Raw genomic sequence first — 58,137 nt, 5'->3', positions numbered from 1 at the left:
TTCAACCTAGTTTGGTTTTTTGTTTTTTAATTCCACAAAGTTAGGCCATTTGATTGCTCATGACTTTGCAAGAATTTGAGTTTTTCATTTTGTTTCTTTCCACTTCTTGTATGTTATTGCATGGAAATTATGGGATGCTTACATTTAACATATCATCATTTTATAAAATTAACTATTTATATTTTTAAAACAACTATTTTAGTTGTTACTGATTTAGTTTTAGAATAAAAAATTATATTTCCCTGCTTTGAGTGATGCTTAAATTACACGTATAAATTATATTTCATTATTTTCAATATATATAGTGAATTTTTTTAATGATGATAAATAATTGTGAAAGCATCTCCAAATGATATTTTGTCTTTTTCTTAAACTTTAATTTTCACCAACAAATTCATTTTGCACGTCTTGTTATATTGGTTTTAATGTTTTAAAAGGTGAAATGATAATTTGACTACTTTATATCGACTTTGAAAATTTATCTAAACTCTTTATTCCCTCTTTATGCAAACAAACATTATACAAACACTCCATATTTATAATTGTTATTGTCAAGCTTCTATTCAGTTAGCTAAGGATGCAAGATCTGTCATGGTAATTGTTAGCACCTATATAGCAGCACTCAATCAATCTTGCTTTATCACTTACCAACAATTATCGGAATCCTAGAATGTGTATTTGTATATAAAGTCTTCTCTTATAACTGTCCCTGACCGTAACCACTCAAATTTACCGTTTGTAGTGACTCAATAAAAAGAGGATGAGAAGTTTTATAACTTATAAGGTATATCTGTAAGAGAGAAAGAAGACCGGTGTTTATGTTTATTTCATTTTCTCACGATTTCTTCTTATACATGTGTTAGCATTTATAATATTTTTTGATATAATATTTTATTGATCAATTTTATTAATGATTAACTTACGCTTTGTATTTTTAATATATAAGCAAGAATGTTAAAAATAATATACCTACAACTAACTTCTAACTAAGATAAAAAATTTCACGATGCAGATAATCTTTGCCCGTTGAAAACTTGAAATATTATATAAGTTAAAAAATTATTTACAGTTACAGTTAATAATTTTTTTAAGTATTTCCAACACACTTATTTTCAACACATTTATTTCCAACAAAATTTGATCAATTAGAAATAATAATGGCTTTCCATCATTAAAAAACGATTTTTTTATTTTCATTAGTATCAAGCATTCTTAGTCTTCAGAAAATGGCTAATATAAAAAAAAATCAAAGATATCATTGACATAATTTCATCCATTTTTAAAATAAAAAAAAATTAAAAATTAATTCTATTCATCATAAAATATCAAAACAATGAAATGATAACTTTATTAGTACATTTTGTTTTACTACATTTCTAGCTCTAAAAGGTAACAAGCCAAAATCAAAACAAATAGGGAAAGCATTGACGACTTCGGCTATAGGGAATGAGGATGAAACGTTAGGTAGCTCAAAGTGGAAAGGAGATTAAGCTTTAAAATGAGTAATAATAATTGTCATGATGATCAACATGTTATTAACAAATGAGTAATCCTTATAAATCAAGGTAATAGTAACATATTTCAATTTTCAAGGGCCACAACTTGAACTAGTAATCTAACATATTACTATGACCATGGCCACTTAGCATCTCTCCATCTAAACCACCGGTTCTGGGGACTTAATTCAGCTAAACAACAACCTGGATCGCTTCCTCTTTGTTGCAGATGCTGCCTATTATCATCACTCAATCCACAACACTGCAACTTTTTGTCCCGCATCAAAGCTTCATCCTTATATGTGGGAATGCTATATCTAGGGTGTTGGACAAAACGCACGTTTTTCCACCAGAGTTTTATAGCCTGCAGAAAACAACATTGAGGAAGATTAACATATTGCACACAGTACAATCATAAATCAATTGAAAACATAAAACAGTTCCTAAACGGATTGATGGCGTTCAAAAGGTGACATGCTGATTTAACTAAAGCAAACAGATGCTTTAGTTATAATTGTCGTTTTTTATTAAGGAATCACTTTGTTTTGATGGAAGTAAAGATAGGATGCATTTCCCAATTGAAATGCAAAAATTGATTATGACTTCAGCCAAAACTTGTACATTCTAGTATTTTAATCTCAAGCCAAAAAAAAAAAAAACGTATACTGTTATCCTGGAAGAAAATGATGATGTCATGCCATCAAGTGTGAACAATCCAAACCAGTGGAAAAAAATTAATTGTCAAAGCAATCATTATTCAAATCCAAATCCAACGGAGTAGACAATAATATATTTTTAAGTATCAATTTCATATCTTTTCTATTAATGCACATGTTTTTATCTTTCAGAAGTAAAAAAATACCAGATTATAATTAGGTTGAATATAAAACTGTTAGATTTATAAAAAGAAAAATCATAAACCTTCAAGTACTAGCTTAAGCTTTTGGGAAGTTCATGCATGACATGGTACAAGTCCCAATGATGACATGGTCAACATTTTAGTCCCTATTGTCCCCATTTGTGTTCAGTATGGAAGCCTACCTCTGATTGCAGGGAGCTGGTCTCAGTAAATTTCAGTTCCAATCACACTTCAAATTTCAGTTATTTCAAGTTCAAGCCTCTTAAATTGCTTGCCAAAGAAAACTTATCATAGTCTGACAGCACCACAGCAGTTTCAAAAAATACTTATCATATAAAAACACCGTAAGAGGGAAGTATAGCAAAAAAGGAAGCTTACATGCCAATATATCCATACTGCAACTTTATGAGGCATCAACCAAAAGAAAACTGCATGATCTGACTCTGGGGATGAGCACAGCTTTTTGGCTTTCAGACTGGCAGTAAAATAGTTTCCATGCTCAGGATGATGAACAGAAATTGATATTGTAAGATTCTCTCCAGGATCATTTGCTTTGATATTCCAGCTTCCAAGCATATCCTAGTATAGCTCAAGGAGATGCTTATTAATAAAATGCAGAAAATTTATTGAAACTTATTGTGATTATCTTACAAATTAAATTTAACCATGTAGACAAGTATCTGAGGCAAAACAAGATATCTATTAGACATTGTAGTGTATATAGGAAATGTTCGTTTATTAATCCAGAGTCTTCATTACCATCATTTTGTTCCAGTTTCATTCCCCTAACATAGTGAATAATGCTATATTTACTCTCTGTATTCTGAGAATGACAGTATTTTATTTACATCCTGTTGAAAGAGAGAAAATGCAAGAGATGTTGAAACCTTGTGAATGTTATCCCATAGCAAGTCTGAGAGGTTTCCTCTTAAATATATGGAATTTACACGGCAACCAAACCATCTAAATGATAGTATACAGCAGACTGCCATATAACTTAATCCTTTTCTGGAACTTCCCAGACCTCAACAGGCAACATCATTTCAAGCTACTTTGGGCACATAAATAGGAGAACACGAGGAATCCAAAAACAAACAAGCAAGCTCGCAACTGATCAAACATTGATTAACTACTTGCAGTGCTATGTGAAAATATAATGTTCCATGTTATGCCTCCAAAAATATAGTTTTTCTCCTACCATTTCTATAAACACAAAGAAAGAAAACTTATCTCTTGTTATCTATATAACAGTGCAAATAGACTCAATATTAAGTTCAGGAAGATGAACACCAAACGGAAGTTGCAGAACAGTGTAAACCAATTCTCAAGAACCAGAAGAGGAAGAAAAAAAATTACAAGGGTAGAGTGGAACAGAGGAAGTAACTGTTGTTTTTTCAATCTGGATAGAATACAATAAAATAGAACAGATAATAGTTTTTGTGAACCATAATTTCCTGACCCCTAAATGCCGTAAAGGAAAAGCATAGTTTACATACCATAAAAGGACTAACATGCAAAGCCTTGGCCACTAGATCAGAGTGTGGGTTGAAAACAAAAGATACTCTTTCACCCCATGGTGTATTTGTCACCTGAAAAAAAAAAAAGCAGTACTGTCAGCATATAGCAAAAAATGGTGCAAAACATTGTATCTGATAGTAAGAGTGTAAGACAACAAGAACAAGACAACACTTGCACAAGGTTTCAGCCTAGAATTGGAGAAAGACATGTGATAACTGCGAAATTTGGATTTAACTGAGTCAATTTTTATTAAGAATGATTAAAATTCCTTTACTTTACTATTGTTTGTAATGAAATAATGAGGATTTTAATGTCATTTTAATGTTTTGACAAGCCGGATTCAAAAGAAGAAAATTACAAGTGCTTTTGAGGAAAAAATTGATGCAAAAACTTAAAAAAAAAGTTGAAGATTGGGTCAGCACAAACTTAGTGCAAAGAAGTTCAAATATGCGCTTAGGGAGAATCTTGCGTTAAGCGCGTGTGATCACCGCCAAGCTCAGAAGGTCCGTCCGCTTAGGACAAGGTCACGTGAAACTATAGGCCTATGAAAGGAGTAAGAAACAAAGGAGAAAGACATATCGAGACTCAGAGCTATCCAATGAATACATTCAAAGCCTTGGGCATCTCTAATATGGGAAACCCTCATTCTCTAGCCATTATTTCCTTCTTTTCTTTTATCTATCCCTTCTTCTATCCACACCAGTCCCTAAGTCTCTCATGAAATCGTTGCTATAAATAGAGTGAGATTTTTGCAAAAAACTTGGGAGAAAAAAAATAGATATAGACTCTTTAGCGGGAAATCAAGAGATAGAGTATCATAGTAGATGTGGGTGGGATAAATTGGAGAAAAATTATTAACATTACATCACAATAGTTTTGACATCCTAGACTCCAACACACTTTAAGTTACCTTTAAGCATTCAAGCGCATTATCATCATTTTTATTTTTTATCTTTATCATCTCTTACTTTAACTTCTTATCTTATTTTTTACCTCTCTTTATCTTCTATTTTAAATTCTTTATCTTTCTTATTCTTAACTTTCTCCCAATTTTTCATTCTTTGTATCTTCTATTGCTTGAAAATTGAATTTGCATCAATCTAAGTACAAACAAAGTCCATGTGGAGTCAACACTTGGACTTTCATTTTACTTTACTACTTATGATAAATTGATACACTTGCCAACGAGTTAACAACATGAACACTCTTCATATATCAAAATATTTGAAGTTCAAAATACATGTCCACCCCAACCCCCGAAAGAAAAAAAAAACTATTTCTCATTCAACAAAGAGAATTCTGGACAGAAATGAAAGCTGCTAAAATGCTATCAATTACTTAATTTCACAGAGAAGAACACATAAACTATAGGCCTAATTCTAACTGGTTTGAGCAAGTTGGATGGAGTTGGTGGTGAGAAAAGATTACTCACTAATGAATTTAGTCATGAATGAAGCATAAACTAGAAAAGTCACAGAAACTAAGAAAAGAGAGCATCTTTGTCACACACCTCAGCAATGCACTTCTTCAACCTTTTAGTAGAGCCTTCAACAGCATAACAATAATACACACTCAAAGGATTCTGTTCATAACCCACACTAGGAGGGATTGTCAGGAGCAAACTGCAGAATTGGGTTCAACATGAAGCAATTGCAAGTCAAAACTTCCACAACAGAGAAAAACAAATCATCTTGCATCCTCCGTAAATTTCTCCGTAAGCATTTACAAGAAAAGAAAATAAGAAACACAGGTGAATTGAGTATCTCTTGTAAACTGAAATCAACTTATGCAGCCAGCTTTCATCGAAGTTTTCTATCAAACTTCTCCAACAACTGAGATGCATAAACTGATATTAACATAAAAAAAAAAAAGAGTAAACAGTTTTCTTTTAAAAGTGCTTACAGTTAAGTTTATCCAAACAAACTCTAAGCTTAACAGTCGCTGAAAACAAAATTGAAACTTCAAGGTGAAATTTTGCATGACTCCGAGAGAACCCAATGGGGAAAAATGTAGAAATAAAGAAGAAGAATTACATGGGCCCATTGGTATCAGTAATTTGGCGAGCTTCATCGAGAGAAAGATGATCGTGAGGCGCATGAGGCGCACGATCGAGGTCAATGAGCGCATAGCGGACCTGGTATTGGAAGGAATGGTTGACTGGGTGGCGACGTTGGTGCCAAACTGTGCCTTCGTAGAGAGATATGGGTTCAGCTTCGTCATCGGAGAAGGAAGAAGCGGCGCGTGAGGAATTCCACCGCTGCAGTAGCGTGTGAAAGGGAAGGACAAGGGAGAGAAGAAGAGAGGTGAGGGAAGTGGAGACGATAGAGCAAAGGAGATAAAATATTTCCATTGTCAGCCTTCTTTTTTTTTAATTTTCCTTTTCCTTAGGTTCTAAAGTCTTTGACTACTCAAGTTTCTTCTTTTATGTAACACTGCAGCTTGGCCACGTTGGCCTCCAAGTTATCAAATTTGTTCTCGTAATTGTTTGACCCGTGTATTCCAACGGCATGGTGGCGTGTTACATGTTGAGCATTGTTTATTGATAAAAACATTTTTATTATTATTATTATTATAACTAAAGAAGAGTTTATTAAAGAATTCTACGAAATTCATTTTCAAAATGCATTTTAAATAAATATTTAGAAATTTATATATATATATATATATATATATATTTCAAAACTAATTGAGGGAATCATTTTGTCAAAAGTGCAAGTTGTATTTTCATATAATTTACTATGACTTATCACTTGAAATAACCTGATAACAAATATGACATACTTAATACTTTAATATTTTATGACAAACAAATGATATTGTTAATTATTTAGCAAATTTAGCACATACACAAGAATTTGAATTGCAAATTTTAGATAATCCCACAAAAGATAATGTGTTTTTCTATTTAAAGATGTTAAAAAGTTAACAATAATTCACAACATTTGTTTGTAATTTTGATTGGGCCCTTGTCCTTCCCACCAAAAAAACTTAAATATAAGAGTGTCACATCTTGCGTCCTTTAAAATGATTTTCAGAATCAAAAAACTGGTTTAGAAGTCAACTATGTATAAAAAAGACGCTGGCACCTTTCCACATTCGCCCTAAAAATGGTTACCTCTAATTAATTAAGAAGATTAGTCATAATTTTTAAAATATTTATCCCTCCCAAAAACCATTGAAAGCTAACTATTTCAAAGATTTATTTTATTTAGATGAAGCTCAAATTTTGTTATTACTTAAAAAAAAAAAAAGAGGATTAATATATTTTTTTAATTTTTTAGCTTGTTAAAGTGATCCTCTACTTTTACCTATCTTCCCATAAGGACGAATCCAACAAAAGAAATTAGGGGAGGCCAAATATAAATTTTATAACAAAAATTTACACTAACTATTTATTTTATATAAGAAAAAATCTAGAATATGTTAAAATGAATTTCAAAAAATGTATTATACAACTTAATGTTTTTTTATTATACCATATTATTGGTATAAAATATTTATCAACTTTATTAATAACTAATATTTATTAAAAAACTTAACTAATCACCTTTAATATGATTTTTCCTTCCAATCATATTTTTAATTATTATTTACAATATTCATACTTTAGACCTTATTTTAGGGGACTGAATTCACTATTATCTAAACCAACAATCATATATAACTTGATATTTAATTTGTTTTTTCTAAAGTTTGTATAATGATATTTAGATTCATAAGTTTTAAATTACACTTAAAATTCAAAAATACATATATATGAGCCTAATAATAATAAAAACAATGATAAAATATATAAGAGAAATAGATTAAAAAGGCAAGGGCCCCTTCTCAATACCTATGTCCACCTCTGGTTTGATAGAAAATCAGGATTATATAATTCTTTTTTAAGAAAATATCCGTGTGTTGTAATTTTTTAATTTTATTAATTATTAATTTTCTGTTTTTTAATTTACTTTTGTAGTGATTTAAATTTGATTAGATAGTGTAGAAAGAAGATTTAAAAAATCAAATCTTGTGTCTCAAAAATCTCAAGATTAAGAATATGTCAAATCCAATTAATCATTTCTCTAATGATCATTTTGTTGTTGTTATGATTGAAAATGATCAAAGAGAAATTTGAGTACTCACACCAAGTTATTACAATTTGTATCCCAAAATTTAACAAGGTTAAGAAGATGTACGTCCAATCAACCTTCTTTTTCCATTGACAATTTTAATTATTTAAATTTGCCATTATACTTTTTTTAAAGGCCCCCGAGATATTTGAAAACAACTCTTAAAACTTGATCATGAACATGATGCTGCAGCACCCGCCGGACTGACTAGCATTGTGAAACAAAAACAAGTGAAGTAAAAGAATATTACAGATGACTTGTGGTTTTGGGATGGGAAACAGATGGATGGCACACGGTGACTAGTTTCATGGAGGTTCATAGAGAATAGTAATGGCTTTTGTGTGTGAGAAATGTTGCAGGAGGTGGTGGTTGAGAAATGTTGGAATAAGATAAAGACTTTATTGTGCAGAAGCAAGTTTCTTTGATCAAAATGGTGGAGATAGGAACAAGGAAAAAGAGAATTTGGAAGGATACCTGAAATGGTCAGCTTAAAGTGAACGTTTATGTGTTTTTTTTTTTTTCTTTTTCTATCTGAAATGTTTCTTTTTTCTTTTTCTTGGGGGGATATGAACTTGATTGAGTTGCAAAATGGGAGTGAAAAAGAAACAAGCAAAATCAAATGATTCCCACCTTTTTTTTCAAATTATGATTTTTTTTGTTTTTCATTTTACTATTTTCTTTTTAATTTTTTCATTTTTCTGCATACTTTATAATTTGTCAGGAGAAAATTGGATATCTACAATGAACATTATTTTCCATTTAAAAATTAATTTTTTTATAGATATAATCTATTTTTAGGAAAATAAGCTCCACGTGTAGGTTGGTGGGTTTTGGCATATGTGTTTGTGTTATGTATTTTATATGTAAAATTTGTCATATTTGTGAATTGAAATGTGATATTCTAAAAAGTTTTGCTCAAGTGAAGAAGAGAAAAACTCGTCCAAGTAGTTTATTCAAAAGATGCTTAAATATATTTTTATTTTTAATAAATATTTAAATTTTGTTTTTATTTTGTATTATTTTTTGTATAGTTCTTAATAAAATAATTATTTTATTTTTAGTTCTTATTATTTTGCAGTCTCTGATAAATTAGTAAATTTTATGTTTGTTATTTGATAAATTAATAAATTTGTTTTATTTTTTACTAATTATAAATAAATTATTTTTTATCATAGAACAAACAAAAAATTCACAAATTTATTAGAGATTAAAAAAATGTCAAGGATAAAAAAATAAAATAATTTTTTATTAGAAATTTAACGTAAAACAAAATTTATTAGGAAACAAACGTAAAAATAAATAATTTATTAAGAATCAAAAACATATTTAAATTTTAAAAAGCTACTCATTTTTAATTTTTGTTCTTTATGAAAAACTATTTACTATTTTAAGAATTTTTTTCTAATAAGTGTTTGGTACAACTTTTAATTATAATGAGAAACTAAGTTAAAAATAAGTTGGATTAAACACACTCTGACACTCGAGAGAACATAACTTATTTTGACTTATCAATTGAGTTAACCATTAAGGGTATAAAATATAGCATAATTCAATCCATAAATATGTTTAAAGAAGAAAATGATGTTGTTGATTGTCTAACTCATTGGTAGGAGTTTGAATTGCATATTTTAGATAGATCCCTGACGAGGGAGTACAATTTTTATGTTTAAAGATGTTAAAGGGTTATATAATTCACTTCTAGAATTATTTGGATTCTTGTCCTCCTTATACAAAAATAAAAAAATACGTCAATATATTAGCATTAATGGTTACTTTATAACTCATTTAAGTTTTTACTTTTTTAATCTCATTCTTGAATGTGATTTGTCTATCGTGGCATTATAAATTTTTATATTTAAACTTCATATCATAAGTGAATTTTATTAAAGTTTGTTGGTTTCACTATATAATATTCATTTACAATACATTTATATCCTTTCTTGAAACAAATATAAATAAATCAAACTTTTCTCATAAGCTAAAATAAACCAATGCATTTCAACTATAGAAACTATCATCTAGTTTCTCTATAAGTTGCGACAAAAGTTAATTTTAGGTTAAATTACAATTTCGGTCCTCTAGTTTCTTAAATTCATAATTTTGGTCTTCTTGAATTTTAATTGTAACATTTGGTTCCCTCTTATTCTTATAAATTGGTGATTATGATCCTCCTGATAGATTATTAATAAATAAATTTTGATTAATTGAGTTATTAAGTTAATTATAAATTAATCAAAACTATTAATTATTAAAAAAATTAATAAAAAATTATTAATTCTAATTTTCTACAACATTGTGTTCCTCTTCTTCTCTGCAAACATCTCTTCTATCTCCATTGTCACATGTGACTCCTCTTCTCCAACAATAACATCACATTAAGGTTAATAGTCTTTTATTAAAGTTTTTTAATGATTAATAATATTTATTTAATTTATAATTAATTTAATATTTCTAATGATTGTGATGATTAGTTAATAGTCTATCAGGGGTTCAAAATCAAAAATTTATAAAACTAGAAGGACCAAATGCTACAATTAAAAATTAAGGGGAGCAAAATCATGGATTTGGAAAATCAGGAGAATCAAAATTATAATTCAGTCTTAATTTTAATTAATGAGAGATGTTTGATAAACATATTTTTATTTTGTTCTCTTATAAGTTCTTATTGAGATCTTTTTCCTGGCATATCTCAATAGTATTAAAAAATTCAAATATGACATAATGTAAAATATTTAATGTTGGAAAAGTCACAATTCATTAAGAAACAATATATTGAGAAAAAAAATTATTCTTAAAAGTGTAGGATTAAGAGTTTTTTTTTGTTATACGTTCTTTAGGTCATTTGATATATGTCTAATCTTTATTAAAAGTATTGAGCTTAAACATTATACATGACAAATGTTTTTCATAAGTTTGAAATCTTAAAACTTGAAAGAACATAATTTATTTTTACTTACCAGGTGAATTAACCAATAAGGATAGAAAACATAACATAATTAATACTTAAATACATTTAAAGAAACAAATGATATTGTTGATTTATTAGTTTATAGGAAAGAGTTTGGATTGCATATTTTAGATAAACCCCCCAACGAGGGTTAGTTTTTCAATTTAAAGATGTCATGAGATTAACAATACTATATAGAAATGTTTTTAGATTTATTTGGGGTTTTGTCGTCCACGGTACAAAATAAAAAGCATAAATATATGAGCATTAATGGTTATACTATATAAATCATTTAAGATTGTGCTTCTTTACTATCACTCTTTAATATGATGTCTTTTTATTGTTGCTTTTTGACTTTTTATATTATTATTTTTTATCATAAATTACTTTTATTAAAGATTGTCGGTGATTTCACTATATTGTATTCACACTACGTCAACATCTTTCCTTGAAACAAATATAATTCACACCGGATGGTATTCAAACTTGGTAAAAGTAAATAAAACATATTTCATAAGATAAAACAAACTTATGCAATCCAATAATAGAAGCTCTTGTCTAATTTCTTTAAAAGTGTAGGCACCTATTAATTTTAACTTATAGGAGATGTTTGATTAATCTTGTTTTCAATTTGTTATCTTTTAAGTGCTTATTGGGATTTTTTCCAAGCATATTTCAATAGTATTAACAACAAAAATTCAAATATGACATAATGTGAAATGTTGAATGTTAAAAAAGTCATATGATTCATTAAGAGGTAGTATATTGAGAGAAATCTTTATTTTTAAGAGTAGTCAGTTGAGAGTTTTTTAAAGTCTAATCTACATTAAAAATAAAAATAATATTAAGTTTAAACCTTATTCATTACAAATATTTCTCATAAGCTTAAAATCTTAACACTTGAGAAAACATAATTTATTTCGACTTATCAGTTTAATTAACCATTAAGGGAAAAAATATGACAATATTCAATACTTAAATATGTTTAAAAAAGAAATGGTGTTGATTATTTATCTCACAAGTAGGAGTTTATATTGCATATTGTAGATAGACCCCCAATGATGTAAAGCCATTTTTTTGTTTATAAGTGTCACGAGGTTAACAATACACTATAGAATTTGTTTTAAATTTGTTTGGGCTCTTGCCTTCCTCAATACCAAAAAATATATAAGCATTAATGGTTATATTATATAAATAATTTAAGATATTGTTTCTTTAATACCCCTATTGAATATACGTGATGTCTTTAATTAATGTCACTATTGAATATACATGACGTCTTTCTATTAATGCCACCATTGTCGGTTTCCGTAAATAGTATTCCTATTGTATTTATATTTTTTTTTAAAGAAAATATAAATAAGTTTGAGGGGTAGGCATACTTCCTCACTCAAATAACTCATTTTGATCTGTTTAAATCTTTGCTGAAAGAGTTGGTTTTCTCATTCACGATGAATACTTCTTCAGCTTTCGATAAAGAAAATGCTAAGGGGAAAGAGAAATGCAATTGTTGCTCTTATTGTGACAGAGCATTTGACAATTATGAAGGTCTTGAAGATCATAAAAAAATGCATGAAGCTGAGTTTAAGCGACTTGTCAATCAAAGCAATCCTTTTCATAATTCAATGGATATCACCAAGCCCATTTTTGGTTATGGAAATGTCTCAATGAAAACTTTGTATGGAGGTACAACAATCAATCCTTGTGTAACAAAAGGTAAATCAATAATCATATTTTAGTTTAATAATTCTTCTAAATCAAGTCACTAATCATGCTAAATGTAGGAAATTGTTATGGTGACAATAACAGAGGAGACCATAATTCATTGTTCATGACTTCAAGTTATTCTTTTACAAGAACCAACAATGCATCCTTGGTAGCGTCACTTCCAAATAAGGAGATTGATCCTTGTGTAATGAAAGGTAAATTCATAATCACCTTTTAGCTTAATAATTTTTATAGTTCAAGCCACTAATCATTATAAATGTAGGAAATTGTTATGGTGGTAATAGCCGAGGAGACCATAATTCATTGTTCATGCCATCAAATTATTCTTTTACAAGTAGCAACAATGCATCCTTGGTAGCGCCAATTCCAACTAAGGGGATTCCTTGTGTAACAAAAGGTAAAACAATAATCATATTTTAGTTTAATAATTCTTCTAATTCAAAAAACTAATAATTGTAAATACAGGAAATTGTTATGGTGGTAATAGCCAAGGAGATCGTAATTCATTGTTCATACCTCCAAATTATTCTTTTACAAGAACCAACAATGAATCCTTGGTAGCAACAATTCCAACTAAAGGGACCATTCCTTTTTCTCAGTATGTGAACCATCCAATTTATATGGGTTCCTCTAATAATTATATAGGTCACACACCAAGTGCAAGTTCTGGTATAAGTCATCAATTTGATGCTAGCAATTCGCAATTTTTTATTGATGATTTTACCATACCTTTTAGAAGCAAATTTCAAAATATCAAACCTAATGGTAGCCATCTTCCATATCCAATCTCTGTTAGAAATCCTTCTTTACCAGGTTATCACATGACTGAACGTGGTTTATCCATATTCCCTTATTCTATTAAGCCTTTTTTTGTTGATACCCAAACACACTCTATTAGCTTAAACAATATTCACCAAATTTATGAGAGAGTGAAAAAACACAATAGAGATGAAGTCCAAGAAAAAAGTTCAATGATGAATCCACCCAAAAGGCCCAATATCAACTACGGTCCACTTGTCTGTCATGAAAGAGAGATGCTACAAAAGAATGAATCACTTTTTTCTACCAAAGATGCCAAGCTTAAAGCTATAGGTGCAATTGTCTTCAATGATGAAGGAAAGATTGGTTCTACTTCAGAGAGCAAAAATAATACAAAAGAACAAGAAGATGATGATTTGGATCTTTCCCTTCATTTATAGATATGTATTTCTTTGTTATGAATATCATGCATATGAGTTTAAATTAATCTAGTAAAATTTTTCTCTTTTTTATGTACTCAATAATGAAATATTTAGTTAATGCATTTGTATTTTATGCATCTTATCTTATTATGTATGTATTTTCTAGTGAATTATTAAAGTCTTGTTATGCATCTTATCTTATTATGTATGTATTTTCTAGTGAATTATAAAAAAACTACTAATTATTTTAAGATTTTTTTCTAATAAGTGTTTGGACTTTTACTTTTAAGAAGAAATTAAGTTAAAAATAAGTTGGGGTCAAACACATCTTAACAATAGAGAGAACACAATTTATTTTGACTTATCAATTGAATTAATCATTTAGGTTAGAAAACATGACAAAATTCAACACATAAATATGTTTAAAGAAGAGAATGATGTTGTTGATTATTTAGCTCATAGGTAGGAGTTTGGATTTGCATATTTTAGATAGAACCGTAATAAGGTCATATAATTTTTTTGTTTGAAGATGTTATGCGGTTAACAATATCTTATAAAATTCACTTCTAGAATTATTTGGGTTGTTGCTCTCCTCAATGCAAAAATAAAAAAAAAAATACGTCAATATATGAGCATTAATGGTTATGCTCTATAAATCATTTAAGATACTATTTCTTTAACGTCACTCTTAAATGTCGTTTGTCTATTGTGACATTGTAAATTTTTATATTTAAACTTCATACCATGTGACTTTTATTAATGTTTATCGATTTCACTATATAGTATTCATTTAGACTACATCTATATCTTTCCTTGAAACAAATATAAATGAATTAAAATTTCTCATAAGCTAAAATAAACTAATACACTTCAACTATAGAAACAATAATCTAATTTCTCTAAAAGTTGGGGCGCATAAGTTAATTTTAATTGATGGAAAATGTTTGACAAATATAGTTTTATTTTGTTCTCTTATGAGTTCTTATTGAGATGTTTTTCCAAGCATATCTCAATAGCGTTAAAAAAATTCAAATATTACACAATGTAAAATATTTAATGTTGGAAAAGTTGCACAATTCATTAAGAATCAATATATCGAGAACAATTTTTATTCTTAAAAGTATAGTGCTAAGAGTTTTTTTTGTTATACACACTTCAAGCCTTTTGATATAAGTCTAATTTTCATTAAAAATATAGAGCTTAAACCTTATACATGACAAATGTTTTCGTAGATTTGAAATCTTAACACCTGAGAGAACATACTTTATTTTTACTTATCACTTGAATTAACCATTAGGGATAGAAAACATGACATAATCAATACTTAAATACATTTAAAGAAGGAAATGGTGTTATTGATTAATTAGGTTGTAGGAAGGAGTTTGGATTGCATATTTTAGTTAAACTCCCGATGAGGGATAGTTTTTCAATTTAAAGATGTCACGAGGTTAACAATACTCCATAAAATTCTTTTTAGATTTGTTTAGGATTTTGTCATCCATGATACAAAATAAAAAGCTTAAATATATGAGCATTAATGGTTATACTATAAAAATCATTCAAGGGTGTGCTTCTTTAATGTCACTCTTTAATATGATGTCTTTCTATTGTGGCATTTTAATTTTTTATATTTTTTTTATCATAAATGACTTTTTATTACAGATTGTCAGTAGTTTAATATATTGTATTCACACTACATCAATATCTTTCCTTGAAATAATTATAATTCACACGGGATAGTATTAAAACTTGGTAAAAGTAAATCAAACTTTTTTCACAAGCTGAAAGAAACTTATACCCTTCAAAATAGAAACTCTCATCTAATTTCTTTAAAAGTTTAGGCATGTAGGTTAATTTTAACTTATAGGAGATACATTATCTTGTTTTTAATTTGTTATTTTTTTAAGTGCATATTGAGATGTTTTTCCAAGCATATCTTGATAGTGTTTACAAAAAAAATAATCAAATATGACATAATGTGAAATGTTTAATGTTAGAAAAGTCATACATTTCATTAGAGACAATATATTGAGAGAAGTCCTTATTTTTAAGAGTACTTAGTTAAGAGATTTATTTTTTGTTATGAGCACTTCTAATCTACATTAAAAATAAAAACGTTAAGTTTAAACCTTATCCATTACAAATATTTCTTATAAGCTTGAAATCTTAACACTCGAAAGAACATAATTTATTTTGATTTATCAGTTGAATTAATCATTAAGAAATAAAATGACATAATTCAACACTTAATATGTTTAAAAAAACAAATGGTGTTGTTGATTATTTAACTCACAAGTAAGAGTTTAAATTGCATATTATAGATAAACCATGATGATGTAGTGTCATTTTTCTATTTATAAGTGTCATGAGGTTAACAATACCTTGCAAAGTTTGTTTTAAATTTGTTTGGGCTCTTGCTCTCCTTAATACCAAAAATATGAGCATTAATGGTTATATTATATAAATAATAAATAATTTAAGATAATGTTTTTTAATGTCCTCATTGAATATACGTGACGTTTTTAATTAATGTCACTATTGAATATACATGATGTCTTTCATGCCACCATTTTTGGTTTCAATAGGTTACAAACACGTTGTATCTATATTTTTTTATTGAACCAAATATAAATAAGTTTGAAGCACAGGTATACTTCTTCACTCAAATAACCCATTTTAATCTCTCCAAATCTTTGTTGAAAGTTGATTTTCTCATTCATGATATATACTTCTTCAACTTTTGATGAAGAAAATATCAAGGGGAAAGAGAAATGAAATTGTTACTCTTATTGTAAAAGAGTATTTGACAATTATAAAGGTCTTGAAGATCATAAAATATGTCAGAAGTTGAATTTGAGTGGCACTTCAATCAAAGTAGACCTTTTCATAATTCAATGGATACCACTAAGTCCATTATTGGACATGAAAATGTCTCAAAGAAAACTTTGTATGTAAGTACAACAATCAATTCTTATGTAACCAGATAAATCAATAATCATATTTTAGTTCAATAATAAGGTGATTTAACTAAAACTATCAATACTAACATAAGTTAGAGGATTTTTTTAACAATTCTATAGCTAAACATTATTTTTTCTTCAAAACTTCATTTCTATATTTAACATAAAAATATAATCTCTTTAAATTACTAGGGACTTCTTGTGGGTAAAAAATATAATGAGATACCAGCAATGTGATTTTATCTTTTCATTTTAACTCTAAAATAAATAAATAAATAAAAACTATAGTAACACTCATTAGAAAATCAATGAATTTATAATTTTCATATTAAAAAAATAAAGCCGCTCTAAATCTGTATGATTTATTTACTGGAGTTTTACTTAAATTTATAAATTTCTAAAATCAAATTTCTTGAAAAGAAATTGATTCTCTCTCTTTAAAATTTAATTAGTTTTGAAATCCTTTCCAATTTATGATAATTTAATTCTTGTGTTTATGGGAAAATCAAATAGCTAAGAAATTAAAAAATATAGTATTTAATTTTACCAATATATTTCTACTATTTATTTCTTAGCTAGAAGAATGTTAAGAGTTTAACAAGTGCAACAAATGTCTAAGTAGTAAAAACCCGTAAGTCTAAGTGTCGAATTTCACAGAGACTTTGTTTTATACTTGTATTGTATAATTTTCAATTTATAAGAGAAGAAATAAAGAGAGATAAAGGATAAATAAAGGGAATAAGAATTAGTAGAAAAAAAAATAATATGAAGCAAAATAATCAATAGAGAATTCAATGAGAGAGAATGTTAGGACCTAACATGTCTTGTTTGCCTAAGATGTATGATTTTTAGATTTTTCTTTATCAATTAGATAAATTTATCCTACTCACATCTATTAAATTATTTGCTCCTGATGTCTCACAATGACAAGTCTATTTTACCTAGTTATCTCCCAACTGTCTTTGAAAAGATTCAACAGATAAAATGCATGAAACTTTCATTCTAGACGTGTGTTTTGATGCATATGCATAATGCAATTATTCTATGTCTCACAATGATTTTATTATGACATCTTTTCCTTTTAGTTCTATTAGAAGTTATCATCCATTGAGCGTCGAACTCCTAAAACTGATGTATGCATACCTTCATTATATTATTATTAAGGATTACCCTTTGTCGATCATCTAACCCCTTAAACAATGTAAAGATGAGTAATGCATGAAAATGAAATAGGAAAAGATAATAGGATAGAAAACATATGTTGCATTGATAAATATGAAGTACATTATACATCTCTTGACCTTTTCGGTCTACCAAACCCTACCTAGGGGTTTAATCTCTCATGGTCATGAGGGTTTTACACTGATATAGGGGTATACGAACTGGTGGTGGCTTTAAGTATCTATTAGGACTTGGTGTGTCCTTTCCTTTTGCCTTGACTCTCTTTTCATAGTTGGTGGAGTGGACTTGGGCTTGTGTACTCACGCTTAGCGCGTTGTGCTCACTTAACACATGTGTCTGTCTTTACGCACATTGCTTGCTGAGCGCGTCTTGAGCTGGGCCTAATGCTAAAATCTTTATCTTTTTTCACATGTTCTACATCCTTTTGCTTTTAATCCCTCCATTTTTTTTATCTGTAGGCCGTAAACAAAAAACATCAATTCCTAAGAATTTAACATGAATAACGATTAAATAATTATTTTTAAAAATATTTTAACTTTATTTTCATTAAAAAAATAACTCTTATTTAATCATTATCAAAAGGACAATTAGTTACAATAAATAAAAACTAAAAGTACACCAATTGGCAAGATTTGTTAATTTATTCTCTTTCTTTATCATCCAATTGAATTTAATCTAATTTTTTCCAATTTAAGATTATTCAATTCAATTTTTACATAAAAGAAATTATTATTTTTATAACAATTTTAATAGTATTTAATTTTAACAATGATTTCCATTATATATTTTAATAAAACACTGCAGTTATTCATTTCTTAACTAGAAGGAAGAACACTAGTTTGGAAGCTTTATATTTGTTTTTATATTTATTGATTTAGTTTGAGTAAGTTGGACCATAGGCATAAATCAGATGCATGATTACCCTGAATTAACGCGAAGCAGTTCAAGATTTAGTCTTTTAGATGAGTAGAGATTAATCTTTGTCTGTCCTCACTGTTTTGCTTTTCCCAAGTGATGATAGTGATGAATAGAATAAAAAGGGTTGGTACAACCTGAAACACTAGAGCGTGGTGCCACGGCCATGCCATGTTTTGCATTTTTTTGTTGCGTGTCAAACCAAAACCCCCCAAAAGCGCGTGGTTTTGTCTGCATGAATCTGCACTACTGGCGTCATGTTTGCCACACAATAATCAAATCTTTCTCTGATCACAACAATCATCAAAAACGGGTCACTCTTTTTCTCTTTATCCCCTAATCTTGTTGTGCTAAAAAGCAAACTCTGCCCCTCAATCTCATCTTCTCTTTCTCCCTATCCTCTTTACCACTTCCTTGATTCTCTCTTGTAAGTTTTTTGTTTTTTGTCCACTTCATTTTTTTCCCCTTGTTTGTTCGTTGTGTCTTTGTTTGTTTGGCTCCAATATTTCTTCCCACCTTCATAAATTCCGGGTTGTCTTTATCTTATCCAGATATTTTAAGGGTAATGTCTAGTTTTTGATTTTTTGGTCTTCTTCACTGGTATTTTCAGATAAAGTTGAGATTTTTATTTGCTGCTTATGAGGTGTTGTTTTTAGGGGACCTGTGAATAGGGATATTTGCTGTTGGTGCAAATTAAGGATTTTTGGGTTTCCCAAAGTTGAAATATTGATGAATCTCATTTGGCAAAGGTGTTGGCTTTTGATGAAGAGAGCAGGTCCCCATATCTGTTGTGTGTGAAATACCTTTTATAAAGTTGGAGATTTTAATGAGGGGAATTTTGTGTCTGTTGTATTCTGTTTCTGCTTTTTAGATCATTGTAGAGGAGGAATCAGTGCTTCTTCTCTTTATTGTGGATTTGATTTGGTGGATTCCTTTTATTTGTCATAAAAATCTATGAGGGAATCAGTTGAAGTAACTTTGGAATAGATTCTTAACCCCCCGGATTGAAATTTTGGTGTTACTAATTGGTGGGACATTGTTTCAATCCATTTGAGAATACCAGAACATGAACCAGAAATTTGCAAATTAGAGAAGGTAAATTTTAGTGTTTTATTAAGGGTTTTAGGTGTCTACTTGAGATTTAAAAGATGCAGCGTGTTAGATTTTCATCTCAGCAGGCACCAGTACACAAGCTAGGAGATCCTCAAATGACATTATCTCCTAAGTTTAGGTTAGCTGTGATCCAATCTGCTTTGGCAAATCCATCACCTGAGTTAGAGCTTTCTCTCAGAGAAGAACCCTTAATTCCTGGTCTTCCTGATGATGTTGCTCTCAATTGTCTTCTCCGGCTTCCGGTTCAGAGTCACTCATCTTGTAGAGCTGTGTGCAAGAGGTGGCATATGCTACTTGGTAACAAAGAGAGGTTTTTCACCAATAGGAAGCAATTTGGTTTGAAAGACCCTTGGCTTTTTGTATTTGCTTACCATAAGTGCACTGGGAAGATCCAGTGGCAGGTGCTTGACCTCACACACTTTTCTTGGCACACTATCCCTGCGATGCCTTGCAAGGACAAGGTTTGCCCTCATGGTTTTAGGTGTGTTTCGATCCCCCCTGATGGCACGCTGTTTGTTTGTGGTGGCATGGTCTCTGATGTGGATTGCCCTCTTGACTTGGTGTTGAAATACGAGATGCAGAAGAATAGATGGACTGTGATGAATAGGATGATCACTGCTAGGTCATTTTTTGCTAGTGGAGTGATTGATGGTATGATTTATGTAGCTGGGGGAAATAGTACCGATCTTTATGAGCTTGATTCTGCTGAGGTGTTGGATCCTTTCAATGGGAGTTGGCACCCTATTGCCAACATGGGAACGAACATGGCATCTTATGATGCTGCAGTGCTCAATGGGAAACTTCTGGTTACTGAAGGATGGTTGTGGCCTTTTTATGTCTCACCAAGAGGCCAGGTCTATGATCCTAGAACTAATAACTGGGAAAATATGGCTGTTGGTCTCAGAGAAGGGTGGACCGGTTCAAGTGTGGTTGTTTACGGGCACTTATTTGTTGTTTCGGAGCTCGAAAGAATGAAGCTAAAGGTTTATGAACCGGAAAATGATTCCTGGGAAGCCATAGAAGGGCCTCCTTTGCCTGAGCAAATATGCAAGCCTTTTGCTGTGAATGCTTGTGATTGTCATATTTATGTTGTGGGTCGAAATCTTCTGGTTGCCGTTGGCCATATCACTAGACTGAACCCAAAAGAAAGCTGTAAGGAAAAATGGAACTTCAGTGTTCGATGGCATGTAATTGATGCACCAGAAAGCTTGTCAGATCTGACTCCTTCAAGCTCTCAGGTGCTGTTTGCTTAGTTTTTTCATTATCCTGTAATATTATGCTCACGAATGTTGTATCAATAAAATGTAATTAATATAATTATTAGAGGTCTAAAAGTTGTAATAGCTGTGTGAAGGAACACTTTAAATCAGTTTTTTGAATTGTATCAGTGATGGTATCTTCTTGTGGTTGCTTGGCAGTGTTAGTTGTACATCAATAATTATATTTTCTCCTTGATGAATATCTCTATGACTTGATTCCATTGTCAGAAATTACACTTGTATTTGTTTCTAAAACCACATCACATGCAATCTTTGAAAGGATATAAGCAGGATAGTACTTGTTTGAATAAGGCCTTTTTCCTTATCAATGTGCTGGGTTCTGAGACTGGAACTCCATCGTGTTATATAATATGATACCAGTACGAAATGTTCAAAATGTTCTGTAATTTGGTAATTATTACGTAATTAAAAAGTCAAGATCAAATTGTTGGTCTAACTAGAAGATGTATTAACAATAACATCTTTACCTACGTCGGCTAAAACTATTTGTGAAACCGGTAGATTGTGGGATTACATTATGTTGTATGCACGGCCGATTTAACATTATAAAGTATAAAGAGTTTAATCTACTATTCCTATTCTTTAATATTGTTCAGTTAACTTAGGCATAGTTGACAATTTTCAGTTTTATCTAGACATGTAAATGTCACTTTCAAGTGAATTTTGGTTTTTATTCCATCCTTGTATATGTGCATTGGGGTTTCTACATTCTGTCTCTTTTGTTGTTTGTTTCCACATTGATCCTCTATTCGTAAGGACACAAAGGCTATCTTTATCACCTCGTTTCTCTTGATGGTAGTCACTTTCAATTGAGTGATGTTATGACTTTTGATTTTGGGGTTGCGTTTGATGTATAAAGAGAGCCGTGTAGATAATAAAAGTTAGTGCAGTTGGTGTGCAAGTGGAAGTAGTGGTGCACCTCTAAGTGCATAAAGCAAGTCAATGCAAGTTGACCAAAAGGTGAATGTAGTGAGATGCACGTAAAGCTTGATTTGAGTTAGGTGGGCAAATTCTTAACGCTACAATGAACGTTCTTCTAATGCATTTAAGGGCATATGAGAAAAAGAGAGGTGCTTGCTTGTTACGATGGATACATATATCAGTTAATATTATAGAGGGTGAATGCTGCAGCTTTTTAAGTTGAGGTGGATGATTATATTAAAGGGCACGAATTCTTTTTAATGTGCATGATTCGATTCTTGTCACGTAATTATAATATATTCCACGTGATGAAGTATTATTCATTGCTTGAATTTTTTTTATTGTTTTGATATTTGAAGTTTTTTCTTGAAGAATGAAAATATCTCTGAGCCATTAAACAGTTTGCGCAATTGGATCCTCCGTATTGGTTTTGGTTGGTGGAGGTAGTTTGGTGGTTGAAATTAGACGCAACTTTTGGGTGAGATATATATTTTTATTCTTTTGGGTGAGTTAATGTACGAATGAAAATATCCTATTTGCTTGACTCTTCTGAAAAGAGCTATTACTCTCTTTTTTAATGTACGAATCTATTAATTTTTTTCTGAAGAGGGTGAGCATCTATTAATTTAGTTTGATAAGATTATGATCTGATTGAGTTATATAATAATATAAAGCAAAATGCAAAGATTGGTCCAACCCCAGCTTTGTCAAGGGTTTGCAAATCAGTCAGTGGATGTATATTGTAAAACTAATGGCGCATTAAGTTGATCAAATAGAAGATGAGAGTTTGATTGAATTCTTTATTTATTTGGTTTAGACAAGAAGTATTTTTCATGGGAAACAATCTTGTTTGAGGATTGGTGGTTTAAATTCTTTATTCTGACAGCAGGGACTACGGAGTATACTCTTGGGAATTATTTATTCGACATTTTTTCAGTGGTTTTAATCCACAATAAAGTGTAAAGAAAAAAGCGGGGGGAGAGAGGAGTGTAAAGAGAAAAGTGAGACATAGTGTGTTGCCTGTTCCTGGGCCCAAATAGTGGCCCAATGGGAAGCAACAACACAACAAAGGGACTTGATAGTTTGATTGATGATGGTGAGTGTAACAGTGATAATAAATTTGAGGTTGAGAGAGTGAAAGAGGAGATGGGTGCGATAACGAGCGCGGTGATAGCAGTTGTAGGAGTTCTTCTAGGTTGGATCACAATAGAGATCGCATGTAAACCTTGTCTTGAAAAGGGTCGCGAAGCCATCGATCGAAGTCTCGATCCAGATTACGATCCCGACGACACCGCCATTCGCGCCCCACTCAACCCCACCGCCGCCTCCGCCACCGTCAAAGCCGTTTGAGAAATTGATGTCCCATCTTCTCACGTTTCCGCCTGGTATTCAATTCGGTGTCTAAATCAAAAGGCTATTTTTTTTCTTTTTTTGATGTTTGTGTATTTGCGCGCTTTTGATGGCGCTATTAAATGGCGAATTTAGGATATAAAGTGTGTGGAGACTTGTTATTATGTGAATGGAGATTGTAATTTATCTCAATTGTTGGCGCTCTTCATGTTTTCATCATCATAGTGAATGTATAATTGCTTACATTTGTTAAAAGGGATTATCTTAACAAGGAGAATTATATTTATAACATTGTTGGCTTCACGCAGAGAATCCCTTAACTCGCACTGAAACTAACCCTTTATCTCCACCAATAACTCCATAGATACAGATGGTATTGGTAGAGGGGATGATACCCAATTATCAATATGAAACATCAGATTCTGAAAGTCGAAGACATTTTTAGTTTTCTTTTTCAAAATCTATAGCTATTATATCAGGTAGTATCATATTCCCTTTAATTTTTATTTAACTGAAAAAACACAAAATAATTTGAAATCTGTAGTTATTGAATGAAGGTTTCAAAGTTGAGAAGAAAAATATAAAAATAAATTACTTGAATCAAAACATATAATCTTTATTGATGTAATTCATTAAAATTCAAAATATAATTAATTAAATTTCAATAATTTTAAAATATTGTTCATTAAAAAAAACTTCAAATTAGTCGTATGCGAACGTTTAAAATTTTAACTTAAATTAAAATTAAGTTATAATATTTTAAAAAATAAAATTAGATAATACATGAAAAGTTGGATAATATTGTTCATTAAGTTACAATATACATGAAAAAAATATAACTTAAAAATACTCTTTCAAGAGGGATACTCCACTGAAATTTGAGAATTGAGAAATACAAAGTTGGAATGGCGGATAATACCTTAGGAGGAACAAGCGCAAAAGGAAAAAAAATATAGTTGAAAAGAAAATATATAGTACAATTGTGAAAAATATTCTCAATATTATAAATTATAATTATATTAATTTTTTTTTCAATTTACACAAACAAACATGTATATACATAAAAAAATCTAACTCATTTGATAGAACAAAGTTATAAATCCTGTTCCTACTGATTAAAAAAAACAAACATGCACAACATATAAAATAATTTCTTGGCGACGTCTAGCGTGCCTGACTCGAACAAGTTTCACACGATATGAAAGAATTCTGCCTATTAGATTTTTAAAACTTTGGATGGATGGTTGTGATTTTTTTTTTTTTCTCTTTTAGATAATCATCTTTCCCGTTTTGTCCTTATCACCCTCCCTACAACTCTTCACCTTTCCCCTCTTTTGTGATTGCCCGTTGCCACTTACCTAAAATTCCACGCTTCTCTCATCAAGCCCATGAATCATACATACTCTTCCTTTTCAAGACCAAACTACCATGGAGACCGATGGTCTCCACCGCAGACACCCCAAAATGCCAGAACCACAAGCTGATGACGGCAACCTACAACCACGACATCACAGTGCATCCATTCAAAAGTCACTGACCAAGCCCACATTGTACAACCATCGTTTTGCTATGCTTGGAGCCACCAATGTCAATTTTGAAGGGAGGCAGAGGGGCATCACCAACTGGGGGAGTGGTTCAAACACCAAATCTAACAAAATCAATCACAAATCTAACTATCAAACACAAATATAACAAAATAAAGCTTGGATCTAACGAAACACAAATCCAACAAAATAAACCACAAATCTCCCTCTTGAAATTTTGTGAAAGGAGTGGGGGGAGGTGGCGACGGCAACACTTTGGTTGCATGCGGTGGAGAAGATCCAGAGCCTTTGATTAAAAAAAGCGCAATTTATCTGACATTTGAAATGAGCTCTCGATGCATAACGAGTTTGGCTCTTGCACACTAGACACCGTCCAATTTCTTATACTTCTCGAGCAAAGAATAAACTATCCCGGTGTTCTCTAAGTATTATACATCCAGAGGAACATAAAAAAAACAAGTAAAGGAAAAAAAAAACCATTACCTCAGTCCTTGAGAAGAAACCTACCTTGTTAATCACCAATTCCTTTCTAATTTCTCGATCACTTTTGGGAACAATTTTGAATTCTCAACTAATGAAAAGAAATTCAAGGGGGAGGATAATATGCTTTACAATTACAGTACAATGGTCCATAAATGAAAGGAAAAGAAAAATAGAGGGGTGGGGAGAATCTGTTGTTACTGTACATATATGACAAAGGAGTAAACATCTAGCTTTACCCATGTCATTTAAGAAAATAAACTTTTAAGGTAAAATAAATTATGCAAGGTAATTGTATATTTGAGGGTTGTTCTTGTCTCTCTCCAGATACTCCCTATCAATCAGGCTTTCGATCCTTTTCTTCAAGTCAGCTGGTTTTATTGGAAATTTGAGCTGTTCACATGAAAAAAATCACTTCCTTAAATCAGTATTATCTTAACAATCAGACAGAAAACAGTCTGCATCAAAAGAGATAACTTGTACACAACATAAGGAAGCATAACATATTGTAGAACATTATCAGTAATCACTCCGTTAAGTAGTTTTATGTAACTACTTGGGAGTTCACAGACTCCATTTTGAATTAAAGAACCAAAAGGTAATAATGTCACCTGTTGGAAGAGTTCAGTAATAAGAAGCGTGTGACTAAGCACTTTCCTAGTCTTCATTATCCTCACAATAGCAGCATCAACCTGCAAACCGTGCCAGTAAGAATAGTAAGAATAATGCGTTACAGATCGTAATCATCATTATATGGTTAGTACATAGACATTCAAAACACCTAAGTATCTTGGATACCTGGGCAGATGGGATAATATTGATTGCCTATAACAAGATGCCCAACCAAAAGGCATCTTCCTTTGTTTGGTTACAGTCAACAATCTTAGATATTCAAAAAGTTTAATATCTAAATTATCATTTCCTAAATTTGGGAACTAAAAGATCAAATATTATATTTATATCACAATTTATGAATTTTCATAACATAATAATAATTAAAAACCTTTGTTAACAACATCTTTTCTCATTAATATATCTACAGAGTTTATTGTTCATTCCAAATAGGGATGTTGATATAGTTTATTATGACACATATGTTAGTGAAATAAAACTTATGAGTGTAAACTTGGCCATTCATAAAAATATCCAGTATGATGCCAAGCATATTAGTTTCGTATGGATTTAAGGCACCTCATATTCTTTTGTGCATTGGTGCTCTGAAGTCTGAGCTAAGTTGAGGGTTTTGGAGAAAAAGAAAATTGACCTGATATTGACGGTCTTGGAAAACTCTTTCAGTGGTGCTTGTGTTCTCCTCTACTGTCTCCTTCAACTGAATTGCATTCACCTGCAATCCCCAACACCAAATTAGTTGGAAAAAGAACCTCAATCATTATTTAGAGGAGAGCTAAACTATAAAACGCAAATGAAATTTTAAGATTCACTTAATCTGATCCCTAATGCTCCCAAGTCCTAAGCATCAGGTATAGTACCTTTATACGATAAAGAGGAGCTGTAAACCCTTCATTAAAAACAAATGAGTCATCATCCTCCACATCTCTACCCTTTGGCAACTGTTGCATGTTCAACAAAGGGAATCAACATTAGAAAATTAAAAGAAACCATAGTAATTAAAAAAAATTATAAACTGGTAATTCTCCAAATGATTGCAAACACACCTTTTGTAGGACACGAACTTTTCCACATGCAAGTGATTGCAGAGTCCTTCTCAGTTCCTTGTCCTCTATACCAGTAGAGTCCTTGATATCTTGAAAGCTTAGTTTCTCAGCATCATTGAATAACATCAGAACAACAGTCTGGAGCACAACCAGGCATGCAGAATTAATCACAGAAAAATATGTGCAACACAATATAGACTATGATATAAATGAAAATATAGATAATGATTTTATAACAGGCCAACCTGAAATAGGGAGACAGCCAACTCTTTTTTCCCTTTAGGAAACTCTGCCTTTAAGACACAGTGACCTAATGAATTTTGCCACATCAGACGCCTTCCACTATATTTACTTAGATAGAACTCTTTGAAAATATCCTGAAGGAAGAATAATGGAAAGGAAAGGGACCATGTCAGGGAAGTCACTCAAAGTATCCCTTGCAGTTACAAAAGCATTCATGGTTTGTGCTGAACCTGGTAAACATTCAATTCATGAGGAAGTCTAACATCCATGGGTGGATACGTCGGCCAGTACCTGCACCCATCCAATAATTGCAATTAGATTCACTGGGGGAAAAAAGTAGCACATGAAAATTATCAATAATGAGAAAGGGAAAACACAGTTTACCCAGTTGTCAAAACATGAACACTCATTTCAATCCCGGATGGGAGTTTTGTCCTAGCCTGGGATGACTGTTTGAAGGACTCGTTTATTTCTTTTGATAATTCAATGTCCTGAATTAGAAAAAAAATAATGTAGTTATAAAAAACAATGGATAAAAAAAAGCTATAGTAATTCATGAAGTTTGTCAGATCATCATAACTCATATAGTCCTAATTATTGTAACTAGGAAAACTAATGATTATAATAAAATAATCAGGAGGAATAATAAGGAAATAATTATAATCAACAATTTCATGACCAAAAAGGAATTTATAAATAAAAATCCAAGTTCAACCTTACTGTTGAATCTTAAATGTAACCAAAAAATTCTGACCAGGTTCAAATTTCCAGTGAACTTCCAAGCCAAAAATAGAGATGTGGATAACAGCTGAGGTTTGATTCAAATATGTGTACCTTAAACATCCCTTCTAGTTTGTTTGTGAACTGGCTGCCACACTCGGTCTTCAACTGTATTAATGAAAGAAAAGTTTTAATATTACTAAAACTTTGAAAAATCGTTATTTCAGAAGTTAAATTAGAAAGAGAAGTCCTAACCTTGGAGATCATAGATTTCTCTGCATCAATAGAAGCACTCTTTCCACCATTGGAGGAACCAATTTGGAAAATTATACACGGTGTTATTTTTGAAGTAAATTAGCCATGAATGCTTGAATTTACTATTGCCAATATCAGTATGGAAGAGAAAAATCAGTAGAAGTGCAGGATAACACCATGAGCACTAATACTGTATAGTAGATACAGCTGAGTCATTGCTGACTCAGCATAAGAGTTAGTTAGTTAAGCTAACTACTACTGTAGTTAGAACTCTCTACATATATCCTACTGTGTAATTCTGTTGTAACTAACTCATTTATAATACACTAACAGTTTCATAATATTACAGTTTTCTCTCTTTCTATCTCACCTCCATGGGTTTCTTCATGGTATTCAGAGCTTCCTAAAGCCTTCAATGGCAGTTTGATCCTAATTTTTTGCTTCCGAAAGCACATTCTACTCGTGTTTCGGTTTTATCTGTTCGTGTGATTCAAACGAATCCACAATTTCTTTTGTTCCATTTGGTTTTCTGATCTGGAAACTGTGTTTCTTCGATCATTGTATCTCTTCAATCACGTTTTTAGTTTTGTTTGGATTTTTTTTTTGGATCGCGATTCTGTTTTCTCTGTGCTCACGATTTCTGTTTGTGCGATATCTCTGTTCATCGCACTTCTCTGGACTCATTTCTGGCTGAGTGCGATTTGCTAGTGTTCGCTGCATCTCTCTTTGTTCTTCCTTAATCGTGACTTCTCTAATCGTGGTCTCATATTCGTGTTCTCTTTGCTTGCGATTTCAGAATCAGGTTTTATGCTTCTGGTTCTTGTGTTTGCTATGTCATTGTTGCCAATTAATGCAATTACAGTGACCGGAGGTCTGGTAAACTCCTCCTCCGGCGCTGCCAATAATTTCACATATCATGTTACGGCTAAACTTACGGATGATAACTTTCTGCTTTGGAAGCAGCAAATTGAACCATTTCTAAAGGTTCATCGACCTCAATGTTTTGTTGTCAGTCCACTAATTCCCCCAAAGTATCTTATACAAGAAGATGCAGACATGGATGAATAAAATCCAGCATATGCAACATGGGCATATCAAGATCAATCACTGCTAGTTTGGCTTCAGTCGTTCTTATCTGAGGCAATTCTGTCAAAAGTTGTTGGTTGTGTTCATGAACATCAAGTGCGGGAAAAGATACATGAAAAGGTGAACACTCCATAGGTGAATTTCTCACTCGTATAAAAACAATTGTTGATTCTTTACTAGCCATTGGACAAACTGTTTCTGTTCAGGAACAAATAGATGTTATTCCTGCCAGTTTGCCAAGTGAATAAGAGTCACTGGTTACTGCAATCAGCAGTAAGATTGATCAGATCGAATTCGAGGAGATCCAATCTCTTCTTTTGGCTCAAGAACAAAGGCTTGAAAAGTTAAGAGAAAGTGTTGTTGCTCCTGCACTGAATTTGACTTGAGCTCAAACAGCAAAGGAAGAGGATACTGATTCAGATTCAGCACCTCAAGTGCAGTTTACTCAACACAATGATGGGGGCAGATCTTCTAATTCCAGAGGAAGAGGTGGCAGATCTGGTTATGTATATAGAGGAGGCAGAAATTATGGTAACAATGATAACAGGAATTTTGAAAATGGTTACTTCAGGAATTATGGAAATGCTGGAAATTATGGAAATACTGATAGTATAAAATACAGTGTCAAGTCTGCTACAAGTTTGGCCACAGTGCAGCTGATTGCTATCACAAGTTTAATCCAAATTATGTAGCTCAACAGTATAATCAGAATCATTTTGGGAATCAGAACAGAAACTACTCGTATCAGAGGCCTAATTCTGAGCCTCAGAACAATAACTCTCAGTCACAGCACAATGCACAAGCTCCTCAAGCTTACTTAGCCAATGTTAATCCTACTCAGCAGTCATAAAATTAGTACATTGATTCTGGAGCAACTCATCATGTCACTGCATCTCCTCAGAACTTGATGAATGAAGTTCCAACCTCGGGCAATAAGCATGCTTTCCTTGGCAATGATCAAGGTTTGCCTATTATTTCCACTAGTTCAACAGTTTTCCAGTTTCCTTTTGCCTTTAATGTTAAACTAACCCTAAATAATCTATTGCATGTTCCTCACATAACTAAGAAGTTAGTCAGTGTGAGACAGTTTGTCAAAGATAGTAATGTTTTTTGAGTTTCACTCATCTCATTGTGTTGTCAAATCTCAGGTTGATAGTTCCATACTCCTTAGAGGTGCTCTTAAACAAGCTGGCCTCTATGTCTTCTCAAATCTTCTGAATTCTTTTGTCAAGTCTATTGTTGGAGTGGTTGCTGCCTCTGTTCATGTCTTCATTTTCAGCTTTGTCTTCTCATTGTAATGTCAGTACTAGTGAAATCAATACTAGTAACTCTAGTTTAGTTTCCCTTTGGCATAACAGGCCAGGTCATCCTAGTTCTGCTGTTGTAACTCATGTTCTTAGGACTTGCAACATACCTTGTTTCAATAAAATGACAGAAGAATTGTGTACTGCTCATTGTATTGGCAAATCTCACAGACTTCCCTCTCTTCCTTCTGATTCTATTGTGCTCCTCTTGAGTTAATATTCTGTGATCTATGGGGACCTGCACCTATGCTTTCTTCTATGGGTTTCAATTACTATGTCTCATTTGTTGATGCTTACAGCCGTTACACTTGGATCTATTTTTTAAAACAGAAATCTGAAACTCTTTCTGTGTTCAAACAGTTTAAGAGCCTTGTTGAATTACAGTTAAACCAGAAAATGAAAAGTATTCAAACTGATTGGGGGGTGAGTATAGACCTTTTACTCAATATCTTGATCAAATAGGCATTCATCATAGGCTTATCTGTCCTCATACTCACCATCAAAATGGTGTAGTGGAAAGAAAACACAAGCACATTGTTGAAATGGGTTTGACTCTTTTGTCACAGGCTTCCATGCCTCTTTCTTACTGGGATCATGCTTTTCATACAGAAGTTTATCTCATTAATAGACTTCCTTCTGCCTATCACAAAAATACCATCCCTTATGAGATGATCTTTAACAAATATCCTGATTATTCTTTTCTAAAGGTGTTTGGGTGTATGTGTTTTCCTCATCTAAGGCCCTTTAACAAACATAAACTTGATTTCAGGTCAAGTCCATGTACTTTTTTGGGATAATCACCTCATCATAAAGGATATAAATGTCTTGATTCAAAGGGTACAATTTTTCTGCCTCGTGATGCTGTTTTCAATGAGTCCAGCTTCCCTTTTTCTGTTGCTAAGCCTCATGTTTCATCCCCTCCTTCAAGTGTTCCCTCTCAATTACTTCCTCTTGGTGTCCTTCCTATACCCACTGCTCATCCTAATCCTCCTTCTCATTCTATGGAGTCTTTAGAGTCCCTTAGTTCATTGTCTCAACCTGTTGAGTTGAATTCTCCTCAGCTTGTTCCCACTGAACAAGCTACATCTTCTGTTCTAACGAATGATGAGTCTAGTCCCTCTGCTTTACCCTCTACTCCTCCCCCTCAACCTCAAAATACACATTCCATGCAAACTAGACCAAAGTCAGGTATTGTACGACCTCGGTTACATCCTACTTTACTTCTAATTACTGCTGACCCTACTTCTGTTAAACATGCTCTCTCATCTCCTGAGTGGAAGGAAGCTATGCAGCAAGAGTACATTGCTCTTATGGCCAATAACACTTGGTCTCTGATCCCATTACCCTCAGGCAGAAAAGCCATTGGATGCAAGTGGGTTTTCAGGGTAAAACAGAATCCTGATGGCTCTCTTAAAAGTATGGTCTGCAAACTCAAAAAAGCTATCTATGGGTTAAAACAAGCACCTAGGGCCTGGTATGAAAGGTTAACCAAAACACTACTGACTTTTGGCTTTGTTCAAAGCAAGTGTGATCCATCACTTCTAGTGTTCAAGACTGATTCTGAGTGCCTTTATCTGTTGATATATGTTGATGATATTATCATCACAGGGTCATCTCCTGTTCTTATTCAAAAATTAATTACCAAACAAAATGTTGTCTTTGCTCTTAAACAACTAGAAAATTTGGATTATTTTCTGGGTATTGAAGTAAAACATTTGAGTAATGGTTCTCTACTGTTATCTCAAGCTAAATACATTTGTGATCTGCTTGGAAAGGCTAAGATGGTTGATGCCAAACCAATACTCACTCCTCTGTCCTCTGATCTTAAGTTGATTAAACATGGTACAACTAAGCTTGTTTTAGTCCCTGCTGCTGATGCTACTCTCTATCAGTCGGTTGTTGGGGCACTTCAGTACATTACTGTAACTAGGCTAGAACTGAGCTACAGTGTAAACAAGGTCTGTCAGTTTATGTCAAAACCTGTGGAGGAACATTGGAAGGATGTCAAGCATATTTTGAGGTATCTAAAGGGTACTATAGACTATGGGTTGTCTTTAAAATCTGCTCCTCAGGGAGAACCCTATACTTTGGAAGCTTTCTGTGATGCTTATTGGGGAATGGATATGGTTGATAGAAGATCAATATCAGGGGGATGTATTTTCTTTGGTCCTAATCCTGTTTCTTGGTGGTCAAAGAAGCAGTCCTCTGTTGCTCGATCGACTACAGAAGCTGAATGTTGAAGCTTGGCTGTTACTGCATCAAAACTTCTACGGATTCAATCCTTACTAAGAGAACTCTATTAAAATTACTACTCCAGCTGTCTATTATGATAATCTCAGTACTGTTGCTTTGAGTCACAATCCTGTTCTTCATTCAAGGACCAAATACATGGAATTAGACATCTTTTTTGTGAGAGAAAAAGTTTTGGATAAATCCCTGCTGGTGGGTCATGTTCCTGCCTATGCTCAACTTGATGTGTTGACAAAACCTCTTGCCAAACAATCTTTTCTGGATTTGCGATCCAAACTCAGAGTGCTTTCTTTCACTGAGTTTCAGAGCACTCTGCGTTTGAGGGGGGAATAATAGTGTATAGTAGATACAAAAAATACATGAAATAAGGTTTAATTGTTAGCTACTCCACCAATGAAACACCAAGCATACCTGAATGAACCTGAATAAAACAAGGACTTTATCAAGTGTACCCTCCAACTCTTCTTCTGAAGTGCCCTTGTTACCTGCACGAAGTTTCTCATCCAAAAACTTGGCAATCAATTCAGCAGGTCGGTTCTGGCAAGGGGAAAAAATAGAAGTCAGTTGATTGCATGTAAAATAAATCTCACATAAATGTAGAAAAATAAAAACATAAGCCGAGGATCGAAAAGCACATCACAGCTATTTCACAAGTCCATTGATGGACAATATACTATGATCAATCAACAACTTGCACATGAATTCAATAACAAGAATTGGAATGGCCAAAATGGATCTTTTAAGTTTAACACACAAGGTATAAGAGACAAGATATTATAGGAAATTCATTCACAACGGTAGACCCTTGAAGTCAAAAAAGCATTTGAAGAAGTTATAAGGACTGGTTCATCATCACTGGTGTTGGCTTATCTAAATTTCAATCTTCCTTTTGAAATAGAATATGATGCAAGCAACAGAGGATTTGCCATTCACACAGATCAAAAAAGCTTAAAACATTTGTGGGAACATAATATTACCACTGCTGACAAACAATGGTGGATGGCTAAGTTATTAGGCTTTCACTGAGATATTGATTACAAGCCCAGGAAAAATAATAGTGCAGCAGATGCGTTATCAGAAGTACAAGAAGAAGCGGATCTATAGATCATTAGTTCTGCCTCAGTAAAGTAGCAAGGAAGAGATATTTATGAGGAAATATGAAAAAATCCAGAGTCGATGAAGTTCATTTCAGAATTACAGCAAGAAGATATAGTTTAACCCAAACAGGTTTTGGACAGGAGGGAAGTCAGGATAGCTGGACAACAGATCAAACAATTTTTGGTTTGTGGAAAGGCAAACCAGTTGAAGATGCTACAGGGGAGGATGAGCTCACCTTGCGAGGCCAGTTTCCTACTCAGCCTTGGGGACAAGGCAGCATTTATACCAGGAGGCAATGATGGGTACCAAGGCTCAGACATGGCAGAAAATGAAAGACAAGCAGAGAATCCAAGTCCAAACAAACCACCCATTTGGAGAGTTTACTCCAGGAGATGTGGGGATAGAGCACAACAACTGCCATGCATGAAGCGGTTATTGATAGTGCTTTCAGAATGTATAGTGCAATAACTATGTAAGGAAATTATTGTAGGACTTTTAGGATGCTTTACAGGAATAAGTAGGGAATCAGATTTGGTGTGTGTAGTACTCTGAAATTTAGGGCTGGAAGTCTCTTGTAATGTAAGTCATTCTGTAGGAGCTTTATGCTCTGGATGAGCCTTGGCCCAGTATTTACTAAATAAAATCAGTGTTATTGTGGAATTCTATCACCATGTTTGGGATTATTGCCAAACAGTGGGTATGTACAATCCGCTTGAGTAATTTCTAATTTTAAACTTGAAAGGCTTTGGCAGGAAAAGGATGATTTTTATACCAATGCACAATTTATGGCAATGCTGCACAAAGAAGTTAATTGTTCAGGGAAAACATATAGATCTGTGGGCTTAGGGGTGGTGGGGACCAGATAGATACACAGATCCCTGTCTCCATTCAAGATTTGGAAAGATTATATGTAAGACTAGACAGAGCTTCAACAAATGTATAGTAGGGAGATGTTCTTAAGGTTCTTCCCATAGTGATGTTCTCAGACCACTACCCTATCCTATATGAGATTGGTATAGAATGAATCAAGAAGAATTACCATGGCATTAAAAAACCAGAACCCAATGGATAAGAGATGGGAATAGGACTACTCAGTATTATCACATAAAAAATATTGCATGACGACAAAGAAACACAATCCTAATGTTGAGTGACGATAAAAGTGAGGAATGACATGAGAACTGGAAAATTTGTAAAGGCTAGCCTCAAGAGAACACTATAAAATTCTATTGCTGATGAGCAAGGAAATTGGATTGCCTTGAATTTTCTTCAAACACATTGTCTTAATCTTTTCTCTTTTTGGAGAATTTACCATCCTCCACTCCTCAACAGCTCTACTTTTTCTAATATTTTCTCTTTTTTAGGAGGATTTGTCCTCAGCACTAATGTCCATGCTCTCCTTCTATTAATGTATATTTTAATTAAAAAATATATCAAGGAAACTGCTACACTGCCATAACATGTAGACAACAAGGAAAGGAATTCAATGGCCAGAAAAGGATATTAATTAGCTTTATTGATCTTTGCAGCAATGGCATCTATCATTATCAGATTCCAGTTTTATAAGGCTATAGAAGGTATACTTAGGTAGAGGATAAAATTATCAGCCTTCCTTTTAACATTACTACCTTAGAGACACAGATTCTGTTGTAGAGGTCATCGAGCTACAAACTTGGAAGTTTGAACAAGAACTAATATAGTAATTTAGCTTTGAAATGTTTAAAAAAACAAAGCAGAAAAATCAAGTAAACGCATCTTTTACAACCATTATGTTTGCACAATTAGGATTGCCAGTAACTATACATAATCATGTAGCAGATAAGAATTTTTATTTACATCAATATCTGGTTGAGATATTTCCTGAAGATTGGTTGGAGCTTTCTATTTGAGATATTTATTAAATTTCAGTATGGAAACTAGCCAACAAAAAATGAGAAGTACCTGACGAAGATTGATGAGATGCTCAAACGAATCTTTGATGGTGTTACAGAATGCTTCATTCTTGGAAAAGCTTTCTTCCCATGTTGTGTCAAGAGAAGCCTTAAATTCCAAAAGGGATGAAACCATATCCTTATCTTTCTCCTCGTCCAAAACAATGCCCTGACCAGTTCTCCTGATATATGAACTAATGGCCTGCCTCAATGACTCGAGGGCATTGACCCTTGAAAAGAGTGAGTACATTCTCTGAAGGTCTTCAATACGATTCCCATCCATAAGCATTGCAAAGCCCTATTATAACACAGGAAATAAAATAGAAGCAATGAAAAAAAAAAACAGAAATTACCAGTTCAAAATCCAGAAGTGATCAAAACCTTATCAAGAATGGCAGGTATATGACGTTCAAGAAGTTGTTTTTCTGCTGTTGCTATCAATGGCTTCCTAGTACTTGCATCCAAGTAGATCAAACATCTTTCATGTTCTTCTTGCAATCGTATCTGCAGAAATGAGTACCCAAAAAATACCTGCAGTGAGTATACAATGTGGACAAGGGAAAGATAGACAAAGAAAGATAACTTTTATTGTCAGAGTGTCAGATAAAACTGACATTGAATGACATAATCCATTTATTAAAGAATTACCAAAATAACTAAAGACAATAAGATAATACAATGGGTTAAGGAAAAGAAAACACCTCCACATGCTTCAAGTAATCTGGAACATCTGATTGCTGCATGTATTTCACACCTTCAGCAGCATAAAATTCAGATGTGCATTCAAGGAATGGCTTCTCAAAGCTTTCTGCATAAATTCCCAGAGCAGTAAACATCTTCAAAAGGTGGTTTAGAAGAGTTCTATCCACTGCTTCACCTTTTCTGAAAAGCAAAACAATAAAAGTGAAAAATCTAAGGACAACACAGATGGATCTGCCAGCTAACTTTCCTATACTGAGAGAGAAAGAATAATTGGAATAAGAAAATGAAGCCTTATATTTTATGCAATGGATGTAAAACATCAAAGATGTTAATAAAACCCAAATGTTTGCATATTCCACATACAAAAGTTGCAATAGATTTAAGAGAGGAAATAAATAGCATAAAGAATTGCATTCTAACCCCTCTAGACCTCTCCAATCCTACCCTTTCATGTGCAAGTGATTATCCCTTGCTTTTGGGAATAAAAAGCATAAAGAATAGTCACCCTAGGACATTTTGCTAACCTAAAATTTAAACAGCCACTCCCTGTCCCAGGAATTATATGCAGATTTGAATAGCTAGTTCCACAAGCAAAACATGCCTGATTAATATTCTTCCTCATTAAATTAACTGCAAAAATCTGAAAAAATATAAAGGAAGAGAATGTGTTTAGTCCTGAGCTTGAATAGAAAACAAATTAGTAATTGTAGTTTGGAGAATGATATTCACTATTGGCAAGTATATTCACTATTCAGTGTGTATGCATTTCATTAAATACAAAAATGAATTTTGAAAAGGAATGGAAGCACAAACATAAAAAAAATAAAAAAAAAATAAAAGCAAAGAGAAGAGCCAACAAACCCCCCATCCCACGGCACCCATGTATACATGGATGAAAGTGTGGAGCTTTAAAACTACAAGCTGCAAGTATTTAAAGGTACAAAATTGAATTGCAAAAAATGGACTTACCTTTCACTTTCAATCATTCGTAGAAGACCTGTAACAGTTTTGTGTTCTACTTCAGGAGACAATGAAAGATGTTTGCGGAAAAGTTGTAAGCCCATGTCCCATAATGATCGGACATTTGCTGTTTGCTTCACATATGTCCTATCTAGATACAAGGCTATACCACGAATCATCAACATTTGGTCACAAAGATCCTGCCAACATCTCTCAACTAGAGACAGAAAAACAACCAAATCTGGGCTTTGGCCAACCAAAGACTGCAGTGCAGCAGATATATGTGCTTCACACTCCTTTTCAATCCGTTGATAAAGATTTCCACCCATTTTATAAAGGCAGAGATCGTTCACAGCCTATGGAATGGAGATTATGAGTTCACCATGAAATACCAATAAGCTAGTGCAACATAAATATTCACATGGCTAAATCAATCATGTTAGAAAAATAATAATAATTAGAGAATTTCCATGATTACCTGATAAAGCTTCTCCAAGTCACAAGAGTTAGGTTGCTTCAAAAATATAGCACAAATGGCAGACTTTAGTTTTGCCCATGTATCCTCCTCGAAATTTGTGGGCAATGTTGGTTTAGCTACAAAAGGAAAACAGAAAAGTATGAAAAAAGATATTTAAAAGCCATCCTATTCAGAAGCTAAAAATTAGATATTGTTTATATAAACTTCCATGTGAATGGATTTTCAACAAAAGAGAATGAAGCTAGAAATATATGCAAAATAAGGAAAACAAACTTGCAGTACAGCCATGTTTAAAAGGCACATTCGACATAATAATAAGACAATCATGAGACACTTAAAGTTTCAGACATAGAATCTAGTGAGGGAGGTGATAAAAGATATCTCAAAATTAAATAACATCATGCAAGAGGTTAACGTAATGGTAAGTTTGAAACCGAACCTATAATCATTATCTTGGAAATGTCGATATGCTATCATGAATCATGTCAACAAAAAATAAGCTCAAAACCACAAGGACAACAACATATCAGAAAAAGACAGACAATAGATACATCAACATCTGATAGCTCGAACCAGATTATCATCATTCCTCATAATAACAGAGCTCTCCAGAACAGTAAGATTCACAAGACTCACTCAGTAGCATCTATAAAACAGAATTTCCCTGGGAGGAAAATACAAAACACATACAGAACTTATAAAAGCTCCCTTATCTAACTTCTCCAAAAGCTGAAGTGCATAACTTAATTTTAGCTAATAGAAAAAGGTTCAATCCATGTTATCTTCCTATTTTCTTCTCCTATAAGTGTTCATTGAGAAGCTCATCCAAACAAAGCCATAATAATCTTACAATAGGAACTAGCTTTAGCTCAGACTCACTTAGGTTACTAATATTAGGCACACAAGAGTCCAGAAATAACAAATAACTAGCTAGAGCAAAGAAAAAGGAAGTTCAATTCGACGCAGAAAAGAAACTTAGATGAAGAATCGTGCAAGGCAGTTGGGGAACAAATTAATCACAGATCAAAAGCAATAATTAAAGTGCAAAAACCTAATTTTTAAGTAGCAGGAATTAAGCAAAGGAAGAGATATTGGCGAATCGGAGAGAGAGAAAGCCTATTTTGAAGGGTTAGTTGAATCGGAAGGAAGCGGAGTGACCTTTGTGGAGCTTGATGAGGAGCTTCTTGGCGGGTTGGGGCGGGGTGGCTTTCTTGCGGGCGAGATTGGCGGCGCGGGCATTGGGGAGATCGTCGTCGAGAGGCATGGAGGAAGGGTCCAAAACGGCGTCGTGGTCGTCGGAGGAGGAGCGGAGGAGGAGGGACTTGGCCTTTTTCATAGGAGGTGGCGGCGACAGGGAGGAACCAGCGGTGCTCGACCGTTTGGTGGGGAGAGACATCAAATGGAAAGAGAGAAAGAGAAGACAGAGTGATCAACACACCATTGTGTTTTGTTTTGTCACCCGAACCAAACTAAAGAGGAAAGGAATGGAACAAACACTCACCCTTGCCAGAGCCCAGAAGCCTGTAGGCTAGTTCAGATTTTGCACATAGGATACACACAACACAGCTCTTTTTTTTATTTAATTTTAATTTGGTGATATTTTTATTTTTATTTTATTGTCTTTGTTTGAAATTTAGAATTTTAATTAGAATTTGAAAATAAAATAATAATTAATGAGTAGTTTTTGAGGTAAGAATAAAATTATATTTAAAAGACTTTTGAATATTTTTATAAAATTAAAACATGTCGTGTCTTTAACTTATCACAAGTTAAGAATATCTGTGTCTTTATCCTTAATTTTTGCTAAGTTAATGACAATTTATCAGAAGTTAAGGACAAATGGACCTTTGGTTTGCAGATTATGGATAAAGAAATAAAAGGTGTGTTTAATTATTATTTTTAATGTTTTTTTAGTAGAAAAATGATAGCAATATATTATTTAATTTATTCTTTTTAACACACTTTTTATTATTAATTAAAAATTTTAAAATTTTGTGAATTTCACTCATTATTTAATTAGTCTCATTAGCTTTTTTTATACATAGATCATGTCTAAAAGAATATGTTACTAATAAAATAAATGTTTGAAAAGGTATTTTATATTTACTTTTTTTTGCAAACTTGTTTTTGTTTTTATTTTTCAAAACAAAAAAAGTAGGAATAACTCAAGTGCTTGTTTGAATGTGTTTGGTTTTTCATTTTTAAAAAGTATTCTATAAAATAGTTTTAAAAAACTATTTTTTAGAATAAGAAAAAAATATGTAAGTATTAGTTTGAAAACAATTTTTGAGATAAAGAAAACTAAAGTTGTTTGGTATTTATTTTTAATATGTCTTAAAAAAAGGTTAAATTAATATACAAGTTTCTAAACTATTTGATAATTTTTAATTTATTTTCTTATATATATTTTTTTCAATTGGATCCGAACTTCTAGAGTTAAAACTAATTGATTGAAAATAAGTAACATAAAAAATAGTATGTTAGGAGTATTATACATACCTGGCACTAATTTGTTGTCTACTTTCTTAAATTATGTTTATCCCTTTATATAATTCTTTAACTACGTCTTCAATTCTCTCTCCATCTTTCTTGTCTTTTACCATTTGTAAATGTAACTCCTTTTTCCTTTAGTTGCATTAAGTTTAAGAAATAATGTATAATAAGACCACTTGTTGAAAATTGAAGTTGATTGAAAAGTTACAAGAAGGCATGATTAATTGTAACCATTGACATTTTTTTGTCCAAACTGCACAGTTTAAATTCTCTTGACATTTTTTGCTCAGGTTTTCTTCTCTCGGCTATCAGAAGATTCTTATAAGCAAGGAAATAATGTATTCTAAATTCCTAATTGTCTGCATTCCCTTCCATCCAAAACACTTACAGTTGCAGAGCTAGCTGGTTTAAAATACTGGTCCAACTCCAACCCCTTCCTTTTTTTCTCACCCCACTCTGATTCCCCAAACTCCAATAATGGAAATATGAAAATTGAGATTTTGTAGATTGGAGACAACTACCAACATAAACACATTGATACTTTATCTTTGTGTCTTACGTCCTTTGTTGCTCAATCTTTCTACTTTTTTTTTCTTACTAAAATTTTAGGTAAATTGGATTGTGAAAGCTTACGAGCATGATAATTTCTCAAGCTTTAATGAACACTTTTAAAAGTACTTATTGATTATTCATGAGTAAGATTTTCATATCGTTAATGGAAATAGAATCCATATTTATATGAAATATGAGTTTGTTTCTCACCAATTAAATCAACATTTGTTGGTTGTATCTTATGTTGCCGTTAAATACTTTAGTCCCTTATATATGCTTTGTGCCACAATCACATATATTCCCTACAGCTTCTATAGGTAATTCAATAAAATATCAGTTTCCTAGCTGTTCTTATTACTTGATACTAACGTGTCAGTTCCAAGTAGTGATGCTCTATAAGATAAAGACAATGAGAGCCTTAAGATCACCACATTCAGATTTATCTTATTGTGCCGGTGGCCCTTAGGGCAGGATATACTAACCAAGCTCCCAAACATAACCGATGGATTTCTTTTTAAGTGTAAATATATAAAAGATGATAAGAGCATCTCTAATAAAAATCATTAAGTGAGTTTCTTTAAGTTATTTTTATGATTTCCATAGTATCATATCATTCTAAAAAAATTATGAATAATTTTACTTCAATGGTAAGAAATTTGCACTTTTATATTTATTTTAGTTTCACTTAATTATAATTTAATTATGTTATTGTTATATATTTGATAAATATTATTTTTTATTGATAAAAAAACAATTTCTTATTGAAGATATAAATCTTATTTTTTGAGAAATTCTCGTTGTCACATGGATTTGTTTCAATGAGAAATAAAATGTTTCTTCACTTAAAAAATCATTCAAGAAACCCCATTGAAGAAGCTTTAAAAGATTCGATGTTGGTAAAATTAATAAAAGTTTTGCTTACTTAATTTTGTTATCAAGTGGCTGTTATCAGTTTTATAAAAAGAAATAGCTTGAAAACCAATTTTATGACAGTTGACTGGTTTTAAAATCCAAGTTGATTCTTAAAATTGATTTGAAACCAGTTCACTTCAAAACGGATTCTAACAAAAATAGTTCAATTCCAAACTGATTCTCTAAAGCAGCTTACATTTTTGGTTTAAGAACCTAAAACCATACACGGTTCGTTTTTTAAAAGAAAAAATGAATTTACCCCAATTCCTACTATAGTTACAAACCATGGAAGGGGTCACTCAACTGTATGGGTATGATTTGAATCACCAGAAACGCAGAAAAACCAACAATCCAAGCTCCAGAATCATGCCTAATAAAACACCACCGAGACTAGCTAGTTACATTTCCATCAATCTAATAGCTAGAAATCTGGTTGCTGCACACCCAGGAAAAGCCACAGCTGGCGAGAGAAAAGGCAGTCTCGGATCACATGGATTAAGTTCTCTTCATTACAGTCACATCTAAGAATAAATTAAATTGGGCAAAATACTTCCTTAATTTCATCGTTTTAGATAAAAAGAAAAAAAAATGAGCTATGCATTGACTGCTATAAATTAATTTTACATCATCATCTAATTACAACTCATCATCATATTTGTTCACTTTTATAATTATCATCTACAAAACCATATCAACAATGACCATTAAACTCAAAAAACTATAGGCAAAATTAAATCCTTTATTTGAAAGTTCAAATGTCCAGAAACAAACGTATTATTCAGGGGAAATTATGGATGAGACTGATAGTGGACCAAGGCCCAACCGTAGGACACCAACATCCTATTTCCAGAAAAGACTTCTACCAAAAGTAATTGGGTCCAGATTAGGGTTTTTACTTCCTGTACTCCATTTTGCTTCTTGCACCTCAAAAAATCCAAACAAACCAAACTATCCCTCCACTCAACCACCCAACACAATTGTGTCTCACCTCCACCCAACACCATTGCTACATGCAAACACTAGTAGCCAACACCATCGTCGATGACCATGGTGTATGGAAGAAGGCATGATGGATTTGGGATGACAAAAGGAGGTGGGAAATGTGACCCCATTCCGAAAAGGCTATTCCAAAAAAATACTATCTTACTTCCAAAATAGCTTTTTCCAAAAGCATGTTAACATAAATCTAAAATTAGGGGTCTAAGTTGTCCGAGTTGAATTCAGTTTTGTTTGCTTTTCAACCTAATCTAATTAAACTTGATTGGGATGGGTTTACCTTTTTTTTTACAACCCAATCAAACCCAATTCAATTTTATTTGGATTGAATTGAGTAGGTTATCAGTTTGGGCCATTAAAATTGTCACCTGAGTTTTGAATTTTTTAAAGAAAATCCTCAAGCTAAAGAAAAGAAAGTAAGGGATAATTTTAAAATTCAATGTTCATAAAACATTATACTACTCATATGATAAATAGAAAAAGATAAAACATAAATATATTGTTTTACAACTCAAAATATAACATTGTTTTACAAAAGATAAGCCAATCAATTCCATTCTTTTGTTTATTTACTTCATGCCTCCTTCAATTATGGTTTTACAATTATGGCAGCAACGACAAACAATTAAGACAATGCTAAGATTTTAGGGAGAAACTCTATTGCAGCTTGCGAGAATGAGTGACTTTAGCCTTTAGAGTTTTCTAATTTTTATATTAGTAATTTACTATTTAGTTTTAGTATATAATATATAACTAGTATTTTGTTATGTTTGTTTTAGTATATGCGGGTTGGGTTAGGTTTTGATAGGGTAAAAAATTTCAAACTCATCACCCAATTGAATTACAATTGGGTTCATAAAAATGAAAGACATTTGCTATATTCATTTTTTTTTTGTTTCTAAGTATGCTCTCATTCTTCTTTTTTAAATTCAAATGGCTCAAATAACCTTCTTTATCTTAAATCCTCTTTTTTTCCTCACATGATCATACACTCCCCGCCTAAGAATGCACTCCTTCCATGACAATAAAACATTTCCCCTCTCTTTCATTATAATTCTTCCTTTCTTTTATTATGTATTTTACTTCCATGGTAACAAAACATTATTTTCTTCCCCACTTTCTTGATTTTACTAATCAAGTAGCTTTATCCTCTTGCTACAAACTAGGAAAAATACTTACAAGCTTTGAATCTCCATACATAATTTGCATATATATGTTGTGTAATTTGGATAGAGATTCAAGTGGTGGGAAATAAACATGCTTGACTGTTTTCTTTGTCCTGAAAAGATCATCTTTTTGGATTTTGAAATAGATGTAACATGTTTTTTTTTTCATTAAATTTTGTAAAATACATTTTAGAAATTTTTTGACTTACAAGAATACAAAATTAAAATTGTATTACTTTTCAAAACTTATAATTATGTATTTTGGAATGTACTTTCTCAAATTATGATATAACCATATTTTGAGTACAGCGGCTATTTATAAATAATAAATAGTAAGGGGGAGGGTACTAACAAAAAAAAAATGAATATAACAAATGCCAAATAAAATCAATGCAATGGGTCCAATTTCCTTTCACCCCTATCCAAAATAGTCTTACGAAATTACCTTAGCATGCTTCAATTTAAGATGACTTGTTCTGGTAAACAGCTTCACTTTAAAATGTTGTCTTAACCCTAATTCCTCTAGTATCTCTTAGGGGAGAGCATGGGTTGAGTCTGGTTGGATTCGGGTCAAATATTTCCAATCCGATCAAAACTAGCCACTGAGAAATATGGCCTGTCACCGTCCGTTTGAATCATCGGCTTGGATTCGGGTTGAATCATCTTCGGGTGAGCATGGTTGGGTTGTTTCGGATCTAGCATTCAACATGATCTTCGTTGTCAACGGCTATAGGAGGCTTTAATTTGCGTTCTGGTCCTGCATGCGAACAATGAGAGAAACTTTCGTCATCTCTTACACAATCATGTGCCCTCGGATCTGCGGTGGGTGTACGTGTTGCATTGGGTTGCGTCGTCGTCATCCTGGACCACCAGTTCGCGGTCGAGCATGGCAGATCTTAGGCGACTCGTCGGCGAGAAAAACACGGTGGTCGTGGAAGAAGCTTCATAACCCATCGATCACGCACGGAGATGGCGTCGGAGTGGAGGGGCTATACGTTGAATGTGCAAGACTGAATTAAAAGTCTGAAATAGTTGTACTCAATGAGAAAAGATTACAATTTATTTAATTGGTTTATTATCAGGCCCTGTTAGCTCTTTGAAAAGTCAGTTTTCTTGTGGAAGACAAGATATCGTCGACGTGCAATAGAATTTCACTACAAACATGGAAGGGAACAAAGACAATGACGATAATTAAATTAATTTATAGTAATCTTAAACAATGTCATGAGTCTAGAAACATGGAATAAATCAAGGGCAAGACTGTAATAATCTCGAGCCGTGTAGTAGTTTAGTTCTGTCAAAAATACCACACATTGTAAAATCATAGCTTAGAAGTTAAGAAACGCGGTAAAAGCTCAACGTTTAACATTCCAATTTCCTGCTCAATGGAGAACTAGAAAGCTAGGATGAGAAGTTGGATCTATTGATCTTATTCATTTCTTGCAGTTTGATCATTCTCATTATTCAATACTCATTACTCATATCTACTTAACGTAATTAATATGACAGAAAAAATTGTGTGCGCGCGCAATGATAACGATTTTTTTTTCTCAGCAAGATAACGAATATATACATCAAATCCCTGCTTTTAAAATTTATCTTATTCAGTTGAATTTTTTTATAACTTAATTATATATAAAATATTGTAAACTAAAATTGTAGTTATTTTCTTACTATATTATTCTTTGATTAAATAATCACGTTCCTACTTCCTACGTCAATAAAGTTCTATTAAAGAACTTTTTGTCAATGGATACGTATACCAAGTATTCAATTTCGTCAATATTTTTCATTCGTTATTCTATTATTTTAATCTTTTTCGTTAATTTTTTCTTGTGGTGCAAACATGTCTGCAGTTGACCTTCCGTCATCACAAAAATCCAACAATTATTAGTTAGTTTTATAAACGACAAATGCTTTCACCAGCTAGCTAGGATTATATAGGAATGATCGAACGAGCTTCTAGATTTGCATCCTTAGTCCAATTAATTAACCAAATAATAACACCCAAAAAGACAAAAAGAAAAGTAAGTAAAGGAGCAAATTCCGTTTACACACATGACCAAACTATTTTGTGTGTGAATCTAAGTTTTTTTTCCCTTTTTCGGAGAGTTAAAAGACTATTTTTTTTAGATAATAAGATATAATAATATTAAAATGACAAACTTCCCCGAACATTTTTTTTAATGTTCATGAACATGATATCAAATTTTTAATCACATATCTCATTCTATCTCGAATATAAATAATAAAAATTCATTTTTATCTTAAATATAAATAAAATCTTAATTATCTATATTTTATTTAATAAAATTATTTCTAAAATATATTTAATTTAATAAGATCAAAATACTTTTCTATGTTTATATCAAGTTTCAAAGAATGAATGATAGTTTAAGGAAAATATTTAATTTTAATTAAAAATGACACAAATTAATGTCATTAGTTAATTTTTTTAACAATTATAAAATATGTTTTTTTCTAATAATTAAAACCGCAGAAAAAAGATATGTTTTTTATGGATAAATTATAAAATTATTTTTCAACTATATTACACAATACATATGATGATAGACTTGAATCTCAAGAAAAAGAAACCAAATTTTAGTTGCACTTGAGAGAAGAGAAATTATCAAGTGGATCCATAAGTTATTTATAGTTCTAACCAATAATAGATAAGCAATGTGATCCTAAAGTAACGAGAGAGACTAAGCAAGGAAACACCAATTATTTGCATCTTGGTTTCTTTCCCGGTTCCTGCATGCATGCATGTTGTGTTTAGACAAATCTCCTTAATAATTAATAATAATCAACTTGAAGGCCATATTCCAAACTGCGTGCTTCTATATATTTGACTTAGACTCCAAAGTTTCAAACCGACTAGTCTCTTTAGACTGCATTTCTGTCTTCTTCTCTCCCTCGTAAATGTCAAACTTACATTTTTGTCAGTGTCAAACCCTACGTGCTCCGTTCTTTCTTGGCCACACCTTTCTTATCGCAACTATATAACCCTCACATCCACATCCATTAACTCTCAACACTCAAACAACACACACATACATAGTACTGCATTTATAATTAAGAAAAGTCTTCAGATATGGAAGCTCCGAAGATAGTGCAAATCGAAACGAGGTACGTGCAAACCGATGCTGCGAACTTCAGAGACGTTGTTCAGAGCCTCACGGGGAAGAACTCTTCCACGGATTGGATAGGACAAAATGCTGAATCATCATATTCATCAAAAAGAGGATTTTCTCATGAGCCAAAGAAATTAGTGGGTGCTACTGCTACTGCCTCTAATGGAACAAAGGAAGCTACTACTCTCTTGCCTTCTTCTTATTCCATGCAAATGAACAACGTGTCGTCCTTCAAAAACTTTGACGGATTCATATGGAGATGATGCCATGGTCATACTCATAGCTTCACAACAATATTTGCGTGTATCATCATTCATTTGGCATTTTATTTCAATCCTTTACATACAGGCGATGTTAGTTTAGCATAGGAAAGATGTATAATTGATCAAATGAGAAATGATAGTGTCTTCATATATATACCACGAACTTTCTTTTTTAATATTTTTTTGTTATTTGATAAAAAAAATTGTGAGTGTTGTTAATATGAATTGGAATATGAAAATGTATTTGTTTGGTTAGTGTATTTCTATCAGTACATCAACAGATTTTAATTACAGTATCTCTTTTCTCTCTCTCTCTCTCATGGTCGAAGCGAGAAACAGAAAATTATGAGGTTTCTATAACAATTTCATGGAATCGTATTTTGGCTTGCAAATTTTACTATTTTGTGTTGTAATCAGCGCCAATGGGGAATTGCAGAATATCAGTGTGTTTGTGATCTTTGTAAACAACACAAGATTTTGACTGTCTATAATCCTTAACAGTGCTGCTTAATTTAACAGTATATACTTTTTTGTGATGTGCTTGTATTGCTTTTTGTAGGGGCTTCTAGGCCTCCTTAATAATATCATTAAAAAATGTACTCTTGTGATGTCACTAATGAGGTGAAAATGTTAGTAAATGAAATTTTAAATTAAAGACTACTGAACTTTTAAATTTTATGAAAATTAAATAAAACTTTTAATTTCGTAAAGACTAAAACCAGACTTAAAATTTTACTACCATGCAATTTTAATTTTGAGAAGTATCAAAGGTCATACTCTCCGGGTGAGTGGTGACCTAAGGGCTAAAGTCAAACTCCACTGAGGGTCATTGCTTCCTACTGGCCTTCCCAAGTTGCTTCCTGTAATACTTTTTTTGAGAGACAGATGTAGAGGAGGCGACAGGGGCCTCCAGCTCTTCCTCTCTTGAAATTTTTCATATATATATATATATATATATATATTAATATAAAATTAATTATGTGTTTGTTATTATTATAATAATAATTAAGATTATCATCATTTAATATAAAATTAATTAATTTTAAATTTATGTATAAAAATAGTAATTATTTTAAAAAAAGTATTATTTATTAAAAGTTAGACATTTAAATAATTATAAAGGAAGAAAAAAAATATTTTCCACCCCTTTATAAGGTTTCTGGATCCATCCCTGCTCTTTTGAGAATATTTTTTTATCTTTTGAATAGGTTTCATAAAAATTTATATATGTAAAAAAATATATTATTAGATTAAAATTAATTGTAATAAGGTCAAAAAATATATTAGTAGATTTATGTTAATAATGCATTCTTTTATATATATAAATTTTTATTAAACATATAATTTTTATTTGCAATTTATATATGTAAACAAATTAATTATTAGATCAAAATTAATTGTCACAAAATTTATTATGTAAATTTATATGTGTATTAAATATACATTAGAAATTTTAGTATTATATATAAGGATATTAATTATTTTATAACATAATTAATTTATTAACTCAATTGGTTAAAGCGTTATGCTGATAACGCAAAAATCATAAGTTTGATTCCTGCATGAACCATTAATTTTAAATTAATTCCTAAAATATTTTTGAATTTTTTTTTAAAAAATCTTATGGGCCTATTACTGATTACCAATTCATAATCCGTATCAGCTCTACAGAAAGATAATTTTGAAATTGACCATCTTGTGATGGGTGTATCAGCAAATTGACTAATGCGCAAAGCAATGCCCTCATCTAATCAATAAGCCCAAAACCAAATGTACAGGCAATCCCATTACACTCTGACGATTGAGCCCAAGGCCAAGAGTCCAGAAACCGTATTAATTTCTTCTAAGCTATTTGTGACTTTAACGCCAAGTTTGCATCATTGTATGTGAGAAAAAGAAGGAAGAACTAGGTTAAAAGAGGCAAGCGAGAAGGGAAAAATAAGAAAAAATCGAGTAAATTTTTAAGTCTTACGGGTTATTAGGTAAAATTTCAATTTTGATTAAAAAATAACACAAAAAAAATCATAAAACATTGCACTCAAGTTTTATCCTTAGATTAAAGAGAGAAGAGAATAAAATTAAACGAATGTCTTTCCCTTTTTCCGCATCCAAAATGTTCTTAGTAGATTAGGTGATCAAACATTCAAATGAAAACATAAAACATGTGATATGTGTTAAACAGAGGCCGTGCCCTAACTTGTCTTTGAGAAAACATAAACATTTGATATGCGTTACAATTCCCTTTTAGTATGCGTATAGCGTACCTCCCATACCCTCCATCGATGCTTCCTTTTTAACCGAATATTAAATTGTCTTTTTTATTTTAAAAAGCATGCTAATCTTCTTCTTTTTTCATATTGAAAAGCTTGTTAATCTCTTTCAATATTCTCTTACACATGCATATTCATATTCCACTGGATGCATCAAGGCGAGAAAAAAGGTAGCACTCATGATCAGCAAACAAACAAAGTATATTTGATACACATGCTGTTCTCCCTTTGAATATTGATACGAATGAATTTGTAGATATAGCTTTCTCAAATATGCATATTCTTTTATATAGCTTTTCCCTGGGGAAGGAGAAGGAAAATAGAAGACCATATTGGACATAATAAATTACTGCTATATCAATTAATTTATATTTTTTTTAATAATAGAAAACTATATAACGAAATACATTATTTTACACACACAGCATATTCATTTTTCAAAATTAGATTTACCAGTAAAGAATGACTGATCAAATAGTATGTAGTGTAAGTTTTTATTTAGTATATTCAGAGGTCTATATATTGTATCGGGAGTTCAAATATCAACAGTGACAACATCAATATTCTAAACGAAGACTAATTTGAAGCTCAAAGAGTACTAACATTTTTATATTTTAAAAAAGAACCTGAAACATCAAGTATATATCCAGTAAAACATTCGAGTAATTTCTTTATAATTTAATTAGTTTTCTACGGATAAAGACAATGTAGGTGCTTTTAATTATCAAAGGACCTTTAGAGGTTTAGAGTACGAAAGTCTTTCTTTTTTAACTTTTTTTAACAGATCACATGCAAGGCCTGGCTGGGGTGATGCCATTCGTAAGTAAAGCGAAATTTTTTTCAACAGTAACCTTTTCCACTCTTTCGTTCGGATCAAAAGCGAATATATACAAATTAAAGTGCGGGGAAAGATCACTTATCCAGTGGGCAAAACCAATGACACCATATTTATCGATTCACATCAGCTAGTTGATAAGTGATAATACCTGATAATTTTTCTAAAAGTAATCCTAGATCAAAACCAGTATAAAGACAAAAATCATGACATGTTCTATGTCAACCAATAGAGAGAATTAAGTTTGGAATTAATGCATGTACAAGAAAAAATGAATCTATCTTGGTCGGTATCTTCTACCTATCAAGCATATATACATGCAAGTTTATTAGCAGACCTGCTGTATCAATCAAATGAGCAGTTCAACCCAATTACAAGATATTCATCCAGAAAGCTCAGTAAGATATTTACAGGTTGGTTATGTGTTATAATTATCCGTGTGATAAATATTATTTGATAATTCAACCAATTAACCAAATGAAATGCAAAAGTTTAACCTTGCACAACATTACATCCGGTAAGGATAAGGATATGATTTGATAGATTAATTAAACTACCTAATATCCATTGGACAAGACAGAAAGGAAGTTTTGAGATTTAATATTTGCCACTTAACTCGGATTAGTCAACAAGCAAATGATTTTTGGACGTGGAAAGTCTAAATTAAAGCAAGCGGAAACCATCATATTTACAATAAAAATTGAATAAAATAATAAGTATGACAAAATATGGATAAAAATATAGAGTAATAATCTATGTTATGATATATATATTTTTTTACATTGTCAAAATCAATTACAAATAATCATGTATAGTATAAGTTTGTTAAAATAATAATTAATTTAAATTTCATAGTTATCTACCATGATTTTTTTATTGATTTACACTGATGGATAGAAATTAAACTCTAGATAGTAGATATAGCATAAAAATGCATATTACAAAGGTTTCGTTCGCTCGTTAGGTATGATACTAATTTAATAACACAATTAATAATGCAAGTTCATAAAAAGGAAACTTATTTTGATAGCTAGATTTAAGATAAACTTCTAGGTGATTATTTTTGAGATTTTAATTCTTAATTTTATCATGATTTTAGTTTTTAGCGAAATTAATTCTTAACTTAATTTTACCTAAAATTATAGTAGTTTCAGTTTTTTTTAGTAATATGAGAAACAAGTGAGTATATTTTTTGGGTTATAATTATAAGAAACATCGACTCATTTTCAGATATATTAATAGCTAAATTTTTATATTCATAATTTATTGTGAAACCTGTTAATAAGACACTCACTCATTAATTCTTCATGCAAGTGAGTTCATTGGTCTATTAATAATATAAGTCATTGGTGAAAAAATAGGCCTTAAACTTATAGTAGTATAAATGTATAATTAAATATAGCCGTAACTTAGATAATTTAATTTTATGAATATTACAGAATAAAAATAAGTTTATCATAATATTAATTAAAATTAATCAAGTTAGTCATTTTCAATTGGTCTCAATTTATTTATTTCTTATGTAAAAGATGGAAACGAATATTTGATTATAAATATTTAAGGGACATTTGTTTCGCGAATAAATTTTTTAGTTTGAAAAATATTATTTTTGGGAATAAAATATGAGAATGTTATTTTTGGGCATTTAATAAAAAAATTGTATGATTAATTATAAAATTATTTAGAAATATTTTTTATATTCTTGGAAATAATTAAAGCACATGTTTGGTTAAATTATTTTTTATGGGAATATATATTATAATTATTAAAATATTTTTATTATTATGTTAACAATTTTTTTTTCATAAAACAAACTACTTTATTATAAAACGAACAAATGAAAAACAAATTATACTTAAAATGTTATATTTCTCACGTTCTCGTAACAAAATCTCTCATTACTTCTTTAAAATTCATGAGAATAACTATAAATAAAAACTGAAACATGAACAAAAAATTTGAAAATAACAAAAATTAAAAAACATACATAAAAGAATCATTAATAGTGAAGTTTGATAGTGTGTAGAAAGAGAATATATATGTATTACTCACAAAAGAGAATTTTATCCCATGAAAATAAATATTATCTATTCCCTCCATCATGGAGATTAAATATTAACAGAAGGTGAAATTATTGTTTATCTAAATAAAAAAAATATATGAAATTATTTAATAATAAATGTGAAATTATTTTTTTTCCTCCTTTATTCTCGAGACTTAAAGGATCGAACCGTAAAACCAACGGCTCCCCAGTAGTTTGGATGACCAGGACAGAAACACAACAAAAAGCGTTCATTTTTATGATAATTGAGAAAAAATCTGTAAGTTTTAGGAGCATATCTGGTCGTGCATATTATTTCGCAATTAGCCTAACAAGAAGTTGCTCAATATGTTTTTTTTTTTTATTGAAATTCTATGCATGTCTGATCACATGCCTAATTTTGAATCCAAACATTTGGTATAGTGGTATAAGATTATATTGTATTCATGTGAAAATGATTTATTTGATGAGTAAAAATCAACATCAATCACACATTATGAATGAGATCTATCTTTAATCAAACGAATTAAAATTTTGATAATCTTTATAACTCAAGATAAATAAATAAAAAAGCATGCATGATTGTGCAACAATAATGTTTTCAACTGGCCTATGTCAAATTGTGCATGGTTTTATGTACAATTGTATTTAATTATGGACCATTCGACGTCCGAAGGTATATATGCATCAGCGTGGAACTTCTTTTTTTTTTTTGAAAAATCCTCCAAATGAGAATTTTGCTAATATATTGTAAAAGAAAAAAACCCTCCAAATAATATGTTTTGAAGAAATGTTTGCTAATGATATGTATCCATTTTATTTCCAAACATTCTTGGAGCGATCGATCACTACTTCATCTAGAATTGGCTGATTTTGGAATATTATAGTCTTTCCTTCCCTTTGCTTTTATTGCACTCTGAAATTATTTGAATGATTTCTCAACATAAGTTTAATAAGTTAATAAGTCTAATGATCAATATACTTTGCTTTATGTAACAAGGGTAATGAGAACGCTGAGAATAATTTTAAGTTCATAATGACGTGCATATTTATCTTTATACAAAAGAAATCCAAGAAATTTTATTACACACGTAAACACACACACGTATACGTCTGCAGTAATTTTTTTAAATATAATTTTACGTTTAACTTTAACAAAAACGAAACTTTGGCTTCCGCAACCACGTTTATTGTCCTTTGATATTTACTTTGGCATTTCTCATGCAGCTAGCACGCACGTGCAGTTGGTAAAAGATTTAACATGAATTTACCTGCTTCAGACTTAATTTTTTTTATTATCCAAAGTCAGAATTCAAATCCTAATTATCCTGAATTAATTAAAGAATATAAATTGTTAGCATTACTTGATTAAAAAAATATAAATTGTTATTATTTTTGCCTACGGATGTTGGTGATGAGCAAAACTCATATATCATATACATGCACGTACATACATAATTGTGTAACATTTTATACAGTTGTGCTAAAAATATTATAATCTATATTACTGTGAGTCTCAGTATATGTCTCTATATGGTTTACTGTATGTGTGTATCCTTTTATTTGCATGGAATAGGAAATGGATCAATCACAACCAGAAGCTGATAGCGATCTCTGATAGGAGGGGGCAAATAACTTTTTGCTAGGGTGGTTGTCTGATCCGAGCAAGATTTTTTGTGGAAGAGAACATGAACACTTGTTTTTCATTCCATTAATTTGACCACCTATTTTGGCCAAAACTGAACTCATTCAATGAAAAACAGAAGAATGGCTTTCTGACCATGACCCCAAATTAAGCATAATAATATTACAGAAATCTATGGATGAACCCAGAAAAGTTACAAACAACCTGCCGACCAGGCAGCAAGATTTTTGAGCAATGACACGCACATATCCCACTACTTTTTCTGTTGATTTAGATTTAACATATTATGACACTTCAACCAGAAAAAAAAAATATATAAATAGAAATTAATGTACCTTCCAAAGTTCCACCTCATATATACAGGTAGACTTCTCATTCTGTCCCCTGCTTTTCAGCTCAAAGTTTTTTGGAAGCTATACATCATTTCATATATAAATGATACCAATTCAGTGAAAGCACTAATGCTAAATAATTATCATTGTCGATCGACATCTATAGTCCAAATTTTCTGCATGTGATCACTTAGAAATTAAGCATCTAATCCCTTTCTCAATTAAAATATGCATTTACTTATGATCCTGTGTATATATTAGAGATCCGAGGTTGTTTGTCTGACTTGAATCTTTTGAGTCAATTAAGAAGACTTCGGAGGTATATTGTTTATAATAATGAATTCTCGTTACAAATGAGCAGTTGATATTATTAATTATTAGGTTCTAAATCTTCTTTTGCAGTAGTCTTTCAAGGCTTTCTTAACTTTATATATACTTTTCATGTAGGTTATGTGTCAAACTAAAACATTGGAGAGCACAAAAAAAACTAAAACATTGGATAAATGGATATTAATATTGGTGTTCTAAGCATGTTTTTTTTTTTTTTAAAACGAGCGAAATTCAGTTTTACTTACCCGTATACAGGATATAGGATAACGGGGGAGTTAGAATTTTCCCAAAATGAATACAGTACAGTACAGAACGAGGGGTAGGAATAACATCCCAGCTAGTAGCAAATAATATCGCTAAATTTGTGAATAATTAATAATAATAATAATTATTATTATTATTTATGATGATGAAATGTTTATATTCATTGATAAATTAATATTTTTCGTTTTAACTTTTTTAAACTATTAATTAAATTATTAAAATTCATATATTATTCTTTGACTTTGGACGCTGGAATTGGTATAGACTATTCTTGGTTATAATGATTAAAGGTTAAATATACATAACAAGGTTACCTTGTTATTATGAGTGGAACTGAACTTTAATATCTAAAGTCTTGAATTTAAATTTTGTAAAAAAAATGTGATACAAAATTTTAAAAAAATTCACTAAAAATGATTTCAAAATAGAAATTAATTATCAATAAATTAAAATCAGCAAAACTTCAAACCTATAATATAATAACTCTTGAAAAAAAAGTTAAATATGCATCCTATCTTAAATTTTCAGATTAATTTGAATATTGAAAAAGTAAAGTATTTAAGTGGCGTTTGGTATAAAAAAAGGTTAAAACTTTTTTTTAGGAAAAAGTGACATAAGAAAAGAAGTTTTTCATATTTAATAAAAGAGAATAAAATTATTTTTCAGAAGATTCTTAATAATGCAAATTCTTGAATAAATGAGAATAAAACATTTTCGTGGTGATTGATTGTTAAATTAATAAAACTTCAGTAAACATACATTTTTTTTATAAAATTTGAACATTAATTAAATTTTATAGGAAACTTATTAATTGTTACAAAAATTAATAATTTTTTATAATACAAAAATTAATAATTTGATTCAAAATGAAAGGTTTCCTATAAATAAATATCACCTTAGAGAAAACTAGCTATTCCCTAATAATACGCTATATGCTTATCAATGAAGAAAAAGAAAAACAAACAAACAAAATTTTCTTAGCTTCTCCATCAACAAATTAACAAGTTGGTCTGATGTCTATTGTACACCGAAAAGAATTCCTTATATATCCACTAACGAAGACTGCTTTTTGGTGTTTTTGTTTTAGGCCAAATTTTACTATATGCGTAAAAATCCCTCCCTCGTGCTACATACATACAACGCTGTTGCCTACAAAAATAGTCTTATAGTGTATAGTATGTCTAAGAAGTTTTGGTTTAAGAGAAATATATAGGTAAACAAATAAAAAACTAAGATTGTTTGATCAAAAGTGTCCTTTTACCCGACTAAAATCTACAGTTAGTTAGCCAACAAAAATACTATTCGGTTTTGCATAATGGACACAAAATAAAAAACACTCTACTCACCCAACCACACAGTCTTGGAAACTGTCGAATTTTTCAAATTAATTTCATCGTAACTTACTGTTACCAAACGTTTAATCTCAACTCTATATGCATCTATTTCCTCAAAATCACTACTACCAAATTGACACTTGGATGGAATTTTCCTTTCAATTATTTTTTCTATCTACAAAATTTGAAATTGAAATTTTATTTAAAAGATACAAATTTCTTCCACTCAAATCAATATAACGTCAGTTAATTAAAATTAATTTAAATATATATCTCGTTTATTTCCTTTATTTTTTTTAAAAAAATCTTATCCTCCCAAACGTTAAATTAATCATAAATAATATATTTCTTCAATTTTTATGGATAATAAAAAGCCATAAATCAAATACACATTGTTTTAAAAGAAGATTTTGCTAGTGTTTGAACTTTAATTTCCAAACTGGCATCTAACTTAAATATGCGGTATCGCAAAAATGTATAATCTTTCTGCATGTCATTGATTGATGAGTGATTAGATATAAAGTACAAACAAGAATAAACGATGCATGAATATATATATATATATATATATATATATATATATATATATATATATATATATATATATATATTCTGTTCACCAAGACTATTAATTTCCATTATTGCTTTTAACGTCAGTGATGATTCTCTCTCTTATTCTCTTTATCAGATTTCTGCCATATCATCTCTCAAATTGTATTGGATCCGTAAGATGTCACCTTTTGTCAATAATGTGTTGCTTGATATGCAAATATAACAAATATAAGCTACAGTATATTGCATGATTCTCATTGAGAGTTATTTAGAAAATGGTCGTTCCACAAACCTCTAGAATCTAGACTAATTAAAAATCATTTAGTGACTCACAAGAAAGTTTAGAAACGTTCATGAAAAATAATATTTATTTGTATATAGCATTACTTAAAAAATATTCTCTTTTTCACATTCTAATTCATTTTGGCATTTATTATATATGTTGCACAATTAGTTGACAGAAAAACAGACAGATTGACTAACCGATGTTTTTCACAAAGATTTTTAGCTTCGAACCATAGCAATGATAAGAGATTGGATCCCAATGCCCATATGGCAGAACCAACATGTTCCATAGCAATGCCCATATGCAAAATTGCTCTCTTAGTGCATGTAAACATGCAAATGCCCAACACTTTCGTTACTTTTGGGTTGTAGAACGTCTTGATGTCCAATAACTACCGTTTAAATGCTATCAACATTATATTTAGAAAATGTATAAAA

General features: G+C 31.3%; 4 protein-coding genes and 1 pseudogene across 8 annotated transcripts; 3 read left to right on the top strand and 2 right to left on the bottom strand.

Annotated features, from left to right (window-relative positions):
- Positions 1–1,532: 1,532 nt before the first annotated feature.
- Positions 1,533–6,279, bottom strand: LOC100791856 (uncharacterized). Of its 4 annotated transcripts, XR_005887939.1 has the most exons (6): positions 5,907–6,279; positions 5,384–5,495; positions 3,852–3,944; positions 2,734–2,934; positions 2,538–2,650; positions 1,723–1,860 (listed from the first exon to the last, which is right to left on the bottom strand). XR_005887939.1 is itself a non-coding variant. In XM_003542890.5 (5 exons), the coding sequence occupies exons 1-5, from the start codon at positions 6,221–6,223 to the stop codon at positions 1,627–1,629; spliced, it is 957 nt and encodes a 318-aa protein (XP_003542938.1). In that variant the 5' UTR covers positions 6,224–6,279; the 3' UTR covers positions 1,533–1,626. The 4 variants fall into 4 exon arrangements, 2 of the variants coding, with proteins under 2 accessions (XP_003542938.1, XP_040864227.1); XM_003542890.5 differs by lacking the exon at positions 2,538–2,650 and having other exon boundaries at positions 1,533–1,860; XR_005887938.1 differs by having other exon boundaries at positions 2,538–2,934.
- A 6,060-nt stretch (positions 6,280–12,339) lies between these two features.
- Positions 12,340–13,991, top strand: LOC102668744 (uncharacterized). Its single transcript, XM_006594440.4, has 4 exons — positions 12,340–12,651; positions 12,720–12,857; positions 12,926–13,060; positions 13,129–13,991. The coding sequence occupies exons 1-4, from the start codon at positions 12,387–12,389 to the stop codon at positions 13,860–13,862; spliced, it is 1,272 nt and encodes a 423-aa protein (XP_006594503.1). The 5' UTR covers positions 12,340–12,386; the 3' UTR covers positions 13,863–13,991.
- A 4,972-nt stretch (positions 13,992–18,963) lies between these two features.
- Positions 18,964–21,473, top strand: LOC100791329 (F-box/kelch-repeat protein At1g30090). Its single transcript, XM_003542889.5, has one exon. It carries the CDS (start codon positions 20,050–20,052, stop codon positions 21,265–21,267), a length of 1,218 nt encoding a protein of 405 aa, XP_003542937.2. The 5' UTR covers positions 18,964–20,049; the 3' UTR covers positions 21,268–21,473.
- Positions 21,474–22,470: 997 nt separating this feature from the next.
- LOC102668493 (uncharacterized) lies at positions 22,471–23,820 on the top strand. The gene has a single exon (XM_006594439.4). It carries the CDS (start codon positions 23,263–23,265, stop codon positions 23,563–23,565), a length of 303 nt encoding a protein of 100 aa, XP_006594502.1. The 5' UTR covers positions 22,471–23,262; the 3' UTR covers positions 23,566–23,820.
- Positions 23,821–25,600: 1,780 nt separating this feature from the next.
- LOC100790798 (cullin-4-like) lies at positions 25,601–39,843 on the bottom strand (annotated as a pseudogene). The gene is made up of 18 exons (XR_137150.5): positions 39,451–39,843; positions 38,293–38,408; positions 37,824–38,170; positions 36,854–37,034; positions 36,534–36,656; positions 36,163–36,450; positions 33,515–33,660; positions 31,811–31,845; positions 28,484–28,530; positions 28,343–28,396; positions 27,893–27,999; positions 27,739–27,799; positions 27,511–27,642; positions 27,266–27,403; positions 27,080–27,160; positions 26,854–26,934; positions 26,201–26,281; positions 25,601–25,982 (listed from the first exon to the last, which is right to left on the bottom strand). The product of XR_137150.5 is annotated as a cullin-4-like (transcript).
- Between the last annotated feature and the right edge of the window lie 18,294 nt (positions 39,844–58,137).

Source organism: Glycine max, chromosome 13, assembly GCF_000004515.6.
Source record: "Glycine max cultivar Williams 82 chromosome 13, Glycine_max_v4.0, whole genome shotgun sequence".
Taxonomy (NCBI): Eukaryota; Viridiplantae; Streptophyta; class Magnoliopsida; order Fabales; family Fabaceae; genus Glycine; species Glycine max.
The sequence above is the reverse complement of the archived record's forward strand: the minus strand, read 5'-3'. Positions and strand labels throughout refer to the sequence as shown.

What these genes read in the sequence shown, in the direction of transcription:
- LOC102668493 (XM_006594439.4), top strand. Translation starts at nt 23,263, where the DNA reads ATGGGAAGCAACAACACAACAAAGGGACTTGATAGTTTGATTGATGAT.
- LOC100791329 (XM_003542889.5), top strand. Translation starts at nt 20,050, where the DNA reads ATGCAGCGTGTTAGATTTTCATCTCAGCAGGCACCAGTACACAAGCTA.
- LOC102668744 (XM_006594440.4), top strand. Translation starts at nt 12,387, where the DNA reads ATGAATACTTCTTCAGCTTTCGATAAAGAAAATGCTAAGGGGAAAGAG. An exon ending in CAATCCTTGTGTAACAAAAG is followed by an intron (nt 12,652 to 12,719) that starts GTAAATCAATAA and finishes TGCTAAATGTAG; the next exon opens with GAAATTGTTATGGTGACAAT. An exon ending in TGATCCTTGTGTAATGAAAG is followed by an intron (nt 12,858 to 12,925) that starts GTAAATTCATAA and finishes TTATAAATGTAG; the next exon opens with GAAATTGTTATGGTGGTAAT.
- LOC100791856 (XM_003542890.5), bottom strand. Translation starts at nt 6,223, where the DNA reads ATGGAAATATTTTATCTCCTTTGCTCTATCGTCTCCACTTCCCTCACC. An exon ending in ACTGATACCAATGGGCCCAT is followed by an intron (nt 5,496 to 5,906) that starts GTAATTCTTCTT and finishes CCAATTCTGCAG; the next exon opens with TTTGCTCCTGACAATCCCTC. An exon ending in TGCATGTTAGTCCTTTTATG is followed by an intron (nt 2,935 to 3,851) that starts GTATGTAAACTA and finishes GAGCTATACTAG; the next exon opens with GATATGCTTGGAAGCTGGAA.